We start from the raw sequence: 72,089 nt of genomic DNA on the forward strand, positions 1-72,089 counted from the left end.
GTACAAAGGGAACGTTAGAAGACAACCTAGGCAAATTGTACCTATAGCAATACCTACTGGTTTCTAAATAGATCTCATTCTTTTGTCTGCTACTATCTGGAGCCATGCTTTTAAAGAGGAAGGAGAATTATCATGCATTATTCAGTACCATCCCCCTCTTCAGCTAGCAATGAATTTTATGGTACACTTTCCCCCAGAATTAGAACATCATCAGGAGGAAATGAGGGGGCAAAATGTCACCAGGAAGGTTAGTCATTTTGAATAACAAGGAGGCTATTCAGGGTTTTGTCCCTGCCATTAATGGTACTGCACTGAATTTAAAAAAATAAATCACAGCAATTAGGGACAGCAATATTTAGATGACATTTATACCTGAATCTATGCTGACTCAATGAAGCTTAATGTAAAAACCATTTATCAAGTCCCTTGTTAGGAAGAACAAAAGCCCCATGCAGCCGGCTCCTTGATCCAAAAATAAATAATTCAATTTTTGAAGTGTGGACCAAGAGCAGTGATATTATAATCAAGAAGTTCTTGTTTGCAGCTGATATAAAAAAATCACCACTACACAAAACTCTGAAGATGTAGACAGGTAGTAGTGCAGCCAAGTGAAATTTCCCAAGTTAAGTATAGACAAATGTAGGGAGTGCTGAAATTTTCTATCCCACTTTACAAGGCTGATTGTGCCATAGGCAGAGTGGGACAACCACCTCAGATGTCAGAACCTGGGGGAGGGTAATGGAATCATAGAATCATAGAATGATAGAGCTGGAAGAAACCACAAGGGCCATCCAGTCAAACCCCCTGCCATGCAGGAATACACAATCAAAGCATCCCCAACAGATAGCCATCCAGTCTCTGCTTAAAGACCTCCAAAGACATCACATTCCGACGGAGTGTGTTCCACTTTCAAACACCTCTTACTGTCAGGAAGTTCCTCCTAATGTTGAGGTGGAATCTCTTTTCCTGTAGTTTGCATCCATTGTTCCAGGTCCTGTTCTCTGGAGCAGCAGTAAAACAAGCTTGCTTCATCCTCATAACATCCTATGAAATGTTTAAACAAGGCTATCATGTCACTTCTTAACCTTCTCTTCTCCAGGCTAAACATGCCCAGTTCCCTAAGTCACTCCTCATAGGGCATGGTTTCAGACCTTTCACTTGGCTGCACTGCTACCTGTCTACATCTTCAGAGTTTTGTGTCATGGTAATTTTTTATATCAGCTGCAAACAAGAACTTCTTGATTATAACATCACTGCTCTTGGTCCATACTTCAAAAATGGAATTATTTCCTTATAGGGGAATGCAAACAGCCCAAAAAAGGGGGGGGGGCTTAGAGCCACCCCTTTTAGGCTGCATTGGTGCCATAGCAAACAGATGCCTGGCCCCAATCCAGTCAGATTCCACCCCAAAAGATAAGATCCACTCCTTTTTGGGATGGAAAAAAGCTGCCCCTTTTCCCACAGAGTCAGCTCTGGGGAGAATGGCATTTAATGCCAAGAGGGAAAGAATGCGGCTGGCAGGTAATTGCCAGCCCAGCTTCTTCACTCCAAGGGAAGTCATGTAGTGAGCTTCCAATCACTGCTATGGAAGTAAGAATCAACTGGCAATCTATATATCTGATACCAGGTTGCCATAAAATAAATTATCCATCATTATACCTGAGTCACACCTGAAAGGTTGTTGCTTGTTTATGCTAAGAAAATAATTGGTAAATATGTAGCACTAAAAAAATGTAGACCTAAAATCCAATTGCTGAAGTAGTCCACTATATCAATGGAACTTGCACAAGCGAGTCACATTCCCGTTGGTTCAGTTGGTTCTACACTAGTTAAGATTAGCAGTTTGACTGATACCACAATAGTTTATATTCAAATAGATTGATTTGTAAGACATTTTTAAAGCTCTTTCCCACCTACAACATCTAATAAAATCAAGGTTTGTAATACGGACAAAGAGCAACTGCTACCTTGTATATTTATAGTTGGGATGGTCTGTAACATGCCATTAAATCTTTCATAGCTCGAATGATTCACTGTAAATGACAGGAAGCTCAGATGAACAGAGAGGTTCATAGGCATTTTAGCACACAAGCAAACCCTCACATTTAGACAGTAGCATCAATTAAACAAAGACAAACAAAGCCCAGAAACTTACTATTTCTTCAGAAGTGCCAAATCAGTTAGGCAGACATAACTGTGAGTTGTTTTGAAGCACCAAGAAACCAAATTCCTTGTTTTCTTCAGAGGAAACACTGAATTGGTGTCCCTCTCCGATCCTTCTGTTATTGCTCTGAGATATTTTGGGCTGGATACTCTGGGCTTCCAGTATCCATCTTGGACCATCCTATGGCTCTGTAGCATGTTAAGGGAAAAAGCTGGTTTTGAAAGAGAAGCTATCAAAAGAGTAAATTATAATTAATATTTGATGGTGGTGTGTCCATATTAGATCTATAACTGTTTGTATATAGTTCAAGTTGTTTTGGACTTATGGATACCCAAATGCAAAACTATAATGGAGTTTTCTGGGGCTGAGAGTGTGTGATTCACCCAAGGCCAGCCACTGGGTTTCCATAGCTGAGTAGGGAATCGAATCCTTGTCTCCAGGGTCATAGTCCGACATTCAAACCACTATAGGCTCTCATATATAACTAGACATATAGATAAATACAGACATAGTAACTTATCTTCCAGGAATTTCAATCTTTTGCAGCAGAATCCCAGGGTTCTTAACTTGGATATAAATCCTACAAAATTCAATGGGATTCACTTAGGACTGCAGCTCTGTTTCATTAACCTGTCCCATAGGACACTAGTTAACTGCTTTGCTTAATCAGTTCTCAAGGATTATATCCTGCTGAATTCAAAGGAAATTTGGAATTTATGTGATCCTTGGGGTCACTGTTCTTCCAGAATTTAAATAATTACAAGTCTTATCTTGACTGTAAACATGTTGATAGGTTCAAGTCATAGCTTTTGATGTTTTATTATTAGATCACACACCTGCTCAACACTCGTTTTTATAAGGCAGTCGTAAATGCCCAAGGCATTATAAAAACATGACATTATCATTCATAACTGTGGGATTTAGTTTACTAATTGTATTGAGTAACTTTGGAAAAATAATGTGTGGCATTTTACAAAGTAACAGCATTTATTGCCATATTGTAGCTCTCTGTCCACTTGTCTTCATTTCACATGCTTACTGTCACACTACAGAAAAAGCAAGGCTGTAGTTGCTAGCTTCCCCCTCATCTGACATGTTTCCACCACCCAACAACCTTCACACTGGAGGTGGAAATCTGAAACAGGGAGCCTATGGTGGGTTACAGACCGCCATTTCGGACATCCTCAGGACATCCCAGTTTGAAAAAGGGGCATCTCTTCTAAACTTCCCTACTCCTATTACGGACAGAGTCCGTAACAAATGGCGGCGGCCGTTCCACACGGCCACTATTTTGACGTAGCGGACGCTATGTGTCCGTACATCACGCCCCGGAAGTGACACCACGAGTGCGCGACTAGCGCCTCACAACGTCTTTTCCGGGGCCCAGGAAGGAGCGCGATTTTCGCGCTCCTTCCTCGGAGCGTCCAGGAGCCGCGCGGTTTGGCTGCTGCGGCTCCCGGACGCTGCAAGCGGCGGTGGCAGGAGACCGCTGCAATCCAGCAGTATGTAACGCACCTATAGGCCAGAATTCCACTGGGACACTACCATAATGCAACTCTTGGTTGCACTGGTTGCTACATTTTTTAAAAAAAATACTTCCATAATGAGGTATTGAATGCCTTCTTATACTGGTGGTTGTTAGATGATACAACAACACCTGAGTACCCCTCTCCATAACCACAATGACCCCAATAGGTCTCTGGGTGTGCTGTAACATTCCCAGCCAGATGGCAAGATTGGTTAAGTAACCCACAAACTGACCTCCTCTGTGGTCTAGCTTTCCCTTTAAAAAAACCCAAAACACTAGGACTCCAGATAGCTTGCAAATTAAAACAAATGCATTACGTAGCTAAAAGCTACAGTTGCTTAATATTATAAAGTAATTACTGTATATACTCATGTATAAGTCTAGAAATTTAGGTCATAAAATTGACCCAAAAAACCTGAGCCGACTTATCCACGGGTCAATGTAAGTACTGTATCTTAACTCTTATTTAAAAGAAGGAACCATCCCCTTGTGAAAAGCAAGAGTATAATCTGTCCTGGAAGCAATGGCTCCCTCTTCTCTCTCATCCATCCAGCCTTAAGAGTAAGCACAAAGAACTTTTGTAAGTTCTTTGACTTTATTTTGCTTTGCTTCATCCTTTAGATCCTTTGCTACATGCCCCTAAGTTTTACCCTCAACGTATCCTTGGGTCATAGCAAAATCCATAATTCTGGTCCCAAAACTTGCCCTTGACTTATACATGAGGTCGACTTATAGTCGAGTATATATGGTAAACTGTAAGTAATAATAAAACATTTAGTCCTTGAACTTATGTTGGAATAAAAAATAAGTCTGCCTACCAAGAAGACGGAGGCATTTGAGCCTCCCCAGAAAGGGAGTTCCAGAGCCTAGGAACAGCTACTAAGAGGATTGACCAAATGTGCCTATGAAGGTGGAAGAACTAAAATTCCTCTCTTGGGGCTCTCCATCCCTGTTAGATTCAAACAGGTCATTATAATCTGTTAGATTAATTTGAACCTTTATATTTGAAATCTTGTGTTTATGCCAGCAGGGGTTTTGGCTCTGTTGGCTCTCAATGGGATCTTGGCAATCTCCTTACTTCAGACCTTCAGAAAAATAATGCAGTATATTAACAAGCATACTCATAAAGAGGACCCCATGACTTTCTTTTCTGAAATGCTTTTTTAAAAATTGCCTTAGGTTTTCATAGTCTTTCTGATCTCATCTCAACACTGCAAAATCACAAGTCATTCTAACAGTAGCTTAAAATGTATGTGAAGAGGGGGCATGGGATGAGAAGGTTATCTCTGTTCTCCAGTCACCATTTTTGTCATTCTGTACATGAAAGGAAACTGTTGGAAGTGGAGAGTCTTTTCTATTTATGGGGACTATCTCTGTGATTTGGAAGATCTTCAGTTTGACAAAATAGTGATGGAAAGAGGGTGCTCAATCTGTTCCACTTCATCAAGTATACAGCTCTATTCAAAATGCCTGCATTGGGCTTGTGTCTTTTAAAGAATGTGCTTTATGATCTGGGACCAGATCCAGATTCAGTAGTATAGCAGCATGTCATGGGAAGTATAGGCACCAAGTGGTTATAAATTACAATCAAGTAATGCCATATGGTTCCAGAAACTAGACTGCAGAAACTGTAGATTGCACTGTCCAGCTTTCACAGCCATACCTAGAAACAGGAAATGCTATGATATGGATGCTTTTGACTTTTGCATTCACTGATATATCTTTACATTTGAAGATCTTATCTGGTTCCTTTACCTTGATGATTTCTCGACTATGGTATCTATTTTGACTGATAATTGAGCAAATGTATAGAATTTTTAAAAACTAATTTGATGTCTTCATCACTCACTTTTAAGTTATGTAAATCATCTGTGGTCATTATTTTTGTTTATATAAAACACCTTCATGTTGTGAGGGGAAATTATTGAGCAACAGCAGTGTGGAGGTGACATTGGCACAGTGTTGTCACTAGGGTTGACATCACCAGGTGTAGTAACTCAAGGTATCTCACACACATAACCCACTGACCACCTCCCATCCCACACCATATTATACTAATGTTATTCATCAGTCGTAATTCCTGCACATCACTGACTGTAATGGTAATAGTTGTGACAAAAAAACAACAACTAGCAACATTAAAATTGGGGGTTTTTTGTGGGTTTTTTGGGCTATGTGGCCATGTTCTAGAAAGAGTTTCTTCCTGACGTTTTGCCAACATCTGTGGCTGAAGATGCCAGCCACAGATGCTGGTTAATGTCAAGAAGAAACTCTTCTAGAACATGGCCACATAGCCCAAAAAACCCACAAAAAACTATGGATGCCGACCATGAAAGCCTTCGACTTAACATTAAAATTATACATTTCAATTGTTGGAATAAGAGCAAGATCTATAACTTGAGTCATTATATATATAATGACCATTAATGGTGAGCTACTGAGTTCAAGGTGATCTTCAGCTGTGTGCACTTCCCTAAGCTTTCATAAGGTTAGCTTTTGTTTATGATTCTCTTTCTCACTCATTCTTTTCTCTTAGCCTCTTTTCTATTGGTTTTGAATGCTTTTGTTATATACATTGTTTTGTTACTTTTTAAGCAGATACAGATAAAGATTATTTATAGTACCTTTTGAATTCCATTGTTTCAACATCAATTACAGTATCATATGCACAGCCTCAGTGCATTTACATGTACATCATTATATGTGATTGAAGTTAAAGTTTGGTAAAAGGTGATGTTTTTAAAGAAAATGTAAAAAGAATTTTAGAAATAATTTTTTAAAATTTTTTAATTCTTTTTAAAAAACTGTGGTCCCTCCTTCCACTAACCCTCACCCAACTCATACCATCTCTTCAGCATTTTAAAGGAACACAGGCAAATGCCACAGTCCATTTCTGTTAAAAAGCAGCTGTTTGAGGAGCAGTAGTGTCACCCCCTCTTAAGGTGTCACCTGGTGCATTCTGTACACTCTCACCTGCCTAGTGATGCCACTGCAATGGCAGAAGATTTGTTAAAGATCACAGTCGGAAGGAGCCCGAGGTCCTTTTCCATGACAGAGGTCAAGGCTAGGCCAAGATGGTGATGGTACCATGAAGTTCCACTTAGCACCAGGGGTCCCTGAAAAGCCTTTGATGTCTACCTAGTTTCCCAACTCATAAATCCAGACATTCTTGCCTAGGTTCCCAGCCAGCTGAGCTGTCACAAAAGTATTTTGCCTTGACCCAGCAAACCCACAGCAGATGGTGACCAGATAGCAAAGTGAGAGCTAGCTGGGCACAACTGGGCTGTAAATCAGCCCAAAGGGAAGAGACACTGGCCACCACCAGATATATGCTAAGCTTGGAGAAGAGAAGACTGAAAGGTGACATGATAGCTGTCTTTAAATATAAAGGGATGTCATGGAGAAGATGGAACCAGCTTCTGCTGCTGCTCCAGAGACTTGAAGGAGAACCAATGGATTCATATTACAAGAAAAAAGACTCCACCTTTTTCTTAGGAAAAACTTAATGGGCCTGAACAGACAGGCCAAAATAAAGCTGCTTCGGGTCACTTTGGAGGTATGCTTTTTAAATGCTGCATGCATCCTAAGAGGCCAGAAGCCATGCCAGAGCCATGCTCCAGTCCTAAACACTGGAGTGTAGCTTTGGCACAGCTTCCAGACTCTTAAGATACATGCATCATTTATACAGCATACCTCCAAAGTGACCCAAAGCAGCTTTATTTTGGCCTGTCTGTTCAGGTCTGATCCTTAAGAGCTTTTCAATAGTAAAATATACTATCTCAGAGTGTGATGGACTCTCCATATTTGGAGGTTGTTAAATAGAAAATTGGATGAGTTTAGCTAAGAACTTTATCACACCAGTCTGCTGTCCTGTCACAATCCCGCTAGCTTAAGAATGGAAGCATCATGAATTGTCAAACTTTTCTCTCGAACAGTGCTTTGGCAATCCATGGTCATACGATCTCTCTTCAACTTAACCTCCATAAGCCTCCCTTCCTCCCTTATGTCTACCCAGTGTGCCTTTTAGGGTTTTTATTATTATTTTAACCAAAATTGGCAATGCAATGAAAATTTTTAAATGAAAAGAAATATAAAGAGAAAATAAAAGAAAAACATCCTGCTTGGGAATTAGTGAGAGGGAGGGGGAGAGGAGCAGAATCACACCCACTCACACTACAAGTGTGCCTGAAAAGCAGAACTGCAGTGCAAGGGACCTACCACACAGAAATCCATAGTGGGAAAGCAATGTAATTCTGTCAATGAAAAGGAGCGCTCCAGGAATGGATGGAATGCAAAGCAACAGCAACAGTACAGGCATGACACTGCATGATGCATACTGGCAAAAGACTGTTGAAATTTCACTTTCTAGCCTTGTATGATAAAGTCCTAACTTTTAGTACTTACTGTACAGAAGAAGAAACTGATAATCCACTTCCAAAATGTCTTTTATCTTGAAAATCCTATTATGCTATAACCCAAAGCAAAGGAACCAGAATATTTTATTTTATTTTCATTTTTGTATCACCGACAAGCATGTGCTCCTTTCTCTCTCTCCCTAAGGTGAACCTGTTGTGGGGTTTTCTTGACAAGATTTGTTCAAAGGGATTTGCCAGTGCCTTACTCTGAGGCTGGGGGAGTATAATGTGTCCAAGGTGGATTCCATGGGTGAGTGGGGATTCAAACCCTGGTCTCCTGAGTCATAGGACTTTATCACACGGGGGAAAAAGTGTCATGCTCCCGTTTTTTTCTGTTACCATTGTGCAATTGCGAAGAAAATGATCACATGACATCAGGATGATTGCATTGCCCACAAGTTATCAAAGTGTTATGTTCTTGTCAGATTGTATTAACAATTTAAATCATTAATAACATCTCAAAAGCACGATCTAAATGTTATTAACACAAGTGTGTACTTACAAAGCACTACACTTGTGCAGTTACAGTTTCATTCCCAACTTGCTATTCAAAATAACAGCAAAGATGGTTGGAGGGGAGGGGAGAACCACCAGGATATCTCTTCTGCACCTGTGCAGTGACTACAAAAATGGAACCATAACGCTTCAGGTATGTACACTAAAAGTGCTATTATTCTGTAATTAAAGTGGAACTTCGTTTTTGATTTAGGTGTGATCATCTCCCGTTACTGTTTCATTGCTATTGCACAATTCCACAATTGCGGAATGATAACAGGAAAAAAAACGGGAGCATGACGCTTTCTCCCCCGTGTGATAAACTACATAGTCCAACACTCAAACCACTATACCACACTGGCTCATAAGGTAAACATCAATAATCAATGCCAAATTCACAAAGTTTATTTGTGAGTAACAAAGAGGAAAGGAAAATGATGACAAGAAAGCGTGAGAAGATACACAATAAGCTCATTGTGACAATTTGTAATTTGTTCAGCCATTTTCTTTCTGGGGATCCACATGAGGCAGATGGTTAAGTCCACTCCTTTTCTTTAAAAGGTCTGAGGGAAATCTGTACTTCTCACACAGCAGGCTGTGCTGCCATTCCAAACTTTGGATTGTTGGTTCAGTGAATACAGGCATAGAGCTTTTCAGGGGGGGAAATCCAATGGCTCCACTATTAGCATATCAGAAGTGAAACTCTGGTGGGAACCCTTGCAGGCAACAAAGGATGCAACTGCCAGGCCATTGTCTAAGCTGGTCTTACCAAGGGGCATGGGGGAGGTGATAATTGTCCATTTTCTCTAGGCTGGAACAGACAGATGTTGACACTTCTTTTCCTTGGGGGAAGGGTTAGTCTCTTCAGTTCTCCATGCCAGCAGTCCCAAGAAATGTTCCCTTGTATCCTCCAGAGATAGCATTTGTATGGAGAGTTTGCAAGACAAGGTGTTTTGAGGAAGAGCATGGTGTATTTGCATACAAACATGTACTGCTTGGGAGGGGAGCTAATTTGATGTGCACAGCTGATCACAAATAAATTATATCTCAAATAAGATCTGATGTCTCAAATGAGATTTTAAAAGATTTTAAAAGTAGATGATATTCTGCTTGTTTTATGTAGAACGTTTGGGAATAGACTTGGCTGGCATATTTTAATTTTCTTCTGCATTTTCCTCTCCACTGTTAAAGTCAAAATAAGTGAAAATAGCATACTACAAGTATCAAGATTATATAAAATCATAGAAATGGAAGAGACCCCAAGGGCCATCCAATCCAGCCCCCGGCTATGCAGGAAGATATAATCTAAGCACCCTGAATAGATGGCCATCCAGCCTCTGTTTAAAAACCTCCAAAGGAGGAGACTCTACTACACCCCAAGGCTGCGTATTCCACATATAGAGATGTGCAAGTCATAAAATCAGCAAGTAAAGAGTAAGGAATCTGAAATGAATATTGTTTGTAAACCCGATTTGATGTTTTAATACATTTAATCGATGCCACAAAAATATTATTATCCAGGATAACTTTTATTCCACTCTCATTTTCAATTGGTGGCTATTTCACCTCACAGCCAAAGGGCATTTACCATCTAGCGCTTGCACACAAACACATTTCCAGTTTCATTGGGTCTTATCTACAGCATTATTACTGCTTTTAAATTGATAAACCTTAAATTTGTTTCTGTCGTGTCTTCAGTGCCACCAAACACACAGGCAACAAATGAACACCTCATAAACTTTACAGCTCAAGGGCCCCTAGTTTCCATCTTCTCCTCCAAGATCTCATGTGCAGAAACACAGGCAGGCAGAAATAGGTTCAAAAATAACAAAAACCTGTTGTGCACATTGCTGGTGGAGTAGCAGGGGGTTATAGGAGAGTTTGGGAAGGCACCTGCCAGCAGCGATGATAGACAGAAAAATGCACATGTACAGTATGGATACAATGTGAGGGGAGGAGGTAACACTGAAAGCACAGAAGCTGCCCATCCCAGTTTCTTCTCCCCTTCCCTTTGTGTCCTACAGGAGGCAAAGGTACAGAGAGCCTCCTTGGAGCACTTGAGTCACTCCTTTCACTTTTGTGCTGAGAGGAAATGGGAGGGAAGAAGAAAGTGGATGAAGGGGGAGGGATGATGAATGGCTGGGCTTTTTGGCCCTTCAGCGCCTACCGCTATGAGACACACAGGGTGACCAGATGGCCTCCTTTTCCAGGATCTGTCCTCAATTTCAATCTTCTGTCCAGGAGGAATTCCAAAATGCCATCCATTCTGTGCATGACTAAGTAGTGTGAATGGATATTTATATCAGTGTTTTTAGCTTTTATTGTGCAATGTCCTACATTTTTCTTGAATATCTTGAATAAAACTACATTTTATGATGCTTTGTTCTCCTTTGCAGTTATGACATCTGGTGAACCTGGAGACACACCTGGAAAGAGAGAGAGAGAGAGAGGGAGGGAGGGAGGGAGGGAGGGGGGAAGGGAAGGGAAGAAACAATGGCATTCCTCTTTTTCCTCGCCCACTTTTCTCTGGCTCATTCCTTCCTTTCTCTGCAGCTACAGCAACAGTCAGCTGTGTCAGAGGGAGGGAGGGTGTGATATCCCTCTCTCTTCAACAGCCTTTTTTTAAAAAAAACAAACTTTACCTTCCAGCCAGTAGAGCTACCAGACCTGAGAGGCGGTCTAGTCTCACAAGTGACTGTTGGTGGGAGTGGGCTGCTTCTCCCACCCAGATGCCTTCCTGAGTCTGAGGGAGCTGCTGGTCAGAGGCAAAGGGAAGAGACTGACTTTATCACTCAGCCAGCAGAGCAGTCAGAACTGGAAGGCAACCCCTCCCCACAAGTGCATTGGGGTGTCATCCAGTGTGATCCACACCTCCAGCACCCTCATAGTGATACTCCTGCCCCCCCTCTCCCCCCCCCTCACTTAGGCTGCTGCCACACTGCAGAAGTAAAATAGTTTGACACCACTTTAACTGCCATGGCTCAGCCCTATGGCATTCTGAAACTTGTAGTTTAGTGGGGCACCAGAGCTCTCAGACATGGAAGGCTAAATATCTCACAAAGATACAAATTGCCAGAATTCCATAGCACTGAGGCATGACAGCTAAAGTGGTATCAAACTGGATTATTTCTGCAGTGTGGCAGCAGCCCTGGTGAACTGGAGTGTGATCACTTGACAAGTGCTTTTGAAGGTAAGTCTGCAGGTTCTCAGCCCTGCCCTGCTCATGGGGTTCATCTTCATGCTTTAAACAGCATTTTCATTTGATTCACATGACTCATGTGCAGAATTCTCCTAGTCCCATGATGAAAGATAGCTTTGTATTTCTCCTTTCATTTGCTAGGACACCCAGTCACATACTCAGAACAATGTCCTCTTTTTTGGCCTCCTTATTTCTACCATTCCAAGCAAGTTGGAAGAGTATTCCAAGCAGAGTCTGAAATTTTTGAGGATTTCTTGCTTTAAAATGGGGTTCAGAACACAAAGTTAAAATAAAATGGAATACAAATAAATCTTTATGTGTCCTAGGTTTGAACTCTTCTTTGCCCAAAGCCAAAAGCAACGGCTTGAGTAAGCTGTGTTAAAGGGAATGCCAAACATCCTAATATGGCTTTATGTAGGAACTATGGCTGGAAATAATAACATTATCCCATTCTTCTTTAATTTACTATGAATTTGCATGGTGGAAAAAACTGTATAGGGTGTAAGCAAGCATATGTGACATTACTGAGCCCATACCTGAGAGCACTTAACAAAGATTAGCTATCCAATACAATGATTATCGTGCTTCAGCTATCCCATTCTCTTCGCAACCAGAGTGATTCAGCTAAACGTTGCTTTAAATGAATGTAGCTCTATCAGTACTGAATGAGATCACAGCTGGTTTAAATCTGGAGGCCTCCTTACATGTCTGGAAAGCAGACAAATGCCTCAAGGGGAAAAATATCACTTGTAACAAGAGGAATTCAAGGAGGGGGTGGAAGCTGAACTATGTGGAGTAGGCCTTATTTGGAAAACCAAGGTCTGAGAGAGCAATTTGAAACTCTTGCAGCAATTCTTGGGCTTTTAAATATTATGTCGTAAGCTCATGCTTAAAAAGAGAGAGAGAGAGAGCAAGAAGAATATTTATTTTTCTACCAAAAAGATCCAAACAAGGACTGAAAATTATATGGTCAATGAAACAATTTAATTTTTTTAAGCAGATGGTTTTGTTTTTGTTTTTTGCCTTTGTTACAATTTGCCTTGGTTACGCCTAAACTGTCAGATCTAGAACATCTATCACCTAATTGAGCTTTACTGATCAAGGCCTTGTATTTGTCTCAGACAAATCTTGGAAATTTTACTTTTTTAAAAAAACTAGATCTCCCAGAACCTCTCAACAAGCATTTGGGGAACTAAAAAGTGTATTTTCTCCAAATTGTCACACAATTAGCAATAATCACAGAGGGATAATTATAATTAAACTAAATTAAAATTTAGCTGTTAGTCCTGTTAGTCAAACTTACATCAGCATCATTTTTTTTTTGTCATTGCAGAGGTTGGAATCCCCTACTGACCACACAACAGCCACCCTGCCCCCAGGCACCTTATCACATCTGATCTTGGAAGCAAAGCAGGGTAAGCTCTGGTTAGTACTTAGATGGGAGACTGTCAACAAATACCAGGTACTATGGGCTCTATTTCACAGAAAGGAACAGGCAAAACCATCTGTGAGAATTCAGCAGGGACATACACACAAACTACAGCCATTTTAAAATTATTTTTTGCCTGTAGAAATCAAGGGTAGAGGTAGCAGAATAACAACCAATTATGTTTCTATGTGGCTGTATTGTGGGGGAGCCATTGGCTCTTGGGGAAGGGATGATGAGGATAGATATTGTCATTTTTCCTGTGTGGAACTTTATGAGATGTCTTCCAGTGCAGGGTCTTTGCCATTGTGTCTACTATCTAGTATTCAATAAATGTCACAGCTGTGATTGGTTGTTCTTGCTCAATTTTTTTTTTTAATTTTTATTTTTTCCATTTAACATGCATAAAAAAAAAACAGCTATGCACATGATTTTACAGAGTTACATATATATCATATATACACTCTCCATATAATGTTCTTAATTCTATCTTCCTTCTTCTTTCATTCCCTTTTCATGCTAACTTTTATTTTAATAACCGGATTCGAAAAATATTATTTCTAATTTTACATCCGTACCTCCGAATCATTACACTTAAATAAATTGTTGTATAACAGATTTCATGTTCTATAGTCATATTGACATTAAATTTCAACAAATGGTAAGTATTAAGTTATCTCTATTCCTTACTTTCACATCTCGACATCTATATACCTTTGAATTTGTATCTAAACCTCCTCGTTAAACCATTTAGATTTGCAAAATTGTATAACGGGTTCCCAGTCTCCTTCTACTTTATCCACGTTTTTCTGTTTTATATAGGCGGAAAGCTTATCCATCTCCATTGATTCTATTAGTTTCTGGAGCCACAAGTCCAGATCCGGCATAGTATTGTCCTTCCAGAATTGAGCTAACAGTATTCTAGCAGTTGTGATCATGTATAAAAGTATTCTTCCAAATTTTTTCTGTATTTCTTGTGAAGTTTTATTAATCATATTCAGGAGGTAAATTTCGGGTCGAAGTTCAAATTTTATCTTTAATATATCTTCAATCATTATATGAATTTGTTTCCAAAATCTTTTAAGTTTGGGACATCGCCACCACACGTGGAACCAGGTGCCTCTTGCTTCTTGGCATTTCCAGCAAGTATTTGACCTCTTTTTATCAATTAAGGCCAGTCTGTTCGGAGTAAGGTACCACCGGTTCTCCATTTTCCAAAAGTTTTCTTTCAAATTTTGAGATAAGGTAAATTTTTTTGTCTTTTCTCTAGCATTTCTCCAGCTTTCTAGGTCTATGGTGTTCCCACAATCTGAAGCCCATTTAATCATGGCGTCTGAAATCAAATCTTGTTCTTGGTTCACCTTTAATAAAAATTTGTAGAGCTTAGACGTTTTTTTATGATCTTCGTCTATTAGAATTTTATCAATTTCTTCCAATTCTGTATTTACTCCAAGCAAGTTCTGGTCCATCTTGAATCGTTCTTTCAATTGGGTATATAGAAACCAATTTGTTTTCTTGCCGGATTCTTCAAGTTCCTCCTGTGTTTTCATTGATTGGACCCCCTCCAGTGATTTTGTTAGTAGGTCGCCATAATTCATCCAATTGTCTATTTTTCCCCATCTTCCAAAGAATGCTTCCTGTGTTGAAACCCAAAGCGGAATTTTCCTGTAGATTTTCTTTTGTATTTTGTCCCAAGTTTTAAGAAGTGATTTCCTGATCTCATGTTGCGTAAATTCCTTATGGATTTTTGCCTTCCCATAGCAAAGATATGCATGCCATCCAAATCTATTATTAAAACCTTCAATTTTTAATATGTCTTGTTTCTCTAATTTAACCCAGTCGGAAATCCAATTCAAAGTATTCGCTTGGTAATAAAGTTCCAAATTTGGTACTCCTCCTCCTCCGTCTTCCTTTTGACGAGTCATCGTTTTCCACCCTATTCTAGATTTTTTCCCATTCCATAAGAAGTTCTTTATGTCATTATTCCATTGTTTAAATGTGTTTGGATTAATTGAAATTGGGATTGATTGGAACAAAAAGTTTATTTTTGGCAAGAGCATCATTTTTAACGTTTCAATTCTACCTGATACTGACAAATCCAGTTTTGCCCATTTTTTCAAGTCTTTTTTCATCTCGTTCCAGAGTTTTTTATAGTTGTTCTCATATAACTCTGAGCTTTTGTTCGATATCCAAATACCTAGATATTTTGTTTTCTTCTTAATTTCACAGTTGGTTTTCTTTTTAATTGACTGATCTACTTGTTTTGATGTGTTCTTAGTTATAATTACTGTCTTTTCCCTGTTTATCTTAAATCCTGCAACTGCACCAAATTTCTTCATTGTTTTGAAGACGGTATCAATTTGTTCAATAGGATCATTCAGGATCACCACCAGATCGTCGGCAAATGCCTTTAGTTTAAATTCCGATCCTTTTATTCTAATTCCTTTAATTTCTGTGTTGCTTCTAATCGTATTAGTCAGAACTTCCATTACTGTTATGAAGATAAGTGGAGATAGAGGGCATCCTTGACGTGTGCCTTTAGTTATCTCAAAAGTTTGTGATTTTCTTCCATTAATGATTAGCTGGGCTTTTTGATTCGTGTATATTTTTTGGATCCAATTTAGAAAGTTTGCCCCTACATTCATTTTCTTGAGAACTTCAAATATAAACTTCCAATTTACGTTGTCAAAAGCCTTCTCTGCATCTGCAAAGATTAAGGCTAGTTGATCTCCTTTGTTTTCTTCATAATATTCTAAGATGTTAATTATTGTCCTTATATTATCTTTCATGTGTCTGGATGGTAAAAAGCCCGTTTGGTCGTTATTGATGTAGTCTGATAGAATTTTTTTAAATCTGTTGGCCAATATTGATGACAAAATTTTGTAATCTTCATTTAGCAAGGAAATCGGTCTGTAATTCGACATCTCAGATTTATCCTTAGATTCTTTAGGGATAAGCGTGATGTTAGCGTTTTTCCATGTTTCCGGCATATCATTGATATTGATTTCATTTAAAGTATTTAGTAAAGGTATTTTCAGTTCATCTTTGAATATTTTGTAATAGATTGCTGAGAAACCGTCCGGGCCTGGGGTTTTATTTGGTTTCATTCTACAAATCGCTTCGTCAATTTCTTCCAATGAAAAGGCAGCATTTAAAATCATTTGTTGAGTCTGGGGAATTTTTTTAATCTCTTGTTTTTCTAAATAATCTAGTATGTGTTGTACAGGAATGTCATCTTTTTTATATAAATTCGAGTAGAATTTAAGAAAAGCTTCTGTTATTTCTTTCTGAGAGTGAATTATTTTATCTTCCACTTTGATCTCCGAGATCCTGTTTTTTTCTCTTTGTTGTCTCAATTTGTTTGATAACCATTTTCCTGATTTGTTCGCAGTCTCAAAGTGTCGTTGTTTTACTAATTTCATTTTTTTTGCTATTTGTCTTGTGATTTCTTTATCAAGTTGATTTTTCCAAAATTTAAGTTGTTTATCCAGTTTGTCATTTGTCGGATCCTTATTCCGTTTACTCTCTAATTTTTGGATCTGTTCTTCTGCATTCTTCAGTTCTTGATTCCATCTTTTTTTCAGTTCGCTCCCTTTCTGTATCAAAAAACCCCTCATAACAGCCTTGCCTGCGTCCCAAACTGTACTCATAGAGACTTCTCTATTCGCGTTTTCTTCAAAGTAATTTTTCAAAATTTCTTTTGCTCTTGTGACCAATTCTTGATTGTTGAGTAGATAATCATTTATCCTCCAATTAAATTGTTTTTCATTTTGCCAGATAGTCATCACCAACAAATTATGGTCTGATACCATTTTTGGGAGAACATCGATGTTTTTCACTGTTGGAAAGAGCGTCTTGGAGATCAAGAACATATCAATCCTTGAGGTAGATTTGTGGGAATCTGAAAAATATGTATGGCCAGGATCACTTTGGTAGATACTTCTCCAGACATCCCCAAGATTCATCTCTTCTTGAAATGTAAAGAAGGTAGATGGCAATTTACCCTGATTTTTCTTTATTTTCTTCCCTGAGGCTCTGTCAAGTTGAGGATTTATCACAGCATTCCAGTCTCCAAGAGCAATTATGTTATCGTAGTCTTCTTGTCTGATCAGTTCATTTAACTTTTTATAGAATTTATGTTGGCTTTCATTGGGCGCATAAATACCTACTATTAGGTATTTCACATTGTCTACAATAATTTCAACTCCAATATAGTGACCTTTATTGTCTTCAAAAATTTTGCGTGCTGTTATTTTATCCTTAATATACATAACGATTCCACTTTTCCTCTTTTCATTCAAAGCTGTAAATGATTGACCCAATTTGAAATTTCTCAAATATTTTTGATCTTTCTTTTTTATCTTTATCTCTTGCAAGCATATTAAATCGAGTTTCTTTTTAGCTAGATAATGAAAGATTTTACTGCGTTTGAATTTAGAATTCAAGCCTTTTACATTCCATGTACCTATTTTAAGTGTCATTCTGAATAAGAATAAGTTTGTTTTAATTAATTATATTGCTTAATTCAGGAGCTGAAGCTCTTCTTCAGTTGTTGCTTTTTCCTTTTGGGTTAGAAATTCTTCTTTTTGAATCTCTAATTCTTTCTTCCTCTGTGCTTCTTCTTCTTCTCTTTGTTTCCTTTCTTGTAGTCTTGTTGACATTTGTCTTTCTTCTTGAGGTTCTTTTCCTCTCTCAGCTTTTACCTTTTTTAAGAAATCTCTTGCCTTCTGTGTGGAGTTAATCCTGAACCTTTTTTGTTTATATAGCACTGAAACTCCTTCAATCCTATCCCAGGAATAGGGAATATTCTTTTTTGTTAGTTCTTGAGTTAGGAATTTATACTCTTGACGTCTTTTCAATATCTCTATGGGCACATCTTTAAAAATCTTAATTTGCACATCTTCTATCGTTAATTCCGTTGTGTAACTTTTTTGCAATATTTCGTTTCTCCATTTCGTGCCTAAAAAGGCTACCACCACATCTCTTGGCAGTCTTTTTTCCCTAGCCACAATTGAATTCAGGCGAAAGATTTTGTCAACCGCTGCTCCCATTTCTGCTTCTGAGATATCGATAAAACTTGCCAAAGCCAGTACTATTTTATCATAAAGGTCTTCTTTAATTTCTTCTGGGACACCTCTCAGTTTTAAACTCCGTTCTCTATGTCGGACTTCTTGATTCAGCATTTTTATTTCTAAAGCTTTATATTTTTCTTTCATTTCTTTAGATGATTCTTCCAGCTCCTCAGTTTTTATAGCTAGTTTTTTTGTTTCTGTCTGCAATCCTGAGATATCCTTAGTTATCTTATCAAGTTTTTTCCCAAATGTTCCCAGTTCTCTTTGAAGGTCTTCTTTAGTTTCCTCCCTAGAGGCTTTATATTCCTTTCTCATTTCCTCTCTGAATGCGTTAAATTGCTCCATAAATAGTTGAGCCGTTGAGTCTGTTGGTTTAGTTGGTTTTTCAGATGCGTCTGAACCTCTTCTCACCGCGGTTGTATAAGCTTGCGTCACCTTTTTCGATCCTGCAGCCATTTCTCTTACTCCTTTTGAGAAAATCCCAGTGTTTACCAATTAACTCACTAACTGGGAGGAAATTACAGAATGATAAAAATATATCTATAGTCTATATATATATATATACACATAGGTATATAACTCTAAGGATTTGTATAAATGTTAATTCCTTTATCTCCCCAATTAGTTTAACGTGAATATTATCTCCAGAGCTCCCAAAAGCTTAACTTAACTTATCTTATTCTAATAACAAGCTACGACAATTCTTTTTACAAATGACTATTCATTCATTTACTTTTAGAGATACTATGTTCCTGTTATCCTTCAAATTGGTCAGTAAATGTCCCCAAGAGGGGAAAAAATAACTTTTTTGCAAACCGCACAAAGTTCAAATCTTTTTTTGAAAAAGAGAAAACAGGTCCAAAATCAGTTATCATGCAAATTCAACCACTATTCTTACTTAACTCCCTGTAATTAAATTACAAATCGCTTATTTAGTTTTGAGTCCTAGAATTGCTTTTAAAAGTAGTATTTTAGGGATGTTATAGTGTTACAGTTTTTATATTCCTCCGTTGTCTCGTCCCCTGTCCTCTTTCCGTTGTTGCCTTTCTTGGGAGATAGGGAAGGGCCAGTAGTCTTATTTTTAGATTCCCCTATAACCACCTTACCTCCACATAGAGGCAAAAAAAAAAAAAAAAAAAAAAAGGCCAACAGCCAAAAGGAAAAGTTTGGTGTAGATCCGGTGTCTCCTCCCCCGTCCTCTTTCCGTCGTCGCCTTTCTTGAGTATTTGGTAATATAACCTTGCTTGAATAGTTAACTTAAAAGTTTTCCTTTAATTTCACCCTTTAATTCCACTGCGAACTTTTTTAGCTTCACAACACATACAAAATTAATTGTTATAAATTTTGTAAGTCATTGATGTCTCCTCCCCCGTCCTCTTTCCGTCGTCACCTTTCTTGATTATTTGGTAGTATAATCTGGTAATGTTTCAAAGTCTCTTTTGTCTTCCCCTCCTTCCCCTCTTAGTTCAGTCATATATTAAAGTTGATTAAATTGGATTAGAGGGTCTAGCAATGTTTCTTATATGGTCCTCCTTGTAGTTTAAATTAGTTAATTAGGGTTGTCCACTAATTATATTTCCATCGTTTAAACTGTTGCTTTGTAGCTCCTTTCCTCTGGCATTTCAGCTTCAAATCGCCATTTTGTTGTCCTTCCCCCTTAGCTTACTCTCTCTCTCTTAGCAAATTCAAGCAAGCGTTTTAATTTTGAGTGGATGCTTCCCAAGGTTTTTTAAATATTACGGCATTTCTGCAGCTATTTTGCCCTGTCCATGATTGACTCAGATCCAATTTCGGTTATTACAAGCAGAGCCTCCTCTTTAAACTGCTTTTAAAGCCGATCCTCTCTGGGGGCGGCTTGTCTTTTAAATTTTATATTTAAACTAACTGGGAGTCAGTTTAACCTATGTTGTGAGCACCCCGGGATCTTATGTTGGGAAAGAGTAGGAGAGTGTGTTTGTGTGTGTGTGTGTGTTCCCTGCCTTTAAGTTGCCTGTCAACTTATGGCAGCCCCATGAATTTCATCTGTTTTCTTAGGCAATATAATGCCTACAAGATGCTTCTGCAATGACCAAAAAATTGATGTAGATATAAGTTAGACTAACAAGATGCAGATGTGCATCAATGCCAGTGTATGTTCAAATTTCATAGGATTTTCAAAGGCAAGGAATGCTAGTTCTTTCCTCTGAAATAAATCTGACAGGCATTCATTGGTGGACTCCCATCCATGTACTAAACAGGGCTGACCCTGCTTAACTTCAAAGATCAGATGGGATCTGTTGCCTTTAGGGTATTTAGATCCACATTTGGAATCTAAGTAATATAAAATAAATAATAGTCCTTCAGGGTTTTGGACAAAGGTCTTTCCTTAGTTCTACTAAGAAGCAAAGCCCTCCCTCCAGTCCATCTGGTGCCATCCAGCCATGGAGGGAGAAATGCAGGCCCAGCTCCATCGGACCTTGCCTAGATTAAGAAGCAGAGCCCTCCCTCCAGTCCATCTGCCTTGGTCCAGGCCTCAGAGAGAGAGAAGAACTGCTGGACCTGATCCCCTTCCCCACCACCATTCTCTTCTCCTTTTGTGTCATGTCTTTTTAGATTGTAAGCCTAAGGGCAGGAAACCATCTAATTAAAAATAATAATAATTGTAAGCTGCTCTGAGAGCCTTTAGGGCTGAAGGGTGGGGTATAAATACTGTAAATAAATAAATAACAAATAAATACTTGGAGAGGCTAGAGATTGAATTTGGGACGTTTTGCAAAGCATGTAGCCAGCCACCTAACCATGGACTCTCTCCCCATATTATATTGACTTATAATGCATAGCAATTTAAAGTTGGCATATGTGACTTCATTTATTTTATTTTTTTATCATTTTGGTTCTCTATGCAGTGAAAACCCATTCCCCATGTTTGAATCTGCTCCCTACCTGTCAGCCCCCCAAAACACAAATACACACATGTGCACACCAACATTTGCCCAACACTGTTCCTGTTAACTGCCCTTGAGCCAACTTTGACCCATGGCGATCCTATGGATGAGACATCACCAAGACCCCTGCCTTCAACCTCTCTGCTCAGGTCCTGCAGGCCCAGGTCCCTGTCCTCCCTGATCCAGTCTAACCATCTGGAATGTGGTCTTCCTCTTTTTCCACTGCCTTCAACCTTTCCTAGCATCATTGTTTTGATCAGGCCAAAGTGCAACAATCTCAATTTAATATTTTTGAAGGTTTAAGCTTGAGCTCTTCTAGAACCCATTTTTTGTCTTCTTGACTCTCCATGGTATTCTCAGTATTTTCTCCAGCACCACATCTCAATTCATGTGATTTTCTTCCTGTCTGCTTTTTTTTACTGTCCACTCTCACATTGGTACATGGTGATGGGGAATACAATGGCTTGGACTATCCTCACTTTAGTGTTCAGAGTTATGTCTTTACACTTTAGATCTTGCCCAGTTATCTCAAAGCTACCCTTCCCTATCCTAGTTGTCTCCTGATTTCTTGAATGCATTATCTGTTCAGATCAATATGTGAACCAAGGAATGGGAACTCTTCGACTATTTCAATTTTCTCATTGTCTAGAATGAATTCTTGTAGATCTTCCATGGTAATTTTTTAAAAAAATGTTCAGCATTAATCCAAACTTGGTACTTCCCTCCGTGACCTTCTTCAGTAATTGCTCCAGGTCTTCGTTGGTTTCTGCTAGCAGTATGCATATCTTAAGTTGCTATTATTCCTTCATCCTATCTTCACTTCCCCTGCCTCTGAGTCTAAGCTTGCTCTGTGTAAGATATTTTCTGCATAGAGGTTGAACAAGTAGGATGATAGTATGCAGCCTTGCCTGAGCCTTTTGTTGATTGGGAACCATTCTGTTTCTATATACCTAAAATATGGAGCCTTAAATCACAAGAAAGCTAATTCTGATAGCAACTGTTGCAAACATTTTCACTGGGCCTTATTAGGCCACTGAAAGAGGTGCCTTAAAGAGATACATTTGAATAATACTTAAAAAAATTAAACTAAGGGCCCTAACATTTTCCCCCATAAATGAAAATGATTACCATCATGCTCGCATGAATTTTGCTTTCAGAGAAAAACTGCCCCACCGAAAAATCAAGGTGCTAAATTTAATTGGCATGGCCAATTACTGTATCCATGGAATGAATCATGTGGCTCTCCAAATGTTTCTGGACTGCAACCTAGCCAACACAACCAATGATCAGTCATGCTAAGAGCTGGGAGGTTCGTTTTGTCCATGACCCACACTTTGTCCACCTCTACCTTAGTGACTAAAAAATTGTTAGGTGAAATGGGCTTTAATTTTAGTGTTTCCTAAGCAGTCACTGCAAAGAAGGTCACTAAAGGAAAGTTTCCTGTCCCCTCCTGCTTGTGTCCACTTCCCCAAAGAGAGCAGGTGGTATATATGGAGGACTTCCTCCCAACACAGAGTTATCTACCCACAAACTGGACAACTTTTTGAGGGTTATGAAAAAGTGTCTGGAAGCAGAAAAGATGAGATGGGAAACTTTTCTTCCATAAATTTTTCTTATGTTAACTTATCTTAGGATCCAAGCCTGTGGTCATAATTGACTTACAAATAAATTATACTGAAATCATGGAGGCTTATTTTCCATCCAACATGTTTAGGAGTTTCAAGTCCTTACAAGCTTGAACAAAGACACAATGTTTGTGCATGCCAAATACTGCAAGAGAAATGTCTATTTAGGGAATTTTTAAAATACGGTTTTCAAACAGCTTATTGAGAATGTGTTGTTAATTTAGGCTCAAATCCTCATAATCAAAAATGTCAAAATAAATCTTCTTTCATGTACACATTACACTCTAATCCCTTGTTTAAATGTCCTTCCTAGAAGCTTTTGTAGTAATTCTATTATTTTACTTTCATAATGATCCATGGGTCTGTTCTGAAAATATGCCTTGTTATTCAAGGGACTGAGGCAGTAGTATTCCATTTGCCACATCACTGATCAGCTTTTCCCAACTGTGGACATTTCTCTCTCTCTTGTACAGAAATTTAGCCAAGTGTGGTGGTAATCAGTTGGCGTATTTTACAAAGGACTGTCCTGTGTTTGAAAGTATTAGAGGACTTTGCAATGTTTGAAGGTCTCCAGTGCAAATCTGGTTTAAGAAGCAAAGAGTAAGGGCCTTGAATTATCCCTCAATCCCAGTTAGCACCTAGATGACAGACTGACCTGGCAAAGATGTCACAGTCTTGTCCACTGTACTGAGATGTATTATATTTCTAGTTATCTTAATTATTTCTAAATTTACATCTATACATATAAATTAACATGTGACATTTTCATGCAAAGCTGTGTCCTCTTTGTGAAATACATGTATATCACCTTTTAAAGATGTGTAAAATTTATTGTGTTTGTTTTTTTTATTAAATATGGTAAATAGTAGGTAGACTTTTCTGCAGGAAAATTGATGGTGGTTATCCAAATCTATAAACATCTGTTTTAAAAACAAACAGATTAACAAAGCTGATCATCCAGTCTCATTGCACATACATTTTAAAGACTTTCTTATCATATTTTGACAGCCATTTGCAACTGACCTCTTTGTGTATGTGCATGTGCCTTCAGTGATCACAGGTATTTAGTCATGTGAATTGGCCTCTTCACAGGATCTGAAAGGGGGACACTGGGTTTTATTATCAGCAAAGGAACTATCCACAAAATTGTTCTCATGAAATAGCAGATTATGAAGCAGTAAAGTAGGTGTCAGTTGCTTTTGTTAAGCTTCAGTATGTTGCGTTTCAGTCCTAACACCTTCCACTGATACATTTCAGAAAGAGGATCAAAACACCTTGATAATAAATTACTGTATTTTCTGCTAGCCCAAATGTGACTCCTGGATGGCAGGAACTCTTAGGGTTAGTAAAAATTGCTCTGAAACATAAGACTTATTTCACTTTTTAAAAAAAGTCACCAGCAATCACTGTTCATCTTTGCTCATAAGCATAAGAAAGAATTCCATGTATTTCTATGTGATCTTCAATAAACCTAATTTGCTCTTTGCTTAATTTTCTAATTGTTCAAATCTTTAATTAACTTAACCTGAAAGCATATGGCAGGGAAATAAAAAACATTATTAAATGTTGGCCACATAGCCCGAAAAACCCACACCAAAAATTATTAAATAGAGACAGACATTTTATGAGGCATGAGCTGATTTATGTTGTATGCATTTAATTCTATTGGTGAATATAATGGCATGAAATTCAAAGATATAGCCATGTTAGTCTGTAGAATCAGTATGTAGAGATATCTTGTAGCACCTTTGCTACCAACTGAAAGAAAGAAGTGGCAGCATGAGCTTTCATAGACTTCAGTCTACTTCCTCCGATGCATTTGCATGAAATGTCATCATCAGTGATGCAGACATTCCTTGCTATGGATATTTTCTATAGCTGGGTGTCATACTTGGAATTCCACGCCTCCCCTAACTCACTGAAGCACTCCATATACTTTGTGGCTTCTGGAAATGCCAGTGATGGCAGTTCAGATAACCCACAATTAAACACTTATGCAACACCCAGCATTTTATGCGAAAATAGTACAATACTTACAGTAATTAATTAATTAATTAATTAATTAATAATTAATTTGTTTTATTTATATACCGCTATTCCAAAGATCATAGCGGTGAACAGCAAGTAAGCTAATTAGCAAGTAAGCTAATTTGCCCCCAACAGTCTGGGTACTCATTTTAGCGACCTCGGAAGGATGCAAGCCTGAGTCGAGCTTGGGCCCTTTTGCTGGTCTTGAACTCGAAGTACATCGAAGACGCTATATATGCAATCATACTGCTTGCTAAGCACAAGAAAGAGAGCAGGAGGAAGGGAGGGGAAATTGATTTGTGTCATGCTGAAGGAATGACTATTGATTTCTTCTTAAGAGGAAATGTGTCACAAAACTGCTGCATGATCAATATGTATGTCTCAAATATACCTCCAGTGATTGTGTGCTTTAGGAAGGTACATTTTCTTGACTGCTGGCTCTGTGGAGAAATAAAGAATGTATAAACATCAGGGTAACGTTTCATATTTTATTTACATATGTTTTCTGTTCATTCTTCAAACAATGGCTATTTTTATTTCAAATCCCCCCTCCCTTTTTTCCTAGCTTCAGATTCACAGCTTCCATAGCTGAAACAAATTTATCAATGCTCAAAGTCAAAATACATGGTCACCAAAATAAACCACTCTGAAAATATTTAAGGCCTCTCAAATCAAATCTACATAACAGTGTGCCAGAGGGGTAGCCCTTTTCCAAAATATGTTTTTGTGCAAGGCCTGACAATGACAAGCTCTGTTGCTACAGTTGTCATGGTGACTACTTAGACAGCTGCTGGAAAGCAGGATGATACCAATGCTTCCTCTCAGACCTATAGCTGCAGGGACCGAATAACCTCTTCAACCTTTCCAGCCCCAAAGCTCATTACAAGTCTCAACCAGGGATTTAGTTTGGTTCTTTGCTTGCTAAGTACAAACACCATACCAAAAGAAACTGAACACACAGAGAGAGAGAGAGAGACACACACACAGACACACACACACATAGGGTCCCTAAAACGATGTAGCAGGGTTGCCTTAGGGTGGCTATAAGTTGGAAATGACTTGGAACAGAACAGCAACAATGTTTACTATGTGGTCGGAATACAGTAAATGTATTTTTATGTGGATTTCATCAAAGCATTTGATATAGTCCTCCGTGATTCTGACTGATGTTGTTGTGTGCTTTCAAGATGCTTCTGATTTTTGGCCACCCCAAGATGAACCTATCATGGGAGTTTCTTGGCAAGTTTCTTCAGAGGGGTTTTGCCATTGTCATCCCGAGAGAGCGTGACTTACCCAAGGTCACCTGGCGAGTGTGATTAGCGAAGTGTTTAAATGTGGACTAGGTGGGAATACTGTCAGATGGTTCCATAACTGGTTGGAAAATTATGTTCAAAGAGTCATCGTCAATGGCTGTACTTCAGACTGCAAGGAAGACTTGAGTGGAGTGCTGCAAAGTTCTGTCCTGGGGCCAACACTCTTCAATATTTTTTAAAACATTGATAATGGGTTATATGAAATCCTTATCAAGTCTGAGGATGATAGAAAACTGGGAAGGGTAGCTAATACATTGGAAGATAACAACAGAAATCAGAAAGACCTTGGTAAACTAGAAAATTAGGCTGAAACTAACAGAACGAAATTCAACAGAGATAAATGCAAAACTCTACATTTAGGCCACAAAACCCAAATATATGCTTACAGGATAGAGGATACTTGGCTTTTATCCTGCATTAATATAAGCAAAGTTTCCAAGAAAGGAGAAGTAATAACCTCACTATATTTTGCAGTAGTCAGGTTGCATCTGTGTTCATTTTAAGAAGGATCCAAGCAACAATAAGTTCAAGAGAAGAGCGACAAGTATGATAAGAGAGATAGCGAGCATAATATGCAAGAAAAGAATCTAGAACTTCATTCGGCTCCCATCCTGGGTAGCACACACCAAATTGTACCACACTAGATTGTCTGTCAAATCAGCTCCAGTTATTCTAGTTTGTGCCTCTCATGACAAAAGCTGTGCTTTTTCTTCCTTTTCTTGGTAAAAAATGGAGTGCAATTTCATTTTTTTTTAATGGAACAATTCTCAGGTAATACAAGATGTATGAACAATATCAAATCTTTGATGCCCACGTCTTCAATCAAAAGACAGAAATTTCAGGGAGAAGGGATAATAGAAGAAATAACATAATAGCAGTGTTTAAAACAAAAACAAAAAGTAGAATTGAACACTCTTGAACTACAAGCGATTAGAAAGCACACCCACTCTTTACTTTAGTTCATTGTATGGAATGGATTTTCCTTCCCTGCATACAATAATGTATGTACAGAAATCAATAGACAAAAATCAACAAATCTGACAGGAAAGGGGGAATCATGAAACAACTTTGAATGATGAAAATGGCTGTAATTATTTTCCAAGGCCCCATGAGATGAAATATTCTGTTGGAATACATTGTGGTTGTTCAAAGCATTTGACTGTTGGATTCCTGGCTCTAAAAGGCACCTTAGAGCCAAAAAACACAGAACAAGGGAGATCCTTGGACCTTCTTCCCCCGCGAGCAAGGGCCATCACTTCTTTAACCAGCTTCAAAACAGAGTTGAAGACCATCCTGTTCAGAGAAGTGTTCCCAGGCATTGCATGATTGTCACTTGCTATTTGATGTTCTTTTGTTGCCTGTTTTATTGAACCATTTCCTATATTGCTATGCATTTTATATGTATTATCCTTTTATTCCTTAGATCAGGGGTAGGCAACCTGCGGCCCGCAGGCCCCAGCCCGGTCCTGCCGCCGATTGCCGCCAGGGCCTTTGGGGGGCAATTGTCTATAGAAGCCTCAGAAACATGCATTTATATTAACATTTTTTAAAAAATCAGCAAATTTTTTCGTGTGTCCTCCATTTTTTTAAAAAAGTGTCTTCCATTTGAAAATTTTGTCCGACATTTGTCCTGGTTTATTTATATATTTAATTTTTTTTTAATTATTTAATTATTTATTTTTTGGCTTCGGCCTCCCAGTTGTTTGAGGGACAGCAGCCCGGCCCCCGGCTCAAAAAGGTTGCCTACCCCTGCCTTAGATTGTACGCCATAGGCAGGCTTACAGTTATATATTTATTGTTTTATGTACAGCGCTGTGCAAATCTACAGCGCTGTATAAATAAATAATAATAATAATGATTCCCTTTGAGTTTTTTTGTTCTTTTGTCACATCTAATCAGCTGCTCCTGATAGAATTGAGGGAAGTGCCACAGGAGAAAGAGGGTTAAGCATTTCATCCCACCATATTACCTACACAAAATAATTCACCAAAACTGCTATTTGTCAAGTCTTTGACTCCAAGTCTCAAGTCAGAACGCTATTCTTTCTCATCAGGTCTCATGTCAAGTCTCAAGTCCTTGGAAGATACTTTCAAGTTGAGCCTCAAATCTGGGATCCACCTTTAACAGCAAAAAAGGAGGTGGCGGTGAGGTGTTGGGGGGGGGGGGCAGAGTTTCATTAACTAGACAATTAAAAAGACATGCACAAAGTTAGGTAAAAAAATTTGGATGAGAGCAGTAAACATATTAGGCAATGGACTTGAGATAGGATCCTTCTAAAGGTCTTGAAAAGCTTTGGAAAACTCTGCTGATGTAGACCTTAACCCCCACCTGAAGCTCAATGCTTAATGTTTGATGTTTCTGGATGAAGTTAGACCAGCAAGTTTGTTGCTAGAAATCATGAGTTGAGTCAAGTCAGTTATTTTAAAGTAGATATAGGGGACAAGTGGCCTTTCAGACATTATTGAGCTGCAGTTATTGTGAACCTTATCCAGAAATAGTGAGCAATGATGGGAGCTGCAGTCCAACAAAATGTGGAAGGATTCATGCCCCATGGAAGAGTAAAGGGAAACAAAGTCCCATATGCTATGTGATGGCCCATAAACGCCATGGTCTCTGAAAGCTTCACTGCAACATGCAGCCTGTGAGAAATGGTATCTTATTTATTTCATGACTGAAAAACTGTTTCATTACACTTGGAGAAGCCAACAGTCATTTCCATGTGGAGAAGATTAATGTGAAGTAGATTAACACAAATAGGGAGCTTATCGCACCGCCTCCAGTGCCCGACTTACCTCTTCTGAATTTGGCTCAAATTCAGAAGTTAGGCAAATTTTATTGCATGAACTTTCCCCTCAAAATAGCTTCCCGTTGTCTCAAGTGCTGAGTTTGGGCCCCGTAAGTCACTTCGGCAGCCATTTGGAAAAAATTGGGCACCGAAGACAGTGTGATAAGCTCCTAGAACCACAGGAGGAAGAAGCTATTTTTTTGCATCTGTGAACACGTATGCACAAGTGTGTGCATCAGTGTGCACATGCATGCATACACGTGTACTCTCTCTCACACACACTATTACAAATATTTGACACCAAATATCCACGATTCTTGCAGCTGGGAAATCCATTGCCTCAATCCTCCCATGTTTTGTTGTTGCGTTAATCAGGAAATTATTCTGCTACCCAAACTGATGGCATGTGCAGTAAAAAAGAATGGTGTTTGTGTGAATGTATACAGATGACTTTTTGCTCTTCAGAGTGACAACAGGAGAGGGGCTGTGATGTAACTCTGTGACAGAAAATATGTTTAGCATGCAGAGGGTCCAAAATTTAATCTCTGATATTTCCACTTAAAAAGTCGAGGCAGCAGGCCATGGGGAGGAGAACCTTCAGTGTGTATGACTCTGGAGAGCTGGAGCTACAAAGTTAAAATATGTGGCACTAGCTAAACCACTGGCTGCTGGTGATTTCCATGTAGGTGGTACATCATTCTGTTCTGGGTTTTAAACTGAAATTTAAAGGGGCTATCCATATTGCAGAGCTCCAGAATATATTAAGTACCTTGGATTGCTCCTTTAAGCTAAAGCAGATTCAGTGCCCCTGGCAATATGGGAATCATGCCATCCTCTAGAAGATGGTGTTGCAACCTAACACCATCTTCTAGAGGGTGGCATGATTCCTATATTCCAGGGGGCACTGAATCAGCTTGGGGCTTTAACTTAAAGGCTGTGGGTCCCAGCAGAGCTAGCTAATATAGCCAATGATGAAGACTGCAGTAAGCTGAAGTCCAACAACATACAAGGGCCTTCCCATATGATTTCCTCCCCTGACTCAGTATATCCTTGCAGGATAGGGTGCAGACACCACTTCTGGAGGGATTCTTACTGCTTACACAGGGGTCTTCCCTCCGACATCACAGAAAAGTCCTAATCAAATTATCTCTCCGTTAAGTGGGACATAGGAAAAATACTGGAATTCCTGCAAAGGAATTTCACTGACTCCGACAAAGGCATTCCAGTAGGAAATCATACTCTGATTGAATACTATTTCTGTCCAAAGACCCATTGTACTGTATTCCTGGGAAACAACTGTGTACATTGAAACATCTGTTTACAGCATTTTGAACTTCATTACAGTTCCAACATCTGTTTTGAAGCCATTCAGTTTGGCCTATTTTTTTTAATGCTGAAAAGAAGATGTGAATGTTTCAATGGGTGATAAATATTTTTGTGCTTCCAGTGGACTAAAATTCCCAAAGGACTGTAAAAATAAAAATAAAACTAGGCCCCATATGACTTATCTCCCACAGGGAACATCCTTGAAATGCTAATTATGTCTCACAATATCGGTTATGAGAAATGAAAACAGAATTCCTTTTCTGCTGCATGTAGCTCAAGAATGGAGGAAGTGAAGCAAAGGGAAGTAAAGAATTGTGAATTATATAGGGCTTCCTGCGTAAGATATTGAGCAGTAATAGCTGTTTTCAGATCTCCCAGCTGTTCCTCTGTGCATTCAAAATGCATTAGTTCGTTCACTTACACTGAAGATCAGCTGGAATGTTTGAAAAGGACTCTCTCATGAAGCTGCCTGGATGTTGAAATCTTCCATATATATCCTTCTGTTGATTCCCTGCTATGAGAGGTGGAGAGGATGATACCACAAGAAAGGAGCATTTTTAATGGTGGCATCATGTCTCTGGTACATGGTTACCAGAGATGCTCACCTGATGTTGATGTCACTACATTTTTGACAGCAGATGAAGAACTTTAAATTCACTCTGACTCTTTAGCTGATGTTTTCACAAATGGTTTTGTATCTCTGGCTCTGCTTAATATTCAGTCTAATTGTCCTGTCATTTTATAATTAATTAATTATTTGTTGTTTTAAGCTGCTTATAAAAAAAATAGTGAGCCAGTCTGGGAACCTGTTATGGTTAAAGGCTGGGAGGGAATTAATGGATGAATCATAGTATCATACAGTTGGACGAGGCCACCAGGGCCATGCATTTCAACCCCCTGTCATGCAGGAATGCACAGTCAAAGTACTGCTGACAGATGGCCGCACAGCCTCTGTTTGAAAACCTCCTAAGGAGGAGACTCCACTACACTCTGAGGCAGCCTATTCCACTGCCAAACAGCTCTTACTGTCAAAAAGTTCTTCCTAATATTGAGGTGGGATCTCTTTTCCTGTCCCTTGCATCCATTTTTGCGTGTCCTATTTTTCTCCATCCTCAGTATGACACCCCTTAAAATACTTAAACAGGGTTATCATATCACCTCTTAACCATCTCTTCTGCAGGCTAAATATACCCAGCTCCCTCTCCTCATAAGTCATGGTTTCCAGATCTTTCACCATTGTGGTGTAAAGTGCCTTCCTCTGTACATGTTCTAGTTTGTCAACATCCTTCTTGAATTGTGGTACTCAAGAACTTGACATAATATTCTAGGTAAGGTCTGACCAAAGCAGAATAGATTAGTACTATTACTTCCTTTGATCTATATATACTATACTCTTATTGATGCAGCCTAGAATGAATGAATGGATGATTATACAGGCAGGGCTGGTGTCAGGAATTCATGTCATACCAAGGTCCACTTTTCATTTATCTCTACTGCTCTATTTTGCAAAGGAAATATACATTGTAATAGAACTCTGCATACTCCAGCCTTCAATGAAGGAGCAGGATACTAACCTATAGGAAACATACAATGCAAAACAGGGTGCATTGTAACTTACTACAGCTTTTTTGTTTATCAGCCAACAATAAGTAGAATCTGATTTGTCCAGGATCTCCAGCAGTGTTTATGTGCTCACTGCCAATAAAATATTGCATTTCTAGAAGTGACAGGAAACTAAATAATATGCTGTCCCAAAAAGTTGAACAAATGATTGCATTAGAATGATATTATTTTCCTTCCCACAGTTCTGGCTCACCAACCTGAAAGTGATCAGGTAGATCCATATAGCCAATGAACTCACCTTAATATCTTGTGCTTGGAAAAAGGTAAGTGTCCATAGGAAAACTACTTGCCTTATTTTACCAAACTTGTCCATCTGTTCCTTATGATAGTATTATTATTTTTACATCAGACATTTGGAAATAGCAATGAAATGAGATATCTGTCTTTGTTGCTTCAACTTTCTACATAATTTGTTTTTTGGATTACGCTTCCTTTCTGTCTGTCATTTTAGAAGTACAAAGATACAAATTCTGTCTGTGGAGAAGCTGGGCACCAGTTCACTGAAACTGATTTGTTACTTCTAACAAATTTGATATTTTCAACAATAATTTCATAAAAATGTATTTAACAGTTATTTTTAAGTTATTCATTGTGTTATTTTTGAATATTTTGAAATTATTCTTGTTGTTTTGATCTGTTGCTGGCCATTGTTAGTAATTTTAAATTACACTTAATTTTAAATGATACTTTTTTAACATAAACATTTTCAGCATTTTCTTACAACCAAGGATTTTAAGGCAGTGTGCAATCAAATCTATTCAAACAATTTAGAACAATTTCAACTGTAAAACAGCAAAAATAAATAGTAGCTTTAAAACATATTAAGCTTTGTAATCATTGAAAACAAGTTAATGTTAAACCATGCACATGTACAAAATGGATAAAATCATCTGACCACAAAGTATTTAATTAACAAATTGATTTTATACAGTTAAAATGTTCATGTTAACGAATTAAATTTCACTAACAGTTTAACATTAGTGCATTACAGCTAACACTAATGTTTTCAAGCGCTGTCCTGTGCCTTATGGGAAAAGGGGAAAGGAAATGGAAGGATGTTCTGAATCAGTTATTTACCTTGGCCTAGATGTACCCCAGTGAGAAACTCTGCTAGACTCTTGTGTTGAATTTCTCCATTGTGCAAGCAGTAGCAGGCAAGAAACCATTGTTGTCATGTTGTTATTTGCTGTGAAGTTAACTATGGCCCATGACAACCCTATGGATGAGAGACCTCCAAGATTCCCAGTCACCAACTGCCCTGCCCTGATCTTGCAGATTCAGGGCCATGGCTTTCATACCCTTACAATATAAATGCCACAGAAAACAAAGCTTAAGTTGATACCCCTGCTAATTTCAAGGCTCTTTTTTTTTTCTTTCTTTAAAAAGATCTATAGTAGACACAACTTTTTCCTCATTCTGTTGCTTCTTCTAGTCTTCATTAGCTGATGTATTGCAGGTCCTATGTTGCCAGTCCTATGTAGACTCAGGAAAGTGTCATATGTGTGAAAGTTCAGTGATGCAGCAGCAACTGATATTTGTCAAATTATGTAATTATTAAAGTTGCAAATTTATTGTAAGTCTTTCTGAGCCAAAAATGGATCATTTAAATACAAGGATATATATTTCCACCCACATGATAAAGACCACCCAAGTTGCTGTGCTTTCTAGAAGTGTGTGTACATTAATTTTTAGTTTGTGATATCAACAATTATGACATAAAGACTGATCTAGAATAAATACCTAAGGCTCAGATGGCTAGGTACTCCCAGGCTGTAATATAATAGTCTCAATTTAAACATGCAGAGATTTTAGTCCAATCTGAGCTGCTTAGAAGAAAATTATGGACACACTGGTATAACCAGCAACAATACCAGGCAGTGATACAATGCCTTTTGAATATTCATAGCAGACATTTTCTCCTTATTCTATCTAAAATTGGTCAGTATTATTATCTCCACAATAAAGATGGTGGCTTCAGAAATAATTTATGTGTGCAAGCAAACTAGGCAATACTTTTTTCTAGTAAAACTTACCTTTTAACAAAATAAAGATTAAAAAAAATCTTCTGGGTTGGCATAAAATGTTGTACAGTGATTTTTCAAAATGAAATAAAATTTTGATCACAGAAGAAAGGAGGAATTTAAGCTGATTTCCAAGAGGGACTTTCACATGCAGCTAAGCATAGAAAACCTCAGCCAAAAATGGCCAGCTGATTTCCCAGGATACTGATGTCACCTGCTGAGCAGATTTTAATGTAACAATAATTCAGTGGGACCATATTAGTTCTTCCCATCTTGTTGGATCCAGAGATTGTTAAGGACATTCCAAAAGGAGTGAACAAGGTTGGAATGTCCAGAGTATCTGATGCCCTCCTAAATCCCTCTCTGCAGAATAGAGGAATGGATTGATGAATGGATGGGCAGACGGGAAGGAAGGAGCAGCATCTCCTTTTCTTCCTCCTGGAATTTTTAATAATAAATTTCCTTCCTATTTTTCAAATTTTCATCCAAATAGGGGCATGGTCCAGAACCATCCCTCTCTGACCATTTCCATAAATACCCATTGAAGTTCCATTCTTGGAAGAGGGTAGGCCAAATAATATTCCTGGAGGGCATCACAGGTGAAATCTACTCTGAGACTGGACTTCTGTCATAAGCCTTGAAGGGATTTTTTTAAAAAATTCTTCTTGGACACTACCCTAGAAGCTCATAAATAATCATGCAAAACACATTCTAAACAATGCAACAATGTCAGATTATACTTATATGAACACATATATTTCTGTGTGGCGGTTGAGGGGGGGTACCAATTTACCACTTACCACCAATATTTTATTCCTTTACTTTCAACATAAAGGGGGGGTGGATCGTCTTACTGCAGTTGTCATTGATCATGTGGAGGAAATTTGATTTCATTATATTTTCAGCAATTATTTTAGTGACCTGCATTTGTGAGGGAAAGGAGGAATTTACCTCTTTCAAAGACAAATGTCAAGCAGATGCAAACAGAGTTGTAACTAGATTAAAATCAATATCGCTATGTCCCAGATCAATGGCTTAACAACCAAATGATTTTTTGAGAACTATTGACTTTGCAGGAGGGAAGCTCTGTGCACTTAGATCATATAAGCTTGTCTTGCCTGTGATGATAATAAAGACAGATTTGTAGGTCACCCTGGAAGAGAACAGATATAGGAATAGTCAATGAGGCTATTACAATGAGTAATATCACAGAAAGGCCAAAAGCAGGAAAACAATTTATATGCATAACATTAAAGATACAGAGAAAATTTACACAATCTGTATTATTGCAATTTATCTGAATGATTTTTAAAGAGGCAGAATAGAAAACTTAAATAAATAAACATCACTGTAGTATCCTGAGGACGTTAATGTAATGATTAGCACCAAAAAGTTCTTAAGGCCTTTCCACATACAGTATGTATGGCGCCGCCATTTTGACATAGCAGACGCTTAGCGTCCGCACGTCACAGCGCGTAAATGATGCCACAAATGTGCCATTGGTGCCTTGTGACGTCATTACTGCGCCGCAAAAAGAACCCGCTGGGGAATTGCGTGGTTTGTCCTCTCTGGTTCCCTGGTACAGCAAACACCGGCACCGGCAGACTGCCCTTTTGGGTGGTCTGTAAAGCGTCTATAGTAACTTTCCTTGTTGCATACCATCCGAGTGTCTCATTTTTGTAGAGACAGTCCCAATTAATTCTCTCTCATCCCACTTTCTCAGCTGTCTTTAAAATACCCCCTTCATCTCTCTCACTTTTCTCCTTCAGTTATTTCAATTGCTGCAAAGTGACACTGAATCCACCACAGTGGCAAAATACTTCATACTTACCTCAATGCCAGTCCTGTAGGAAGACATGATGTTCCTCTGGATTTGAAATAAAAGTCCTCTTTTAGACACCTGAAAGGTTTAAACTGATTTAAAAAACAACAACAACACCCTTTTTTACTCCCCCCCCCTTTTTTTTTTTCATTTTGGGGGTGGACAAAATGTGTCCCACCAGATTGGTGTTTCATCAGGAGGTGGGATAAAGTTGGGGGGCTGGACAGATTGGTGGCTGTATGTTCCCTAGTGAAAACAGATGGGGACCACTTACAAAGGTGTTATTGCTTTTGGTGCGATCCATGAGACCAAGTGCTGGCTTGAGGAAGAGAGATCCTCTTCTGCTGTTGCTACTTCTGGTGAGTCAGTCCTTGAACCTTCCAGTGCAACATTTTGAGACAATCCAGAGGTCTTTGAGAGTGAGTGAAAGCCAGGGAATCTTAGCAGTGTCCTTCACACTGAAGAAAACTCAGACTCTCATTCCTTTTCCTCACCAAAGTAAAAGAAATGCCAGCAAGAGAGCATTTACATCTAGAATCAGTTCCAATGACTGAATAGATACATTTGAGTTATACTGTGTAAAGCAGAGATGACGCAAAGGGGTGTGTGCAAATAAGGCAACAATAAGGCAGTATTTAAAATACAAATAAACACAATATGAATGAATGACTTGGCAGGATATCCAAATTTGTATATATGGACTTATATAAGCATAAATAAAAATATTTCCCAGATCTGCACCATGGCTGCAGAGCATTCTGATCCATGTGGCCAAGACAATACTGGATTTTATGCTAATGAAAGGCCTACATGCACACTGCTGGCATGCCCCATTAGTCTAATTGTACTCACAATTGTACTCACCAGTTCAGAGTGGCATTCTGACCTTGATTAAAATAATCTGAAGCAGATTCAGAAGAAGCTCAGAACATGATGTTGTGTAGATTCTGCCCAGGAAGCATATAGCAGATGTACGTTTCTGGTCATTGCCAAGATGGCTTTTGAGTGATTTGGGGGAGAAAATGAAGGAAGTGCAGACTGCTGTAAGGAGCAAACCTGTTAGCATTAGCAATCTTTGCATGCCTATACCCCCTAATCGCTGGTTTGCTTTACACTGAACTCCCAATGGCTTGTTTTACCACACCCACTCTCTTCTTGCATCACTATAATCTGTAGCAATTTTTCTCTTATCTCTTTCTCCTCCACCAGACTTCATGACCATGATTAAGTTATTTATAAGCTGCTATATGTGTTTTTTTTAAGAAACCTATGCTTATTTCTTTCCTATGCTAACTGAAGGGTTGATAGAAGTGGGATTGTTTTTTGTTCAGCTAGTGCCTTGCCAATTGATTATTCTGCTTCAGAAATCTTTTACTCTGCTTTAGAGCCTGGCCAACCTGGTGCTTCTTTTCTAAGTACTACACTGAGTTCCACCTGTTCCAATCTTGCCAAGACGTAATGGTGGTAACCTAGGGCAGCACTCATCCTGGGGCTGAGAAGCTCCTGTCTTTATTTACAGAGGGAACCCAGCTGGGTGACATTGACTATCCACCTCAAAGCTGGTCCTAGTATTGGTCCTGAAAGAATGCCCTGTTTCTCCATGACAGAATACTCTGGTATGGAATTATCTTTGATCACGACACCACTTTTTATAGAGGTAGGTAGCAGATCAAACTAGAAATCTCCCTGGAAGCCAAGATGACAAAACTGAAGCTGACGTACTTTGAACACATCATGAGAGGGTGTGAATAATTGGGAAAAAACAATGCTAGGAAAGGTGGAGAGAAATAGAAAGAGAGGAAGGCCACATGCTAGATGGATGGACTCTATTAAGGAGGTCATAGGTATGACTTTGAAAGAACTAAGTATAACAGTGGTTGCCATGGATTGAGATCGATTCGAGGGCTGTTAACAACAACAGTAAAAACAGCCTCTGGCAGCTAAGCTACACTGTCATAATATTCCGCACACTGATCTCTTCAGATTTCAGAAGTTAAGCAGGGTTACTCCTGGGCCATACTTGGATGAAAGAAACCAATATCAGGGTTCTCTAGGTAGGTCTAGAAAAGAATCCTACTTGAAATGCTGGAGTCATAGTTGACAACACCAAGCTAAATGAACCAAAGATCTGACTCAGTATAAGGCAGTTTCCTTGTTCGTTATATAGGTAACCGCAGAAAGGGCTTTCCAACTAGATAGATGTGGTTTATACAGCTCTTATTATATGTTTTATTTGTTCTTCTATTTGTCTTAATTTTATTGCCAGTGTCCTTGAATCTTAATTTGGGGGGAGACAGGCCAAATATAAGTCAAATCAAATCAGAAGCTATTGCAATTGCCATCAATGGCAACAGACTTGACAGAATGGAACTTGAAATGCCTTGTAGTTACAGACGCCTGGGATTTCTCGTTGAACAATTCCCCAAGGCTGATGCTGGCAGGAGGAAATATCAATGCAGCCATCTGAGGCTTATAACTCACAAAAAAACAGCTGCAGCAGCAACCACAACAACAAATAAATTATTGGAATGTTACAGGAAAATCATTAAAATATTTTTTTAAAAGAAGGCTTGATAGTGTTGACATTTTTTAAGAGCAACGCCATTCCCATTTTATTTCACATAAACAGATAACCCCTCTTTAAATTTAGAAAGAGAAGGCAACCCCATCTTATGTGGTCCTTTTCTTTCTTTGAACAGTTTAGAGCTGCCTGATTTGTATTCTCTTGATGCAAGGGAGGTTCATTAGCATTCCTGCAAGGATCACCCACTAACCCATTTGGCTGCATTCCTAAACACACTTGCCTGTGAGCAAAAAGAGCTGAAAGAAGCGAGACATACCAATGAGCAAACTGCTGACGAGTGAGAACCTTATAAACCTAGTTAAATAAAATATTGAGATACAGGAGTTTTGATAGGAGTGGAAGAATGGATTTAACCTCAGCCACATATTTCTTCTCCCTTGCATCATAACATCAATAACTTGGTAGATGACTTACTGATCCCTGCAATCCAATTCATCAGTATCTTTGATGTTGGGTAGGGAGGTAGGAGCAGCAGCAACAAATTACATCAAACTATAGGGAGGGAAATAATACAAACAAAGCAGTAAATAGCAGGCACAAAAGCTCCCCTGTGTTCTCTGTTGATTTTCCTGTGCTCTGTTAATGCATTCTGTTATCTCTGCTCACTGACATTAGTGCTACCAAGGAAGGTATATGCCAAGGTTATCAAGACTGTGTTTAGGAATTTCTGAAAAGCAAGGCTGTCAGATGCCTCTAATTTTAGGGTATCTCCCTCATCTTATCAATCTCATGAGGAACCAGATGTTTACATCATTATTGACAACAATTATTTTTCAAAGAAAAGAAAAAATAGTTGTTTAGCATTTTTATGAGGTATATATGTTGGGCACACAGGAGGTTGTGGCATACAAGCACAGTCTGTAATTGAATGTTTGTAATGGAATTATTAAACTATGCTATTACAATTTTTTGCTACCCAGCTCTTAACATGTTTAGGTATTTCTGGATCATTCTTAAAAAGAAAGAAATAATAATTTCTAATTCAACATTCTTCCCAAAGAAAGACAAAGAAATACAGGACTGGAATACAGGATTACTGCATTGTTTATTCACATTTCATTTTACACTGGTGTAGTTTCTGTATTGGCAGAAGGCAATGCCAAATACCCGCTGCAGTGCCTCTGTGCTGAGCACAATTGCTGGAAATTACTCACACTGGACAAGCTTTTATCTATTCCTGAGCTTGCTTATTACTGGAATGTCATTAGTCATGCTGCAGCCTTCCAAGGGTGAAAAGGCAGCCACACTCCCTTGGCACAAAGATGGCTTGCTACATTTTCTTATTATGAAAATTCTTGGCAGTGCAATGGGTTTACTGATTAAAAACATAAAATAAAAATAAAGGTTTTTTAAATATGCAGTTGGCTTACTGTGAAAATGGGTGAGTGGTGGTGGAAACAGAACATGTTAACACCCTCCACCCTCAGTCTAGGTGTGTTTGAATCTCTGAAAAGAGACTATTGGTCTACACATGTGGTTAGATGGGAGATATGCTAAGCAGAAAATCCTCATGCTTTCCTCATGTAGCAGTCAGACATTCTGGCAGGGATGTGAAAAATTCTTACTCTTAGATTTCATTCCCCCCACCCATATAATGAAATGAGAAAATAATAATTCAAAAATCACACATATATGCACATGTAAATAAGTTCAACATAACGTAGACATACATTCTTGGTGTTTCTATAAATCCCGCCTGCTCTCCCATCTAATCCTTCATTTATATCAGCTTGTGAAACTTTGTTTTTGATTCCTGCATGAAGTTTCATAAGCATTTCTCATAAAGTATGCATTTATTTACTTCTGAGCTTTTTCTTATGTGTGTATTTTTATACACATTTTCCCAATTAACTACTGTTAGTGAGCGAAGTCTGGTCCATGGGTTGCATATAGTCCCCCCCCCACACACACACACAGGACCTTATCGCACACACAATTTTCAACGTTCTGGGGATGGAAGGATGACGCTCGTGTGTGTGCATGCTCTGCAGAAAACGGAGTTTATCGCACACAATTCAGTCCTCCAAGAAGCCGCGTTCCGTCCCCCGGCGCGCCCCCTTTCGCGTCCAGTCCTGATTGGCACCATTTTTTGCCGATGGAAGGTAGTCTGTCAGGCAAAAATCACATCCGTCAGGACTGGACGCGAACGGGTGTGCGCCGGGGGACGGAACGGGGCCTCTTGGAGGACTGAATTGTGTGCGATAAACTCCGTTTCTGCAGAGCGCGCACGCACACGAGCGTCCTCCTTCCGTCCCCAGAACGTTGAAAATTGTGTGTGCGATAAGGTCCACAGTCTTTGTGTACGCTCCCACCTCCCACACTCCACCGTCCCATCCTTTTCCTCATCAGCAAAAGGTTGGGGTGGCACAGGGAGGGCAGGAGCATGTGCCACCCCGGAAGCCCCGACCCCTACATCAGCTGATACCTAGTGCAGGGACACTACCAGCAGGGAGGGGAGAGTGCCCAGAGCATCCACCAGTCAGGTGACAGTTACTCATGAGTAAAATATTGGTGGCTTTTCTCTCAATACTTACTGATATAATTTGGTCAGACTTTGCATTATATCCCTTGATTGCTTTGGCTCTTCTCACTATTAATGCCACCCCCTTTCTTCTTAAATTTCCATTTCCTCAGTAAAGTAAATCAAAGTGCTGGTTATGACCAATAAAGCCCTATATGGCTCAGGTCCAGGCTATATGGCAGACCGTATCTCACTGTATGAGCTAGCCAAGGCTCTCAGGTCCTTAGGAGAGGCTCTTCTCTCCATCCCAGCCCCATCGCAAGCACAGTGGGTGGGGTCTTTTCCATGGCTGCCCTTCTAAAACTCCCTTCCCAGAGAGGCCAGAATGGCCTGCTCCTTGTTGGCCTTCTGCCTGCAGACAAAGACCTTCCTCTTCAGGCAGGCTTTTAAAGCAGAAGGTTTTTAAAGAACAGGCTGGATGTTGCATGCTTTTAAAGTAATTTAAACACCTTTATCTTTTTAACTATATTTTATTTTCAATGCAAACTGTTTTAATATTGTAATAATTTAATTCTCTTTCAGTGTAACATTTTTCTATGTTTTTAATTGTACTGTTTTTAATCTTGTAAGCCACTCTGAGTCCCAGTTTTGGGGAAAGGGTGGGATATACTACTACTACTACTAATAATAATAATAATACACTGTGTAATTATCTGACCTTAAATGTTCCATTTGTGTCCACTTTAGATCGCTTACCTTGAGTACTGCAATGTTTATAAGGTCCATTTCTTGTTTTACAATGTCTAATTTGCCTTCATCTAAGCTTCTCACATTCTGTGTGCCTATAATATGTATTGTGCAGCTTTGCACTTTCCTTTCACCTCTGAGCATGTCAACAGCTGAACATCCTTTCAGCTTGAGTTCAGTTGTGTCATTAGCTATACAGTGCTGCTTGTACATTTCCTCTTTCCCAGCAGCTTCTTGAATGCCTTTGGATTAGACTCCATGAAATCAATGAAACAGGAGCTAATTAAGTGATGAAATTTGGCTTTTCCCCAGTGCACTGGATCCACAATTGTCTAAGCTGAATTCTGCTTCCTTCAAAAAAGCTAAAAATGTTTCCTGTCCCCCCCACCCCCCATTTTACCCTACACACACACACACACACACACTATCTCTCTCTTCTGAAGTGATGTGGGACTTGGCACGGGGCTAAAACAGCCTTTTCCCGGACACCTCAGTTAACAGAAAACTACATTGTCTGGATCCAAGCCTTTGTTCTGAATGGGAGATGTCTTTACATGAAAAGAGGTACTCCTGTTCAGACACAATGGCACCTTGGGATACAGCCCAGTGTTTACACAGCATCCAAATCAGTTCACAAGACTAAATCATACTGATAGCTGGAATTTAACATCCCTGAAGCTTTTGCTTTGTGCACACAGGAAGTGGGGGAGACACACATAGTAGTCGTATTTTACACTTTTAAGTTTATCAGCCCTACATTTTATTTTGCTCAATGGATCTATATGGATACTATCTGGAGCTCTCTCCACTCTGATCATAAATCTGCCAAGTCATTTTGCCTGAAACACTGGCGCTAAAATCTGTGAAAATTCATGGCTGACTGATTCCCATTAAAATGAATGGAAGCTGCACGTCAAAATGTTACAAATGCCTTGGGGAAAAAAATAAGCTTGTAAATCTTGACATGAGACTGCATCTTCTGTCATTACTCTACTGTGCTATAAAATAAAAAGATTACAGTCCAGAGGTCCTGAACCTCTGAACAAACCTAACATTTTCCCCCAGAGTATCTTTTTAAAAGGTGTTCCTCGCCAAGAACCTCCCTAACTCTTTTGCATGTGGGTATGTATATATGCATGAGAGCCGGCAAAGTGTTGTACAGTTGGACATTTATATCTGCGGGGGATCCATTCCAGACACATACACCTGAGGATATGAAAAACTGCAGGACGTCAAGCCCTGTTGTCCCTAATGGTGGCACAATGTACGTGTGGCTGCTAGCACACCCACATGCATATGCCTCCATTAGGGACAACAGGTCTTGCCATTTACTGATGCTTAAATCCATGAATGGCCAGCCCGTGGATTGTGAGAGCTCACTGTAGTTTGAGTGTTGGATGATGCAGACCAGGAAGTTTATCGCACTGGGGTTAAAACGTTCCCCAGTGCGTTCTAATGTGCCCGCGCGCAAGCGTGCATGGAACATGACGGGATCATGATGGGGCCAAGAACCCCATTTTATCGCACACTGGAACACCGCCTTTGCCACTGGCCATTCCAATCGTGTCCCCTGGAATACAACGGGAACGCGATTGGAACACCCGGTGGCAAAGGCGGCATTCCAGTGTGCGATAAAATGGTGTTCTTGGCCCCATCACATTCCCGTTAAGTTTTGTGCGCACCTGCGCGCGGGCACGTTAGAATGCACTGGGGAACGTTTAACCCCAGTGTGATAAACTTCCAGGTTTCTAATCCTTGCTTAGCCATGGAGACCCACTGAGTGACCTTGGGCAAGTCACACTCTCTCAGCCTCAGAGGATGGCAATGGCAAACCCACTCTGAAGAAATGCACATCTTGAAATGGCAACTAAACTAGAAGCGGGAAACAACGTGAGGTTGGCTAGTGAAGAGGGCTTTTAGAAGGCAGAGTCTCTGTTTGTAACCAAGCTAGTCCCAACAAACAAAGGAAACCCTGGGGCTTACAGTAAATAGGCTTTTGGGGCCCTGGGGCAAAGTCCAGAGATGCTTTGGCCAAATGGTGTGCATCTTTGATATGTATCAGTGACACTTTGATTTAGGAACTTCCGAAGGAAGATTAGGGAGTGTGAGTGAGCAGATTCCTTCATTCGCTAGCTTGCAGGAGGTGTTACACTGAAATGTTTACTTGGATCGGAACCATCCTATTGTTTTATGACCAGATCCTTTCTCACATTCTTGGGGAAACATCCTCTTTTGATGACTCCTTTACATGACTCTCTCGCTTGCTACTCATGGTGTCCACTTAAGGTCATAGAGGGAGATTTCACATTTGTTCTGATATCAAATGTGGAAGGGTCAGAAAGAGGGCCATCACATAGTAACGCTAAGGTTTGACAGTATACACTTTTGGCCTCCAGAATGACTATCATTCTGCGAGCTTGGTTTCAGATGAGGTTTCTGTGGTGGCAGCAATAAAGGTGGAAGGGTGGTGTCCTGTTGGGGATAAAGGTTGTATAATTCCTCATGTTAACCTTGAGGGTATCTACATTGATTCCACAGTCAATGTCAAACAAAGGGGGGGGGGGGCAGGAGGAAGTGCTTACATGAGGCAGAGGTGAAGATCAGGGGAAGCCCCTTGACTGACTATGGCATTCCCATGCCATAGGCAGGCTTGCCATACATGGATTTAAGCTTCCGCACATGACAAGCCCAGGGATTTAAAATGGTGTGCACACCCACAGTGTGGGTGCCGCACACGGCATGAGAGCATGTACCCATAGGAATCAACGGGACTTGGAGTCCCACATTTTTTGTCATACATTTGGGGGGGGGGGATCTGGAATGGATCCCCCACGTATACATAGGCCCCACAGTATTTGAAGTGAACAAGGCCTTCAGGGTCTGGTAAAAGACCCAAGTCTATGAAAGCTTATGCCACATCCTCTTTTGAATCCCCACCCCCCACCCACCCCCTTTGATATTGACTGTGGAATCAGTGTAGATGCCCTCAAGGTTAATATGAGGAGTTACACCTTGAGACCTTGCCATTCAACAACAGAGCAAAACACAGATTAACATGTAAGTCACTTCCTCTCAACCAACAGTATATATACCCCAGTCTCTTCCATGCCAGCATTCTCTGAGGATGCCAGCCACAGCTGCTGGTGAAAGGTCAGGGATAAACTCTTCTAGAACATAGTCTCATAGCCTGAAAAACCCACAAAAAACTATGGATCCCAGTTGTGAAAGCCTTCAACTTCACTCTTGGCAAAGTGTTCTCTGGTGGGTCCCCTTCTTTATTTACAGGCACTGGAAAGCTTACCTAGTTGTACTGGTCATGCTTCCAGTATTACTAAGTGATTTGGTATAGTTATTTTTTCATATTTCTGAAAGTAACATGAGGTTAGAGCCTTTGTGGAGAATTAAAATGGTGGTTAGAACCAGCTGCCTGGTCCTATTCACAGCAGTAAGAAAAAAGAGGGAGGCCAAGAGATTTTGTTGTTGTTGTTCTGTGCTTTCTGTGCTTTCAAATCAACTGGCCTTACCATAGAGTTGTCTTGGCAAGATTTATTCATGAGAGGTTTGATATTGCCTTCCTCTGAGGCTGAAAAAGTGCAATTTGCTCAAAGTGGCTTCCTATGTCTGAGTAGGGATTTGGCACATGGTCTCCCAGAGCCCTATTCCAAAATTCAAACCATTATACCATATCCAGGGATACTACATGTTAACAGAAGATCTAGAATATCTCTCTCACACAGATACACATACTGGGAGAGGGAGAGAGAGAGAACGGGGTTTGCACTGAGAACAGTCTAAGCACAGCAGTATTTTTTTCACCATGTTGCATTAGTCATATATGGAGTCATTGTGGAAACAAAAGGATACATTTTAGTATCTATTTCCTAGTCTTCGTCCGTTATTGCAGCTGGTCATTTCTATATACTTTTATCATACTTCTGGGATTCAGATTATGAGTTACATCATCTACAGTGTATAGTCCACTGAAACGTGTTTCTTGAACAGCAGCCACTGTCATAATGTTTTGTTTGTCTAGCTCATTTATTGACATTTGCATGCTACTCAATAACATTAAATTATCAGGGTGACTTAAGAGCAAATAAGTATTAAATTATTTGAAGTCAAAATAAGACTAGATGATAATATAAATACTGTGCAGGAAACAACTACAAAACTCACAGCAACTACATAGTTTTTCAAAAAGATTTATTGTTAAACTGTATGGGGCTATTTCTATGAGATTTTTTTCCCAGGCAATTTTAATGGATAATTAGATTTTTAAAAATTTGAGTTGGATGTCTCTATTGAACTGGAATCTCCTTCCACCCTTCAGAATGAGACAGAATGCATTTGGGGAAGGCAGTGGCATCACTAAGGTTGGTGTCATCTGCTGGGGGAGGAACTGCCTCCCCCTGCCCCAGTCAGACTATCACCCTCCCCAGCCTTCGAAGTCTTGTGTGGCTGCTGCTGCACAAGGCTCCAAAGGTACTTCCCTCCCCTGGCTTCAGAGTCCCACATGGCGGCTGCCATGTGGGACTCTACCCCTGCACACATACACACACACAGCTGCCACTACTGGGGAAAGTATTGCTGTGGCATCCAGAAGGCCTGTTTAGGGTCTGGTGTTGCTGCTGGGCAAGTACCCTTTCTCACTTGCCCAGTAGCCATGCCAGTCTCTCTAGATGTACCACCACACCAGGTGACACCCCCCTCTAGGATGCCACCTGGTGCAGTCCTCACCTCAGCACCCCCTGGTGATGCCACTGGGTGGAGGAAAGCAAAAAGGAATCAAAGTTTGAATCTAGACAGTCAGAAAAAGAGAGACGTCCAATAAGACCTGAGTAAGCTAACTTTAAAGTGCATCTGCACTTGATCTGATGTAGAATCAGGAGCTGTGCTGTCCACTCCACGCAACTCATTGCCTCCAGAATGGTATGCTTGTATTTTTTAAACATGTATACATTGTAAGAGCACTATGCATCCTCCATGTTTCCCTCATGCCAAGGAGGTTAAAGCTTATATTGATGAACAAGGGTGCATCTGCACTGCAGAAATAATCCAGGTTGATACCAGTTTAGCTGCCATGGCTCAATGCTATGGAATTTTGGGAATTGTAGTTTTGTGAGACATTTAGCATTCTCTGTCAGAGAGCTCTGGTGCCAGAACAACCTACTAATCTCAGGATTCCATAGCACTCAACCATGGCTGTCAAAGTGGTGTCAACATAGATTATTGCTGCAGTGGGATGCAGCTCAAGACTAGTGTTACTATGCCCACCAGGACCCTCCTCTTTTGATATCAGAAATGTAATAAAACAGAGCTGGGTCAAGACGGATCTGTTAGCATTGTTGCGCAGTGCGTGATTTGTCACACTGACATTTTGCACCAGGAGCACTTCATGAGCAACAGGCAGCTGTGTGCAAATTGGAGAAATGCCTCTCCCCTTCCAGAAGCTGACAAAAGAGACTCTAGCGATGTCTGTCTCTTTTTCACGAGGCTTTTATTCTTCAGAAGTTCCACTATGTACAAAGCTATCTTACAACTCCAAGACCATCCACCATCATCCACAACCCACACTGTGACTTGAGGCATTCCCCTTTTATAGCCAGGGCTCCATTATTATTATTATTATTATTATTATTATTATTATTATTATTATTATTATTATTAACCTTCCATGTGGCCTTTTTGGCCCTGCCTATTCCTCCTGTGTCACAATGATCTCTTTCCTGTCCAGGGTGACTTTGCACTTTCGCAGCCTTTTGTAGCACTTGACTGCACTTGGTGACCATCATCTCTGATGTCACTTCCCATGACTCAGGACTGATGGAAAAATCCCTTGTCATCATGGCTGACAGCGACCCTTTGTTGTCCAGTCACTGTTTAATACCACATTGTGCTTTTCTCAGGACTCTATATCCCAACAGGATCTCTTCCGACAGGCCTTCCCAGATTAGCATCTGTCTTGTCCATTTTGATAATTTTCACAATATTGTTTTATTGTTATTGTTTACAATTATGATTTATTGGTCATGGTGGGTGGGTGGGTGGGTGGGCTTCTGGGACAATGTATTTTATTGTATTTTAATGTTTTAATGTTGTTAGCTGCCTTGATCTTAATGGATAGGCAGGGTATTATTATTATTATTATTATTATTATTATTATTATTATTATTACTTAACCCAAATAATTGTGGAAGCCATAACCAGAGAATAGCTTTTGCATGTAGGCTAGCAAACAGGAGGTGCATTGGGGTCCCAGGAAAATGGATTTATTCCAGACATTCTGGGAAGGCGAAAAAGCTCAGACACAGAGAATAAAGGGCTACAGATATGGTAAACAGAGTCCAGATGATCTTGCACGCTAATCCTCTCTGCCTGGAAATGCACAGCTATCATCCTCGTTCACATCTAAGTGTTACCCCTTTTGCAAAACTGTTTCAAAGTAACCCAAACTACTTCAAAGTACTTCCTGAGTACTTCAAAACCCATTTCAAACAACTGCAAGACCAGTTGGTCTTTTCTAGGCATAGTTCCACTATAAATATGGGTACCCTTTCTTTGTGTCTTCAGCTTAGTTTAACACACAGGCAGGATTGCTGCCGGTTTTTCACGCTAGCTCCTCTTTTGTTCACCACCCCAGTGTGTCCCAGGAATGGCTGAGTGCTCCTCCTCCTCTGGACCAGCTGCATTGGAATCAAGATTCAGGTGCTGTATCACTCTAGTGAAGCCTCCTCTGTTCCAACGTAGTGCCTTTAATCTCCATAGTTCTTGTGTGCATGTGTGCTTGTTTGTGTGCATTTGCATGGTGATTTCTCCTTTTAAATAAAACTCATTGCATTTGGAAACTTGCGTCTGGATTTCTGTCTACTTTGGGACCCCATAAAGCTGGGATACATCCCTAATACCATGTTGCCCCAGTCACTCTAAATCTACTCATTTGGGCTAAGTATTAAAATCCCCCAACATTCATATTAGTGGTAGAGCGTCCTCTTGGACATGCCAGCATTGAAGGTAACACTAGAATATGTATCATGTGCCCTGCAGGTAAAACACATGAGACAAAAGCCATAGAAAGTATGGCAACAACTGCTGCAGCTATGGAGTGCACTTTTTTGCCCATCTGGCTGTAAAAAACATGATTTTCTGTGTTGCCATATTACATGCTTAGCCTGGTTTTACCCAAATTAATATTCTATTGCTGCCAAGTCCGTTCCAACAATTAGTTGGCCCAGAAGAAGTTCTAGGTCACCTCCTAACCCTTGACTTGGTTGAAGATTCATGCCTTATGATATAAAATGTCAAAAGAGTCTACTCCAAGACATGCCACGGTCCTGCTCCTTGGTTCTAGGTTTTGATTCTAGCCGAGCAATCCTAACTACCAGTGTGTATATGAATGAGAAGGTGGCAATTGTGCAGGGGAAGGATTCAAGAGTTTGAGTAAGTGGGTCTCCTGATGGCTGTGTGTCTGATATTGTCAACTTTTCACTCCTGCTCTTGGGAAATGAGTGACTTGTGTGAGAACAAGCCACATTCTGGAGCCATGGATAAGGTTTTCATTCTTCCCTGTTGGATGTGGCCTCCATAAGGCAGAGGTTGGCAACCTCCGGCCCGCGGGCCGGATCCGGCCCGCGGGCACCTCTCCGCCGGCCCCTGGTCCCTCCTGCCACCGAAATCGGAGGTGATTTTGGCGGCTTTGGCCGCCATTTTGTCCTTCAAAATGGCGGCGCCCATTAAGAGGCCCGCTGCGGCCTCCGATGCCCTGAAACGGGGCTCCAGGAGCCGCACCGGAGCTCTGGGTGGCCCGTTGCCATCGCTGGGGCCCTCCAGGAGGGCTCTGGCGGCGGCAGCGGGCCCCTGGGAGGCCAGTTGCCGTCGCAGGGGCCCTCCAGGAGGGCTCCGATGGTGGCAGCGGGCCCCTGGCGTCAGGGGCCAGCAAAGACGGAGAGGCCTCCAGCGCTGGCGGTCCCCGCCGGCTCTTTCCCGGCCTCTGACAGGGCCTGGGGCCCCGTCAGGGGCCAGCAAAGAGGAGGTGGCCTGGCCCCTAGGGGTGGAAGCTCTGTCCCTGGGGGTGGAAGCTCCACCCCCGACATGCGGCCCCGCCCCCGGGGGGTGGAAGCTCCACCCCCCGGCTTCGGCCCCCCAGTTGTCTGAGGGACACCAACCCGGCCCCCGGCTCAAAAAGGTTGCCTACCCCTGCCATAAGGAATAATCAGGAAACACATTCATCATCTGTGGAAGTCAAATTGCCTTTTAAGCCTATCTCTCATAGTACACTGTAATCCATGTATATTTTTCTTTTCAATTAATGGTAAAGATTTCTATAACTTATACTTATTAAAAACAGAATAAAATAGTAAAAACAGCAGGATAACCCTAGAGTCTATTTTTCCATTATAATGTCATTAAATGCTTTAAACACAGTTATCTAGAAACTCAAGTCCATTTTGGGAATAATCAAAGTGTGGGAAATGTTGAGGCTACAATTTCTATTCATCCTCTTCCAGTCCAAAAAAAAAAAAAAAAAACCAAAAAACCCTCAAGTGAATATCAAAAAAAGGGATAATGGTGTAATATAACATTATTAATGGATCAATCTGGCTAACTTAATTTCTGAGAATTGCTCACAGTGAAATGATATATATGGAAAGGAAGGAAGGAAAGCCTTTATTTAAAAAAAACAAACTCTGCAGGTCAGCATTCTTACGATGAATCAGAACAGAAAGACTGGAAACTTAAAAGTCATTTTCTTAAAGACTTTGTACATACATTTTGAGGTTGCCTAGTTATTCAGGCACCATTCCCAGCTTAAAGTGTAATTGATGGTAGCCAAAATTTTCAGAGGTTTATGCGGGTATTGTCCCCTTAATTGGAAAGTGATGGAGAAAAGACACAGCCAGACCCGAAGGAGCACACATATAAAACACTAGCATACCTTTTGAACAGTTTGAATTACATTTACCCACTCTGTTTCTTTAACTATGCTCTCACTAGAGCTGTATCTAGACTGCAGAATTAATGCATTTTGACACTGCCTTCATGGCTATGGCTCAATGCTATGGAATTCTAGGATTTCTAGTTTTGTGAGATATTTAGCTTTGTCTCTCAGTTCTGGTGATTTTTCTGTTCTTGAAAAGCTATGGAATAAGCCCAGGTTTCATACGGGCAGCATACAGGGAGTGCAGTATAAGCACATCTATCTCGTTGGGGATAAAAGCATGTTTATCCCTTCAGGGATACGTTGTGTTGGATTGCAGGCAATAATCTTCTCAGAATTGCCCAGTGTTCCTATTTTTGTTCCTCAGACAGCTTTTAATTACTAGTTTCACTGCATTTCTTTTATTGCATATTGGCAAAAATAGCAACATTTCATTTTTCAAAATATTAATAGTACAACAACAATGAGATAAAAATTAGTAATTAAAGACTTTCTAATGCACCACAAAACCAGGACCTGTATGGAACAAGGAAAGAAAACTATTGTGGAAGGGATTGAGTATGATAGTTGCATAATATGTGAGAGAATAAGAGGACCTGCTTTCCTATTTTGGGCTCTGACTGTATGACTGGTTGCATGTTGCCCCAGGAGAATTTCTAAAATAATTTGGCCACATCTGCTTTATTCTTGAGACTGTCTTTGTCTCCTGCATTGCATGAGATCTTTCTGTTTACAGGTGCACTTTGGTATATAAACAGTGGTACAATTACAGTATATACTCAACAATAAGTCAAAAAAATTATGCCCCAAAATGGACTCCAAAATCATGGGTAGACTTATGTACGGGGCAATGAGTTAATGCTTATAAATTTCCTGAAATAATAAGTGCCTACCACCTTCCTCTGTAGCCTTGTAATGGCTCCCTGTTTGAAGCCCCAGCGCGCACTCTCCTCCTCTCTCCTTATGTGTGTGTGTGTCTTTGTTTTCCCTCTCAGCCTTCCCATGCAGACAGAGCTAACAAGCTGCTGCTGAGTCAAAGGACACAAACACATTGTATGCCCTGATTTGTCCCCCCCCCCCCCCCCCCCCGTTTTGCCTGGAAATCCTGGGGTTGAAAGGCAAAGAGAGAGAAAGGTCTGTTCTCCTTTTTTGCAAGCCCTGATCCTTGGGAGTCCTTGGGGTGGAGAGCAGAGAAAGAGTGGGGTCTGTCCTCCTTTTTTGCAAGCCCTGGTCCTTGGGAGTCCTTGGGGTGGAGAGCAGAGAAAGAATGTGGTCTGTCCTCCTTTTTTTGCAAGCCCTGATCCTTGGGAGTCCTTGGGGTGGAAAGCAGAGAAAGAGTGAGGTCTGTCCTCCTTTTTTGTAAGGGGAAGAATGTGTATGTGTGCCGAGGTTTGTTTCCCCTTTTACATCCCAAGACTGATGCTTGGGAGAGGTCCAGAGAGGGAGATATAAGGAGGGAAGTGGTGCTTTGTTCTCTCCTTTAGATCTTTTGTAACATCCTCCAGTGTTTGACCCTCGACTTATCCATGGGTCATATCAAAATCCATGATTTTGGATCCAAAAACTGCCCTTGACTTATACATGAGGTCGACTGATACATATGGTAGCCCATGTATGGTCCATTAGAAGGCTTAGATTCAGAAGAAGTGGAGATTGGAGGAGAAACATCAACAATTTATGATATACAGATGGCACCATACTACTAGCCAAAAACAACGAAGACTTGGAACAATTACTAAATAAAGTCAAAGTAGAAAGTACATAGGCAGGTTAATGTTGAACACTAAGACAACAAAAATAATGACCATGGATGACCTATATAAATTCAGTCTAGAAGACACAGAAATTGAAATAGTTAAAGATTTCCCATATCTTGGCTCAATCTTGGATCAGTGAAGAAATCAGAAGAAGACTAAGAATGGGAATGAAAGAGCTAGACAAGATAATAAAAAGGAAAGTTATGAACAGTCAAAACTAGTAAGATTTATTCAAACCATTGTATCTCCCATCACAATGTATGGATGCAAGAGCTGGACAGGGAAGAAAGCTGACAGAAAGAAAATCAATTAATTTGAGATGTGGTGCTGGAGAAGAGTGCTGAGGAGCCCATGTATGGCCCAAAAGATAAACAAATGGGTAATTGAACAGATCAGGTCTGAACTCTCCTTGGAAAGCAAGATGAGTAAACTGAAGCTGTTGTACTTTGCCCACATCCTGAGAAGGCATGACTCACTAGAAAAAAACAAAAATGCTTGGAAAATTAGAGAGTAGGAGGAAAAGAAGTAGGCAACATACCAGATTAGTCAAGGAGGCAACAGCCATGAACCTGAAGGAACAGTGCAGAGCAGATGAGGGCAGGGAATCCTGAAGATGTCTTATCCACAGAGTTGTCATGAGTTGAAGATGATTTCATGAGATGAAGATGAAGCAGTTAATAAAACTAGAGAAGACAAACTTCACAAATTACTCACCATATCTTATACCCTTGTTTAAGTACTACAGCCTAACACTGAAGACATATACAGCAAGCTGTCCCACCTTCCAGCATCCACACATAGTGTATGTTTGTATGGGGAAAACTATGTACATACAGCTGTGCATAGTTTGCAGGTGTCCACACTGTATACAAAGATAGTAGAGGGGCAGACCAATGTGGCATGTTTGATGCTGCAAAGTGAAGCTACAGAGTGTAGTTCTCTTTCCTAATGTGTAATGTATTTCCTAGCATATGTTCGTGTAAATCCACCTCCATGGAAATTTTCTGTGTCAGTGGTGCACAGTTATTAAAACACTGGATAAATAAGGTTCTTGCTAGCTGCAGTGAGAGCTGGCAAAGCAAAACACAATATATATACCCTGTGGCAACACTTCTTCCATTAGTTGATATATTAATGCTCCAGGGAAGGGTGAAATGTTTCTGTTTTGAGCGTAGTGGTTAACAGTTACAATCCACTCAGGAGATCTATTAATACATTTCTGAAATGTATTAAATATAACTATATCTCTCCTCTTGTGACTCGATGTAGACAGAACGCTACTTTTATCTAAACCACACAGTTATTATAGCAGAAAGATATCACGTTCACTGTCATGGTTCCATCTACAGAATCCTGGGATTTGTAGTTTGTGGAGGTTCACAGAAATCTCTGTTAGGGAGATCTATTGCACTCCCATGAACTGAAGCATTAGAGAACTCTAAGTACCACAACAAACTACAGAAGAGGATCCCATAGTATGGAGCCATGGCAGTGGAAGTTGTATCAAACTGCTATAATTCTATAGAGTCAAAATACTCAATAGGTATATGTATGCCTTCAAGTCACCTGTCAACATATGGTGACCCCATGAATTTCATAGAATTTTCATAAGCTAGGAATACTCAAGAGGTGGTTTTCCCAGTTCCTTTCTCTGAAACAGACAGCATCTATATTGGCAGTCTCCCATCCAATTACCAACCAGACCCTACTTAGCTTCCAAGATCAAAGAGGATCTGGTACCTTTACAGTATTAAGGGTTATCTGGTATTAAACCATGATGATTTAGTGATCAAGTGATGTTACATCTGCTCCAAGTCTTCATTTTTTCTGTTGCTCTGAGACATATTCCCTTTGTCATTATCTTCCAATCAATACTTTTTGCATGCGAGCCACTGAATTATTTCTTCTTGCTTTTGTATCTGTTTATGTCTACAGATTCTGATGCAGTTCCAAATAGTTTAATGATCATACTCTCAAAGCCGCTACTAGCAATGGTATTTATCCCCTACTTCTTGGTAGTTGACCTTACAGGACCACCCCCTTGGATTAAGTTCTGTTTTGCTGATGACACAGAGACCAAGGCATTAATTGTCTCAAACTTTGTAAACTGTAAAAAAGAAAAAAAAGGAAAAAAAAGCTTATTTGGCAATTTAAAATGGGATCCAGATGTACTCACTCACCATTTACCTTGATAGCTTTGGGGGGCCAAGAAAAGGAGGGACAAAACAATAACATTTTTTGTGGCATGAGTCCAAGGGTAAACTTGCATATAAATAACACTGATGAGTTCATTCTTCTGTGATTCCAGCCAGTTGAATTTTCTGTGCCAATAACATTGTCTGCATGTTTTACAACAGTGGAATGTTTCAAAAAATGGGAAAATAACAAGATGGATGCTAAATTGCTGTAATCAATTTTTGCTCATTTGTTTCTCTTGCACAATATTTGGCTAAACCCGTGGAAATGGCTTGAGTAATATTCTAATTACTGACCTCTCTGAGTTACTATGGTAACTGTTACACCACCCAAAGTACTCCAAGTGAAAAACATGCCAGTATTTATTTATCCTAAGCCAATTTGCTTGGTATGGTTAATGAACTGCAGTATCTGTGGCCCATAATGCATGAGTTAGTGCCAATTCCATTTGCAATAGCTGCAGCTGACTTCCTTAATTCTGTAAACACATTTTTAACTGGGTGGAAAAGAAGCTGTGAGCTATCCATTCAACCAAGGAACCACTCAGCCATTTCAGCCATCTATATTAAAATGTCAGTGAAGCAGAATGTATTTTCTTGTAATATGTTCTAGCGCCATAGCACTATAATGCATAAGAACATTGCAACATCTGTACAAATGATATAGAACCCAAATGTCCCTCATCATTTATCTGTTAGAGTAAATGTTGCTGCTCTTCAGGATCTTTTTTTTTTCTTTGACCTTGTCTTGTTCCTTTCCTCTAGCTTGATTCCTTTCCCCTTTAATAATTTGTTTTATTTATATACCGCTATTCCAAAGATCATAGCGGTGAACAGCAAGTAAGCTAATTAGCAAGTAAGCTAATTTGCCCCCAACAGTCTGGGTACTCATTTTAGCGACCTCGGAAGGATGCAAGCCTGAGTCGAGCTTGGGCCCTTTTGCTGGTCTTGAACTCGCAACCTTGTGGTTTCGAGTGAATGGCTGCAGTACAGGCATTTAACCACTGCGCCACCAGGGCGCATTAATTTAATGAAAGTTATGGCTAACCAACTGGAAGGCTGACGTCTTAAAATAACATTGCCATGGGAGAAGGGAGAGCCTGGGATGATAGAAAACAATACACAGCTAGTTAGAAAGTGGAAAGATTTTGACACAACAAAGTATGGCTTCATCTGAATTGCAGAAATAATGCAGTTTCACACCACTTTAACTGCCACAGCTCAGTACAATGGAATTCTGGGATTTATAGTTTGGTGAGATATTTAGCCTTCTCTGTCAGAGCAGTCTGGTGCCACAAAAAACGACAAATGCCATAATTCCATAGCATTGAGCCATGGCAGTTACAGCTGCATCAAAGTGCATTATTTCAGCAGTGCAAATGCAGCCTATATTTGATACAGTGGTACTGAAATCTGGATCATCAAAAGTTGCTGGACTATAATTACTAGAAGCATTATGGCCAGTGGTCAGGGATTCTGGGAGTTGTATTCTGATAACATCTGGGGATCTACATTCAAGAAGTTTATTGAAGTTTGCTTTTTAAAAAATAAATAAAAGGAAAGCGTAAAAATAAGTTTAAAAAATTGATGAATTGACATACTTCCCTACAGCATTTTTGTTTGGAGCTGCACCTGTTGAGCTTCTGTTCCTTGCTGATAGTTGCCCGAGTTGCAGGTAGGTGTGAGCTACTGTTCTCAACTGCAGTCTGCTTGCAACATCCAAGAACTGGTCCCAACACCACAATCCTATGCATGTCTTCTACCATTTCTGTTTTTCTTGGTTACTTCTCACCCATAGGATTGCTGTACTGGACTTCTTGAATCCAATAGTAAGATCATTTTAAAACATCATAGATGATTCTTATTGAATGTTAAAGCATACAAAGCCTCTTTGGGGAACATCTCAGAGATTAAATTGACAACTGTCTTCCCTCAACCACTCCCTTCCCTTGTCATTTTCCTTACAGCTGTTCACATAGCAACAAAGATCATGCTCATGCTATTTTGTAGCAACAGCTCCATTGAGTTACACACCCAGTGACATCATGCAAGAATGGGAGACTGCAACATGAAAAATTATAAAGCACAGATTAATATACGTCTGCATAGAAAGCATGGGCAGATTTCAAGAACTCCAAGAGCCACTCCCTGGAGCCTAGTACAAAAGGCACGCACAGAAATAAAACAACTCTTCAGTGAATGACATAAGCAGCAAATGATCATGTTTTTAGGACTTTCATGCTCCCAACCCTCACCCCCGACTTCTGTGTCTTTTAGCTTTGGACAAGAAAATCCAAATCATGTTTTTTTTATCCTGCACTTGTTCTAGACCTGGGTTGAAGGGGGAGAGCCTTGACCATAAGGCTCATAAACTCTCCAAGAAGCTGAATTAACTCCAATATATCAGGAGGTTCATTCTGACTAGTGGCAATTTACCAGTAATTCCTTTGGGTGTTGTGTGTATGTGTGTGTGAAAAAGGGATGCACCAATAAGGAATGTTGCCGCAAGACCCATTTGCACTACACACACAGCTTTCATCACTCCCCATATTCACAATGAACACAGAATTTTGTACTGCTAAATTGCAAATTGAAGAATTGTATTTGTAACACACAGTAAGCTTTGCTTTCTGTGCTTGGGTGAACAGAAACAACTGAAGGTCAAATATTATTGTCTCTTTCTTTTCTTTTCAATTGATTGCAAGTATTCCTATTTCAACAAATAACATCCCAAATCCACAAAACAGTAATACCAATAGAGTATCAATAGAGAGGTATCACTGTTTTGTGGATTTTGGATGATATTGTACTTTGCTACATGGCCAGCACAGCTACCCCTGGATATATTTCTTCAAATGTTATTGATAGGAAGAAACTATACAAAAGATATGCCAATGCATAATGCCTGTTTATTCATTTCTATAAATTATTTGTGACATGATAAATGATTGAGTTTCTTGCAAAAGGGAAAGTCATGAGAGAAACTCACTAAAGAGTAGAGATAACACAACTGCAAACTTTTATTCATTTTCTGAAGTAAAATTGGGATCAGGATAAGGAGAGAATGGGAGGATTTTAAAATAAGCCACTTAGGTCTACTCTGTTTAGGAGGTTCCAGCCATGGATGTCTCCTCTGAACACTAGACTTAAGGATTATTAAATTGCTGGATGCTGAAAGCGTTTGGCACTTTGAGACACTTTAAGGACAAACAAAGCCCACTAAGAGCTGGGGAATGTTTCTTTCAAAGGTCATTTAACAGTCCCCTGGCCTCTGGCCACTCACTATTGTTCTCTCTAGTGACTGTCCATCTGTCCCAGGCCCACAAAGAACAAAATGGTGGCTATCATTATCAATTACTTTAGGTTTTGAAGTGGTTTTGTGAGTAATCTGATGGTGTTGATGGAGGACAATGGGTGTGGTCAGACCTTCACTGGGGCTTTTGGCTGAGCCTTCACAGGGTGCCACAGGGACTTTGTTGACCTGTCTAAATTAAAGGCTTTTGAAGCCTTGCTGTGTTGCAATAGCCACAAACAAAAAGAAAAGAATATTATTGTCAGGGTCAAGTTTGTTTCAGTGACCACTCGGAAAAGGGTGGGAAAGTGGATTTAAAATGTTAACCCTCGCCAAGTAATGCTCTCCAAGTTCTGGGTTCTAGGGAACTGAGATTTTATTGCAAGTAAAGACACAACCCACTAAAATTCTTTAAAATATGGATTTTTTTAAAAAAAGCTGGAGGTTGGACTACTCCATTTATGGAAGAGGAAATAAACCTGAGCAAATGGAACTATGGAGTGTGCTTGAACATGGGTGTTTAATAACACCATAAAGTGAGCAGAGAACCACAAGCTATTTATATCCAATTTGCATGTGTTAAGCAGAGTCAGCCCTGGTTAGTACTTTGATGGGAGACTACCAACAAACAAGAGGTCCCGTAGGCTATATTTCAAAGGAAGGAACCAGCAAACCACCTCTGAGTATTACCTGCATAAGAAAACAATATGACATTAATGGGGTCACCATAATGGACAGGCATCTTGAACACACACACACACACATTTTGCACTTATAGGGCTAAAAGCCAGTCATAAAATGTCAATAAAATGTCATTAAATGTAGACATTACCTCTTGACAGAACACAACAGAGAGTAGCAGAGTAACTATCAGCTGGTTTTAAAATAGCAAGTTGCCTCAGCCTGTAATGGTTTGCCGGAATAAAAAAGATTGTTCTAATTTTTGGAAGATGAAGACAGTCTACCAGCCTGATGGGGCAAAGAACTCAAGCAGAAAAGTAACCCTGCTGAGAAGCCTTGCTCATTGCCCTTTGCTAATCTGACTTGAGTCAAAGAGATGACTCAGAGCAGAATTTCAAGACAAGTAGTTCCTTTACTTCATCTGATGCCAGACTGTTTAAAGGAATATTTAAAGATTAAAAGCAACACTTTGATTTCTGCCCTGAAGCTAGTAGTAAAAATACCCATTTTTAGTACTGGAGTAATGTGTTCCCTCTGGCTCATTCCCGTAATTACACAGGAGGATGCGCTTTGTACTAGCTGACGTTTCCAGTTTTCAAAGGCATGGAAATCATGTAACAGTAGTCCAGGCATGCATCACCAGCAGCACTGCTAGGTTCGAGAGATAACTTGTATCAGTGGTGACGCTGCCTCAAAGTCTTTACTCCACTGCATCCTTCCATCTACACCTTCCATCTGACTCATCCTCCTTACTCCCCTCCCCTCAAGTATCAAAAAGGAAACAAATGGGTTCCTTTAAAAAAATCTCTGTTTTGAAATGTTTAAAGAGTGTATTACCTTCACTGTCCAGCACACCTGACAACAATGTCTGTAAGCAGTATGGGAAAAGAAAAGGGAACTTTTTGTCACTTTTCCAGTATCTGCTCAATCTAGACATCTTAAAAACACTCAATACTCTCCTTAAAAACAAATCAATCAAACAAACAAACAAACAAAAACCCCACAACTTTTTACAGTCATACAGAGAGCATTAAAGAGCGAAGGTCCACACCACCATGACCATCACTCTGGAAGCTGAGAAATAAAAACAATATGCATAACTATGTAGAACTCCACAGTGTATTCATCCTAACCATAAAATGGGGGTGAAGGGCAGAGAGAGAGAGAGAGACAGAGACAGAGACAGAGACAGAGAGAGAGGTTTCTACCCCGTTTTGCAAGCCATGTAAATCTGGGGGTGAAAAGCAGAGGGGGGGTCTACCCCACTTTGCAAGCCATGAGCCTTGGAGATGCTTTTGGTAAAGGGAAGAGAGAGAGAGAGAGAACGCGCAGAGGTTTGTTTCCCCATTTTCCATGCCAAGAGTGTGTCACCCTTGGGAGAGCTCCAGAGAGGGAGATGTAGGGAGGGAAGTGGTGCTTTGTTTCCCCCTTTAGCTCTTTTGTAACATGCCCCAGTGTTTGACCCTCGACTTATCCACAGGTCATATCAAAATTCATGATTTTGGCCCCAAAAACTGCCCTCGACTTATACACGAGGTTGACTTATACATGAGGATATACGTTAAGTAGCCTAATTTCTCCCTAACTAAGCAGCTGTTGCAGAATAGCAGCAATTATTATTTTTGCATACTAAACATCTTCCCTGGAGTAGTCATTTTTGTTTCAACATGACAGTTGAAACTGGATTATGTAAATAAAATTTCATTAAAATCTTATTAACGTTGTTTTGCAGCACACACAAAAGCTGAACTATTGTGTTGTTGCTTAGTGACATTTCTCCCCCACCCCAGCACAAGACTGAAATAATGCAACCTCCTGCTATGATTTCTTTATTTTCCTCAGGAGATAGTCTGGGAACAAGTACAAGAACAAAGCTACCTATAATGCAGAAGTGCATAAATCAGGATGGTTGTTCATTATGCTAAATGTTGGTTTCTTTGTCCTTTTTTACTTCCATTTATTGTGAACATTATTCACATTAAGTCTAGGATTGTTCAGGGGGGGGGGTCATAGATTGTTGGCTTGATATTATAGTAACTATTAAATAAAATTGCTTTATATCCATGCTTTCTGATTTCCAATGGTTCTGAAACTTAAAATAGTTACGATAACCTTTAATTTGACCTTTGCCAGCAATTGAAATATGCATGGAAAGCAAGTGGGCTATTTAAGGCTGGATGAAAACCTTGCTACATGTTGATTACAAGTATTGTGTTCAAAGAAGTTTCCAAAGAATCTGACATCCAATTAAGGGACTGGGAGGTTAAATCCTACCTAGTCTTTGATTTTGATAAGGATTAAAATCAATATTCTGAAAACTGGAAGTGGGTGGGTGGAGTGATAAATGCTCAGATCGAGTAGCTAATAAACAACCTCGCTTCCTATGAGTTCCTTACTAAACTGAGTGTTGAGAAAATACTTAGAGAGAATGGACAGGCACTGAGCTGTTGTTCATTCAATAATTGAATGTTGTTTCATACTGTGAGGAACTGTACCACAGTGAGCCCATCTGCACCTAACCCTAATGGTATAATGCCATTAAAAGTCCTCTTGCTTGAGTGTGAAGTCGAAGGCTTTCATGGCTGGCATCTATAGTTTTTTGTGGGTTTTTCGGGCTATGTGGTCACATTCTAGAAGAGTATTGCTTGAATTGCTTGAATTTCTTTTCTTCACATGAAGAAATAAGGACATCCCTCCAGCTTGGTCTAACCGATCAGTTATGCTTAAGAGGATCTGATGAAGGCAAGTCTATTATTGGCAGTCATTAGCTGATGTTTCTCTTCCAACTACAGTTGTTTTCAGGACAGGCCCCAGGTTGCCAGGCAGCCCTCTATGTCCCCCAAGATCCACTAGAAATAACTGGGAAACAATGAATTACAAATAACATAATTAACTGCAACCATTTCCTTTTTTGGCAGGAAGCAACAAATGGCATAACCAGATTACATTTTAAAAAATAATTCACATGTAAGTATGATTTATCTTTTTGGTGCAGCAAGTAATGGTTTCATGCTTCAAGTATTACTTAAAATTACATTTTGAGATAAAATTTCCAAGCACTATGTCATTCTCTTATCATTCCTACTGTTTTTGTCACCACAAAAAGGGTGTCATAAAAGTAACAAGGAATTCCAGGAGCAAAGTATTTACAGTATGTGGTAGTGTGTGTACGTGCGAGGTAACGTTAATGTAATGAATCACTTTGGTAGGAAGTGACTTTGCAGTAAATTACATAATAGTTTACTGTTAACACAATGAATTATTTTCTTAGCATTATCCACAGATCCCATGCCAACTTAGTGGTCCCAGCAGCACCATCACATGATAAATCTGTTCATGCATCCTTGTGCTCATGATTGGGTGTGCTTCTCCTGCAGTAGTATTTTTGTTGTAATGGACCTGACCTGTGACAGTACCACAGCTCTTCGGACACCCACAGTTAAGTCAGCTTACTACCAGCCCCTGTATCAGTAGTCCATGGCCCAGGAACTGGATTGCCCACAAGCAATGTCCTCCATGCCAGTAGTAAAATTTAAAAGGTTAATGACTAAGTGCCTTTTGCCCTTCCATGATACCCAATCACACTGACAGATTAGATCTGGGATAGGGCTCTTGTAACTTGGGGAATGGGAATGGGGTGTAATGGGGAAAACGCATATTATCACATGGGAGAATGCCACCAATGCCACCGAGAGTCCTCAATCCGTTCCCTATCTGTCCCACAGCAGCCAATTTTGAAGAACGATTCTGAACAGTTCTTCAAAATCGGCTGCTGTGAGACAGATGGGGAATAGATTGGGGACTCCCAGAACCATTGGTGGCGTTCTCCTGTACGATAATATGCGTTTTCCCTGTCCTCCCCCCCCCCCCCCGCTCCTGTTCCCCAAGCCCTGTGCAATAAACCTATCTAATCTTTCACCTGTATTGGAGAACCAGTGTAGTGTAGTGGTTGAAGCATTGGACTACAACTACAGAGACCACGGTCTGAATCCACACTCAGCTATGGAAACCCACTGGGTGACCATAGGCAGTCACACTGAAGATTATTGCACCAGCGTTAAAACGTTTCCTGGTGTGTTCTAAAGTGCACACGCGGGGGCGTGCAAGGAGCGTGATGGGAACCCGATGGGGCCCCAGAACGCTAGTTTACTGCACACAGGAACGCCACCGCCACCACCGCTGAGCATTCCCATCGCGTTCCCATTGAGTTCCAGGGGACGCCATTTCTGGGGACGCTTTGAAACAGTTCCCAGAAATGGCCTCCCCTGGAACTTGATGGGAATGCAATGGGAACGCTCAGCGGTGGCGGCGGCGTTCTTGTGTGCAGTAAACTAGTGTTCTGGGCCCCATCAAGTTCCCATCACGCTCCGTGTGCCCCCCCCCCCCCCCGCGTGCATTTTAGAATGCACCGGGGAACCCGGTGCGATAATCTTCATTCTCTTAGCCTCAATGGAAGGCCATGGTAAAACCCCTCTGAACAAATCTTGCCAAGAAAACCCTGTGAAAGGTTTACCTTAACATTGCTATAAGTTATAAATGACTTAAAGGTATACAACAACACTCTTGAGGCAGCACAAAGCACTATAAAGCTACTGCAAGCAGAACAGAGGTACCTCTTATCCCTCATAATCCAACCCTAACTTTTAATAATAATAATAATAATAATAATTATTATTATTATTATTATTATTAATTAATTAATTAATTAATTAATTTTATTTGTATACCACTTTTCCATAGATCAAAGCAGTTTACAGACCATATAAAAACCATTAAAAACATCTCATAAAAATAGATAAAATTCACTAATACAAATTATACAAAATCTGAACACAATCATTCATAGGCAGAGACTCGATGGGAACGAGAATACACAGCTTCATTTTACAGGGGGAAGGCTTTACAAAAGACAAAGGTTTTGAACCTCTTTTTAAATGTTACCAGGGAGGTCACAAGACGGAGCTCCTCGGGGAGACCATTCCAAATTTGTGGGACCGCCACTGAATAGGCCCTCCGGGATATAGAAACATGTTTGGAAGATGGAATTTCCAACAAGTTCTTCCCGGACGTCCTGAGTGTGCGGTGCGGATTATATGGGGAGATGCGGTCCCTCAAGTAACTCGGGCCCAAGCCATATAGGGCTTTAGACGTAATAACCAACACCTTGTATTGTGCTCGGAAGCGAATAGGCAGCCAGTGGAGATCTTTCAGAATAGGTGTTATATGGTCAAACCTGGATGCACCGGTGACCAATCTTGCTGCCATGTTTTGTACTAGCTGAAGCTTCCGGGCTTGGTACAAGGGTAGCCCCATGTAGAGTGCATTACAGAAATCTAGACGAGAGGTTACCAGAGTGTGTACCACAGTTTCAAGGGCCCTTTGGCCCAGGTAGGGTCGCAGTTGGTGTATCAACCGAAGTTGATAGCAAGCACTTCTGACCGTCGCATCTACTTGAGATGTCAACTGCAGAGATGAGTCCAGAAGTACTCCTAAACTGCAAACTTTGTCCTTCAGGGGAAATGTGACCCCATTCAGGACAGGTGGATAAATTTCCTTCCCCGTGCCTGGGGAACCTATCACAAGCACTTCCGTTTTCTCTGGATTCAGACTGAGTTTGTTTTCCCTCATCCAACCCATTACCGACTCCAGGCAGGCGTTCAAAGCAGAGACTCCATCCTTAGTCACTGCATCAGTCAGAGAGACAGAGAAGCATATTTGGGTGTCATCAGCATACTGATAACCCCGCGCCCCATGTCTCCGGATGATCTCTCCCAGCGGTTTCATGTAAATGTTAAACAAAGTAGGGGACAAGATAGCCCCTGAGGGACACCAGATGTAAGTTCCCTCTTAGAGGAGCAACTGTCCCCCAACTGCACCATCTGGAATCTGCCCGAGAGGTAGGAATGGAACCACTGGAGCGCAGTGCCCCCGATACACAACTCCCTTAGGCGTTCCAGAAGGATACCGTGGTCAATGGTATCGAAAGCCGCTGAGATGTCCAAAAGCACCAACAAGGTCACACTTCCCCTGTCAATGCCCAGATGGAGATCATCGACTAAGGCGATCATGGCAGTCTCAACTCCAAATCCCGCTTTGAAGCCAGTTTGAAATGGGTCCAGATAATCAGTTTCATCCAAGACAGATTTTAGTCACTGTCATCCCTCCAATACAGCTGCTGCCTCACCAAGAGGAAGATGGGTAGGACATGGAGGAACACCCAGTGGATCTGACATATTTGGACATTCCTCCAAGCATGCAGCTCTTTCAACCAGCAAGGCAATAACTTTGGAAAGAAATACTAAGACTAAAAGCTGGGGTTAGGAGAGGGCAGGCTGAGAAAGTTTTATGGTCCTTCATCCCACTTCATGGAGTTTTATGGGACTTCTCCTGTTCCAAGATAGATTAAGGATTAACATTACAGGCACTCCAGACTGGCTTCAATTTTACAATCCTATATTCGTGACAGCCTGGCCACCTCACTGCCTAATGGTAGGGCCAGCACTGCAGGCTCCTGTGAGACTACAAGTACAAAATTGTACAAAATTGCAGACCTCTTACAGCTGTGGGTTAGTGGTGGTTTCAAACAACCTGACCATTCCTTATGTTATATTCACTGCCCAGCTTGCACAAAATAATGCCTCGCCCATTTCAGGAAGCAGCATCAAAGGAGCAGTGGGTCTGAAACAGAAAGCACCAATTAGAAGACACTGCTCTGCATTCTGCTATTCTGAACAACATAGCCTTAAACACTACTTATTGAAAACTATTTCTTCTTTTGTCTTTGTGCAGCTTACATGCCACTGCTTGGCATGAATAGAATGAACACCATGTTCTTTAAGACAACCTTATCGTTCCATTATCGTTGCACCAGAGTGCTTGTGGAGGGAAGGTTGTTTGCACTAACTATTGTTTTGAGTTCTCCACTGCCACCATTAAGATTTATAGACAACTGCTGGAAATATCGGGTTAATTTGTGGATGAAAACATACAGTATGATGGTCATGCTGTACCAAATTTAAACTGTTCTGAGGGTGAAGGAAGGCAAAAAAAAAAGTTTACTCAAGGACAGGCTTGTCAAATGAACATGTTGCTAAATAAATATGTTACTATATCAACCATGCAGAGAAGAAGTAATATGTGGCAGGCCAGGATGCTGTATCAAGGACTAGCAAGCATGCATGTTGTCTGGAAGGCCACGCAAAGAGTGCTTGAGCAGCAAGGACGCAGAGGCCAGCATCCTATTAGTGATATATGCAGGCATAACTAGGGGCTAGATCTCCCAATGGACTTTTCCACACCATGTGGAAGTGGGTATCCAATACCTCCTTTCTGTGAGTTCTTCATCATGGAGTCAGGAAAGGAAGTACTGAGTGCTCCATCTCCTGGCTAAGACATGGCTACAAGCTGGATCTCGGTTTTTCCAGTTGCTCCTGAGTCCTGAGCAAGAATGTAGAAAAAGAAGCTTTACGCACAGTGCGGAGGCTGCTTTTTCTTCCCTCTGTGTTCTAAAGCAGCTGGCGTAAGCCCAGCCACAGCTCCAGCAGTGATGAGTAGCTGAAAAGAGAGAGCTATACCTGGCAGCTGCTTAGGTGCCAGGAAAGCAGCCAGGCAGAGGCAGAAGCCTCCTCCACCTCTGCTACCTCCCATAAATTGCTGATGAAAATGTGTGCTCTCCCAGCATGATGTGGGATCTCAGCCAGAAGTGGAGCTCCTGTTCGCTAGCTGTGTATCATAAAATTATGCAAGCACGGTTACTCCAGGGGGACAGCTTGTTGTCCAAGCAGTTGTCCAATTGGTGGTATAAGTCTGAACTTAGCTGTTGTGTAACAGTCAATGTAATTCCTCACCTACCACCGAGGACTGCACTTACAGAACCTTATGGAAAGCCCTCTAGGTCACCATGAGTCAAAAATGACTTAGAGGCACACAACAGCATCAACAAGTCTAAGGTGTGAAAGAGCACCAGTGTCTCTGAGCATGTGCTAAGTGATAAGAAGGCCCAGTTGGCATCAACATTGGTTTGTTTTAGGTGTCAAGTACAAACATGGCTTTTTAATTAAAGCCTTTGAGTCCTTACCTTTTTTTTTCTTTTAAGTATATATGCACCTACTTTTTACTGTTTTAGTCTTTTCTGCCTTTTTATGTGGTGATCGGTTTAATAGGCATTTATCCTATTTAAATTATTTTGTTGGTCTTCTCTGGAATTGTTTTAAATTGTGCGTGTGTTGTGTGTATTCCATTTCACAAAAGAGGATGGGATAGAAAAGGTGTAACAGAAGAATAAACCTCCTAGATAGGACAATTATTTTCATGAAAATTTACATCAGCTCATCTGAGCTTGTGAAACCTTGAATAGGATATCACATTTGGAACCTCTGCAAAGTGCAACTGACTGTAAAATGGCATTTGTTCCAGCATAAAACCACAACAGGATTCTGGCCAGAAATGGGGTGGTTGCAGAAGGGTGAGAGGGAGCTTGGAAGATACAGGAGAGGGAGGTTGTTGCTTTTAGCAACAACACTCAGCTATGGAAATATTGGAAACACTAGTAATTTTTTAATCCTTCAGAAGTAGATTGGTTCATCTATGCAAAAAATTCCAATGAAGATTTCAGTTCATATGAACAACAGCTAGGCGAATGATTACCATACTCTCCACTATCCCAGTCTGGCAGGGGCAGTCCCATTTAATCCATGTATGGTGGAGCCCCATTGAAAACAGTGGGGCTCATGCTCACGGCACGGCGCACATGTCACAGGCATACACGCCTCTTCTGGCACATGTATGACGCGGGCAGACTGTATTTTTAAAATGTCTCAGTTTCTTTCTCTTCCTTTAGCTTCAGTCTTTGTCCTCAGTTTACCTCAATTGCTGCATGCAATTGTGCATGCATGCAAAAGTGCATGCAATTAATTTAGCAGGGGAAAGAGGAGAGGAGGAGACTGAATCTTGACCTTCCAGTAGACCCTGGCAACACCAAACTGATGCAACCTCTCCGAGCTTGCATGTTTTTCCTTATTAATAACTTGTGCAATTTTTTTTAAAAAATCTGTTTATTCATTTATACAAACATATTAAAACACTTTACATATATGACCTTTTCTTACAAAGACACACAACTTGTATCTATAAGTACAGACAACATAGTCACTTGACAATCAAAAAAACCATGCAATTGTTTCTCTTTCCTTAATTCCTTGACCTGCTCGTTCATCAGAGTTTTACATTTAATTTAAAGTCTATCATATTTATGATGTTGAGTATGCACACTCTACCTCTCTATTAATAAATTTCCTTTTGAAATTTTTATGTTCACTTTTCTCTTCTTTCTGCATTCCAACAAAGGAGAGCGTACTGTAAAAGACTTTAAAGAAACAGGAGGGGGAAAAATTCAGTTAAATCCATTCCCGTTATCGTTAAATTACCCCATATTTTAACCATATATAGTATGACCTTCTCTCAGTTCTAGTGCAGTTTTGACTACACTGTCATGTTGCCTGGCCACACCTGTCCTGGTTTTCATCTATGAAATGTTGGAGCATATGGATTGCTGCAATGCAAGTATGACACATTCATAAACTATATTAGCAGCTATGCCATTGGATGAGCTGTTAGGAATGCTGATCTTGTAGCGGGACTCTGTCTGAGGGGTTCTCACTGCAGGCTAACTGCTGTTTGGTGGTAGGCCTAAACTAGTTTCCTTTGAAGAGATGTTTGCATTGTTTGTTACTGGGCATATTCTTGGTTGACCTCATCCTGTAGAACCAATTCTTTGGGGAAAGCACTTGAAGGGACTGAGGCTAGATCCACACTAGTCAAATAATTCAACCTTAATTCAGTCCCATTCCGGTTGGAACATGTTCAATTTTCAAGATAAACCTTTTTATGCCTGTGGAATAAAGTGCAGTTTTAAACATCCTTCTTTTTACTTCACAGTTTCAAGGGAAAACATTTTTTTCGTGTTTTTTCAATGTGTATCCTGCTAGATTGGTGTGACATTGAAGGGTGGTGTGTAGTTCAGGAGTGGATTAGTGGGTGACATCTGACAAGTTGTTGTGACCATTTTATTTTTAATGTCTAGTCTACAGTATCACTGTTCTGAGGAGTGGTGTTATGATATGATTTGTGTTCACCCTGACTGTGATTTTCCTTGTGGGGAGTGTCTCCTTCATTGACAGTGGAAAGGGGAGGGAGGCTCAAGGAATTGCTGGGTTGGAGCCTTTATGTTTTCCCAAGAAATGTGGGAAATAACACAGTCAGTGCAGCTGCAGGGTCACCCTGCCCTTCGACAAGGAGTCAACAACAACCACTACCACCACAACAACCATATTCTTTGTTTGAACCCAGAAGCCGGGTTCTTCCTCCTCCCCTCACTTTGCCATGGTGCTGACCTGAGCAAAGCCTAGCAAAAAGTCAAGTGTGATAAGTTGATTCTTTTAGGCTTCACTCTAGTCAGTGCCATGGCAAAGTGAAGGAGAGTGGAAACTGTTTAGTTGAGGTGCCACTAAGTGACTAGGCTCATGATTCCTCTCCTCGCTGTTTATGATGAGCAGTCAACAGTGAGGTGTTAACATCACTCCACACAATGCTACTGTGTGGACAAAATATATTCAGCCCATTTTACCACCATGAGGGTTTCTTCTTCTTTTTTGAAGAAATGCAGACACAAGTGTGACAAATAAATTAAATGTTTTGTCTTTGTGTATGTGAAAGATAACTAGACTAATATTTTGTATTTTCATACTTTAATAAAAAAAAATTTAAAAAAAATTAAATGTTTTGGACTAGAACTGGAACTTTTACTTAACTTGCACAACAGCCAGTCTAAAGTGTTGCACAAGGTGACTGAAACTGCTTAATACACCCCACCTCACCCCCATAGTGATGCCACTGGATCTGTCTAAGCCACTGCCATAGTATCAGTCACCAGCAGTTCCTTCTTAATGCTGCCACCATCCAACCTGCCCACCTTGGCTCTCTCCAAATCCCCTCCCTACATCCTGCTCTCTCTCTTTTTGTGAACCACCTGCCCTCCATGTCATGTGTGTGTCAGAAGGCATTTACAGTTCCATTGTTAATCAATGATCACTGACTGAGGTGCAAGGGGGAGAGAAAGTGGATTGGATAGGGAGCCATCAAATGAGATGCAAGTTGAGTGCTAAGATTTACAGGAAACCATGAAAGGCTGTTGGTTGATAGGTTTGTTCAGACTTGGAAGGAATAAAATGCAGCCAATGCAGTCATATGGTCCACAATGATTCTGTAGAGTGAGAACTAAGACAAGACAGGAATGCCCTTTTGTACTGATGTGACTTTGAGCAAGCAAAATGTGTAGCTTGAAACAAAATCACATTTGGATTATAACAGGCATGTGTGATGCTAATAGGGTCAACATGGAGCAGGATACTGCGAGGTAAGGACAAATTATTTTGCAGGTGTGGATTGGGCCTGATTCACTTCGAGGAGAAAAGACAGTTGATGCCCAACCTACACACTTGAATGTTACTTTTTGCATGGCATGGAAAATTAGTCCTAGCACTTGAAAGAGGTCTAGGGGACATTTTAAGACAATATCCAGGTTCCATTGTCCCTGACATGTGGGTGAACTGATTCTGAAATTCAAGAAATAAACTTTTGCAACTCTGGGTTCCAGAATGCAGACATGCAATCTAATTAACTGGTCTTCAAGTGGGGGTTGAGGCCCGCTGCTTAAGTTTAATCTCACCTAAGGTGGATCACAACAGGCTTGCCAGCACTGGGGAAAATATAAATGTGGGGTGGGACAAAGAAGAGGATCTAAAAATTCATGATTGAGACAGATGTGGGTCCCTGCACTGAAAATGCTGAACACTATGTCTCTTTGAAAACGTAGGCCTGTTACAGACAGGCCAAAATAAAGCTGCTTCGAGTCACTTTGGAGCTATGGTATTTCAATGATGCATGCGTCCTAAGAGTCCAAAAGCTGCACCAAAGCCACACTCCAGTTCTAAGGATTGGAGTGCAGCTTTGGTGTAGCTTCCAGACTCTTAGAACTCATGCATCATTGAAATACCATACCTCCAAAGTGTCTCGAAGCAGCTTTATTTTGGCCTGTCTGTAACAGGCCTTAGCTAGCTTTCCAGAGTGCGACAGCACCAGTACTGTTAATATCAAACTGTCAAAAGATTGCATGTTGTCAGAAAAATTACAGGGCCACATTGATTAATTTAAATTTAATTTGGGCAGGGAAGTTCTACAGACATTCAATATATGGGATCCTATGGGTAGCACTGTCCTTATGATTGCTCTGTTTGACCCACATACACCACTACTAACCTCAGGCTAGTTTCAAACCTGTCTGAATAAATATTAATATGATTTTAAAATATGGATGATCTTTATGGTATTTTATCTGTTCTGCACACACCAAATAACTCATAATCCAAATTCTAGTATTATAAGGGAAAAAGGAAAAATATTCTTTCTCCCTCTCACTTCTCATATATTTAAATTATTAAATTATTGAGGTTCCCAGTTACTTCAGATATTTACCACTGAGGACAAAACCAGGACATTTTGCTAAGCAATCACCATATAAGAAATAGAATAATAAACACCTGGGAGAATAGCTTCAAACCCCATTTAATTGCTGCACTAAGTTCCCTTCCAAGTACCTTGAACTTTCACTGTAGTGTATTAGAATCCCTGCATTCTCTGTTCTTAGAAATCCAAAGAAACCCACAGTAGACATGGTAATTTAGAGTTATTTTAAGCAGGGAGCCACTGCTGAGATGCTCTATAGAAAAGGCATTAAGAAAAGGCATGGTCTCCTCCCTCTATATTAACACATTTGACAGGTCCAGGCAGAGGTGGAGGCAGCAAGCAAGAAGCTAACCAGTTTACATTCATGCCTTCCTTTGCATGCTTCAGAGGAAAAGGCATCATACAGGGCTGGCATTCTAAATTATAGAAGAGATCAGCAATTCCAGGAAGAAGGGAACAGCACGCAACACATTTTCATGCTCCAATAAGGCTAACTCTAAATGCGAGTTTCCTTCATGACTGGTTTAGCACAAGGGGGAAAGAGCCATAAGGAAGTGGAAATAATCAAGTAGGGCCTTGCCCCAAACTGTTACCTTTACTGACATGTTGCTGCCTGCTGTGAAGGATAGTATAGTGAACCTTCAATATTTCATGTACACAAACTGGTTGAAATGCCAGTTCTGTAATTCTTCAACACTGAACATGGGACAGTTTTCCAATTCATGAGAGGCATCAAGCTAGTTTAGGGTGTTCAGGACCACTTGCATGGCAGACAGGAACAGCTGTGGGGTCCAGCAGGAAACTATCATGGCAATCCTTGTAAAATCAACTGCCTGGGGCATGGTGGAAAAATGGGTTCCCAAAAGCTAATCCTGCTGTTCCCTGAATTAAAGTGTGGATTTGCAGCAATCGGGGGAGGGGGGGGGGGAGGCTGCCAGAAGGATTCACAAATTGCTTGCAAGTCATGAAATACTGATGCTTGTTACATTAGGAGATAAAAGGTCAGGAGTGAAGATAAAGCTTAATATTCAAGAAGTTCAATCTTCGCCATAAAGAGTTTCAGTTGGCAATGGAACAGCTAAGAAGGACTATCAGATGGGTCATTGGAGATGTGGGACTGGAGGAGAACAATTCTAAGGTAAGATCAGT

At 40.3% G+C, this 72,089-nt stretch overlaps 1 long non-coding RNA gene across 1 annotated transcript; it reads right to left on the reverse strand.

Annotated features, from left to right (window-relative positions):
• Window positions 1-35,020: 35,020 nt before the first annotated feature.
• On the reverse strand, window positions 35,021-36,779 carry LOC149319399 (uncharacterized). Its single transcript, XR_016279860.1, has 3 exons — window positions 36,631-36,779; window positions 35,776-35,844; window positions 35,021-35,097 (listed from the first exon to the last, which is right to left on the reverse strand). It is a non-coding gene; the product is annotated as an uncharacterized LOC149319399 (long non-coding RNA).
• Between the last annotated feature and the right edge of the window lie 35,310 nt (window positions 36,780-72,089).

Source organism: Sceloporus occidentalis, unplaced genomic scaffold (assembly GCF_023333645.1).
Source record: "Sceloporus occidentalis isolate IW3139 unplaced genomic scaffold, rSceOcc1.0.p SCAF_2, whole genome shotgun sequence".
NCBI classification, from domain to species: domain Eukaryota; kingdom Metazoa; phylum Chordata; class Lepidosauria; order Squamata; family Phrynosomatidae; genus Sceloporus; species Sceloporus occidentalis.